Source organism: Furipterus horrens, unplaced genomic scaffold (genome assembly GCF_987537825.1).
Source record: "Furipterus horrens unplaced genomic scaffold, mFurHor1.1.pri manual_scaffold_6, whole genome shotgun sequence".
NCBI lineage: Eukaryota > Metazoa > Chordata > Mammalia > Chiroptera > Furipteridae > Furipterus > Furipterus horrens.
This window is the reverse complement of record NW_028327176.1, coordinates 73,207,088-73,277,147: the sequence shown is the minus strand read 5'-3', so window position 1 is coordinate 73,277,147 and position 70,060 is coordinate 73,207,088. Positions and strand designations below refer to the sequence as shown.

At 52.5% G+C, this 70,060-nt stretch overlaps 1 protein-coding gene, 2 long non-coding RNA genes and 1 pseudogene across 3 annotated transcripts; 2 read left to right on the top strand and 2 right to left on the bottom strand.

Moving 5' to 3' along the window:
* The first annotated feature begins 12,974 nt into the window (after nucleotides 1–12,974).
* Nucleotides 12,975–14,500, top strand: LOC150006497 (uncharacterized). Its single transcript, XR_016511759.1, has 3 exons — nucleotides 12,975–13,417; nucleotides 13,507–13,737; nucleotides 14,010–14,500. It is a non-coding gene; the product is annotated as an uncharacterized LOC150006497 (long non-coding RNA).
* Nucleotides 14,501–23,642: 9,142 nt separating this feature from the next.
* Nucleotides 23,643–25,439, bottom strand: LOC150006496 (uncharacterized). Its single transcript, XR_016511758.1, has 3 exons — nucleotides 25,166–25,439; nucleotides 23,969–24,053; nucleotides 23,643–23,771 (listed from the first exon to the last, which is right to left on the bottom strand). It is a non-coding gene; the product is annotated as an uncharacterized LOC150006496 (long non-coding RNA).
* Nucleotides 25,440–43,650: 18,211 nt separating this feature from the next.
* LOC150006495 (protein PIMREG-like) lies at nucleotides 43,651–47,831 on the bottom strand. Its single transcript, XM_090280346.1, has 5 exons — nucleotides 47,766–47,831; nucleotides 46,902–47,230; nucleotides 45,354–45,649; nucleotides 44,796–44,891; nucleotides 43,651–44,274 (listed from the first exon to the last, which is right to left on the bottom strand). Exons 2-5 carry the CDS (start codon nucleotides 47,193–47,195, stop codon nucleotides 44,241–44,243), a joined length of 720 nt encoding a protein of 239 aa, XP_090136472.1. The 5' UTR covers nucleotides 47,196–47,230; nucleotides 47,766–47,831; the 3' UTR covers nucleotides 43,651–44,240.
* A 5,387-nt stretch (nucleotides 47,832–53,218) lies between these two features.
* On the top strand, nucleotides 53,219–59,703 carry LOC150006494 (aryl-hydrocarbon-interacting protein-like 1; annotated as a pseudogene).
* Nucleotides 59,704–70,060: the final 10,357 nt, after the last annotated feature.

Sequence of the window (70,060 nt, the reverse complement as noted above, 5' to 3'; positions counted from 1 at the left end):
GTTTGCACAGTCAGAAGCAATGAGGCTTTAATTTCCCTGGCACTGGATCTGTAGCTACACAGTCTGGTCTGGTGCTGGGAGTGCTTCCCAGGTGTGCCTCCCTCCTTTTTAAAATGTGTGGCTGTGCTTTCCACCAGCTTGCCACTGCTGCCACCACACCATGTCCTCTCCGCCCCTCCTACCTGTCTGGAAGAGTATTCCTTATATCTTCTTTGGTTGGACTTCCATGCAGCTCAATTTTCTGGAACTTCTGGTTGTCTCTAGTTTTGAGGTAATTGTTTTCCTTCTTAGTTGTGGAGAGAGACGCAGAATGTCCGTCTAAGCCTCCATCTTGGCCAGAAGTCCTACCTTTACTTTTAAGATTACAACTTTTTTATCGTTTCTTGATTTCCTAATACATTATTTAATTTTTTTTTAATTCTGCATAACCCAGAACAAAGACACCAGATCAACGCTTTCAAGTCACATTGTCTGACAATAATGATGAGATGAAATGGAAGGATATCTGAAAATAGGTATTCCTTCTGCTTCAGTGGTGAACAAGTCTTTATTTTAACATGTGAGCAACACCAAACTTTATTCTTCTGGAAATTCCTCAAACTCAGAATGCTTCAGTTTAGTAAGTCAAGATATTATTCTTAAAAATTAAAGTTTGGTCACTAGGAACGACTAAAAAATATTCCCATTCCCTCAAAATAACAACCTACCAGCTCTAAACACTCATACCTCTCCCTAAAAAAAACAGGGAAGTATTTGAGGCTGAAGTCTTTAAAACTGAAATTTCAGCTTCTATAATATTATTACTATGGTAGGCAGTTAGAAAGACATGAGCAGAGCAAGAATGATGGGCCAGGTACAGAAGGTCAAAGAGGCAGAAAGCCCCAGGTACCTAGCAATGGCCTGACCTGAGAAAACAAGGACCTCACCCCCCAGTAACCTTTCCTCCCCTAGAATATCACTGATCATGCAGTTTAGACTCCCTGACCTTTCATATTGCTGGTCATGCAGTTTGGACCCTCCCTGGGCCCTTGCATGACCACTCCCTTAAGCATTAACCTCTAGGAACAACATCTATACCCCAGTTGTATTTCAACTTCAGGCCCAGAAAAGCAGCAAAATTAGACAATTGATGCTATGGCTGACCAATTGATGCCATGGACCTCAGAACTAGCTGCATTGACTAATGACCCCATGCCCAGTCACTGACCAATCAGTGGAGACTATGACCCTGGAAGGACACATTTGGAAAGCTGATAAATATTCCATTGAAATCCTCCCTTGGGACCTCCTCTAAAACCCCTGCCCTTAAAAGCCCTCAGGTGGGAGGATCCAGTGTAGCTTTCCCTCTCGGGAGCATGCCCATGCCCTTCCTATCTCCCTTCTTTTCCTCCCAGAGGAGCCACCAGAGGAGACACGATGAGCTGCATGCTCATCTTGGTGGTGGTTGTTGGCAGACACCACTTTGTTTCTTCATTTTAGAGTATGCAGCTCCTTCCTGGTGACCAACCACATAAACTAAAGTGAAGGAAACCTGTAGCTCCCACCCACCCACCCACCCATTTTGGGAGCAATGTGTGGAACATTTCCAGGTTTCTATAACAGTTGTGGTACAGTGGATCCTGGGGGAAAAGAAGGAATAAAACAGCAAGGAGTTCGTGGGAGAGCTAAAAATAGACCTGGAGTATGCAGCCCAAAAATGGGTGGAGAAGGGAATTCACCTCAGGACCAAAGGAAGTGGGAGGGTGTGTCCTGCTACATTGTGGATCTGAATCTCGGCCAGAACATTTATTTGTTACCTAGTCAGAGTTTGAAACTAATGAACTGGGAACCTACTACAAAACTATCCTTGGTTCCTTTAGAAATGGAATATACTGTGAATCTGCGAAATATAAATTATAACTTCTCAAGCCAGTCCTGACTATACCTGTTAGGACTACAGGAGAAAAAAAAAGGGCCCAGTTATATTTAAATTTCACATCAACAAGAAATAATTATATGTATAGGTATGTGACCAAATTACTCATGTGACTTAACTTGTAAGATATTATCCTTTTCTGCTAAATCCGGTCACCCTACCAGAGATGGAAAAGAGAATGGGTAAAGGAAGGCAGAAGTAGCTGGAGGGCAAAGACAGAATAACCATGTCGGTACTACAGGATCTGAGGTGGGTGAGGCAGGAAGATCACTGATTCAGGCCATGGCCACCCAAAGCCGAGGCAAGGACAGAGAGAGCAGGTGAAGTGTGCGTGTCATCATCACCCTCCACCTTCAGGGCAGCCTGATGTTTTCAGACCCTCCAGCCACCCCACTCCACTTCATGTCTACCCTGAAGTCCCCTCTCCAGGTTAGGGAGCTCCTCCTCCAAGCCCCCCTGTAGGCAACCACCCTCGTGAGGGAGAAGCCTTGTGTCCTCTTCAAACAGCTCAGCCACTTGGTAACAGTTTTTCAAAGCGCTCCTCCATGCTGCAGATATATAGGGGCATTCATGGCCCTTTATAAGGAAACAGACCCTGGTAGTCCTCAATAACAGAGCCCTGAAATACGTGAAGCAAAAATTGAAAGAACTGAAGGGAGAAATAGACAATTCAAAAACAGCAGTTGAGACCTCAATTCCCCACTTTCCATAATCAATAGAACCACCAGACAAAAGATCACCAAGGAAACAGAATAATTGAACAAAACTATAACTTAACTCAACCTGACAGGTGTAGGACACTTCACCCAGCCCCGGCTGAATACACCCCCATTGAGTGCACACAGACTACAGTCCAGGCCAGAACTTATGCTTGGCTATAAATAAGCCTTGATAAACTTAAAAGGATGGAAATCACACCAGTGTATACTCCAGACACAATGGGAGAACATTAGAAATCAATAAAGAACATCTGTGAAATTCACAACCATTTATGAAAATGAAGTTAAAAGTTGTAAAAATTAAATAACAAACTCCTAAATAACCAATAGGATAAGAAGAGATCACAAGGAAAATGACAAAAAACAAAAGACTAAGCAAACAAAAAACTTGGACTGGAAAAACACAAAAAAATACCAAAACTTAGGGGATGTAGCTAAAGCAGTGGCTATAGGGAAATGAATAGTGTATATGCCCATATTAAAAAGAAATTTAAAATCAATCACCTAATATTTCATCTTAAGAAACAACCACCACCAAATGAGAAAAAAGTGAACCAAAGCAAATAGAAGAAAGATTAGGGCAGAATTGAGTAAAATAGAGAACAGAAAATTTTATAAAAGCACGAGTTGGTTCTTCAAAAGAGATTGATAAAACTAACACATCTTTAGCTAGATTGGCCAAGGCAAAAAAAAGGAAGACTCCAATTATTAAAATCAGGAATGAAAAAGGGACCGTTACCACTAACCACTCCCCAAAAGAGTATAATCAAATATTATAAACAACTGTATATGGTATCAACGAATTAGATAAATTAAAGAAAATGGATAAAATCCTTGAAACACCAAAAGTAACTCAAGAAGAAATAGAGAATCTGAACAGATTGATACCAATTAACATGATTGAGAAAGTATTCAAAACACTTCCCACAAAGAAAAATTTAGGTTTAGATGGCTTCTCTGGTGATTTATACTAAATATTTTTTTAAATTTTTTGAGAGGTGAAGAGAGGAAGTAAAACATTGAAGTAAGAAGTAGCAATAGTTTACCTCTCATACACACCCTGACTGGAAACTGAACCCGCAACCCAGGCATGTGCCCTGGCCAGGAATCGAACTGGTAACCTTTCTCTTTGCAGGACAACACCCAATCAACTGAGCCATACCAGTCAGAGCTCTATTAAATATTTAAAGAAAAATGAACAGCAGTCTTTCACAAACTCTCCCAAGAAATAAAGAGGAAGAATACCTCCCAGCTCATTCTATAAGGCCAGTATCACCCTGATACCGAAACCAGAAAAAGCCAACACAAGAAAACTATGGCCCAGTATTTCCCATGAATACAGACACAATTAGACAGCTGTGATAGTTGCACAACTGTCTGAGTATACTAAAAACCACTGAGTTGTACGCTTCAAATGGGCTTCCCTCACTCATCCTAGTTCATCTGTGTGCCACCTGCCTGCTGCGTGACAGGAGTGTATGGCTGAGCATTGTAATGAAAAATATGGCAGCTGAAGTTCTGTTTGGCTAGAGCTCTAAGCTCCTGGTGAGTGTGAGTCTGCCTAGGCATTAACAAGTCAAGGTATTTATTTTCTCATTGGTTGAAAATCTTTGCATGTTTTGTGCTGTGATGTACCATTTATTTGTCTTGAAGACCTTGCTGTTGAGGTTTGCCCAGATAGTTTATTGGATGCATTGCCTTCTTGACAGCATCATTGTAGGTGGAATCCTGACCTTGCATGAGCTCTGTTTAAAGGCTTCTTGGTGTATTTGGTGATTTTGGAATGATGAGCTAGTAAGTGATTTCCATAGGGTCAGGAATACAGAGATTAATAGGCAAAGTTCTCTATAGGTAAGAGAGGCCTAGCTGGGAGCCAGTGTTATCAGTGGAAAAGAAGTTCTTGTGGTGTCCTGAGGAAAGGAATTTCCTGAGACCCACATGGGAAGATGGGGTTCTGTGGTGAACTTTAGTGATGTAAAATTAAAGTATTTTCATCTTCATCCTTCTCACCATTGAAAAGTTCCTGTCTTGTCACAGTAGGGCCAACACAAAAACCAGTGTCCAGAGTTTTTGCTTCATATTAAGATACAGTCCAGTCCAGTATCCAGCTAGCTTAGTATGTCTTAAGCTGTGGTCCATAGCTGTGCTGTAATATTTGGACTCCCTCCTAGAGTCTGTGTGTGAAGCTTGTATGACCATGGGCAACGTGGCTGCTAGGGCCACATGGCCATACAGAGAACAAACAAGTGCACCGTGCAAATGTGTTACTGGGTGGGCACGAGAGAGCTTCTTTGTTCCCCTGGGATTATATTAGCTTGGGTTTGGGATAGACCAGGTGCCTTTTCAAACTAGCTAACTAACTCCCCAAGCTTTTGCTGGCTATGGATGGGTTCATACCCCTCACTTCCACTAACAGGCCTCTGTGGTTCAGCACCTCCTCCTGTGACCTCCAACAATCTGGTACTAGAGGGAGGAAGGGAGGAGCGTTAATCCCCTTGGCAGAGCAATGCTATGATTTCCTTGGGGTGTAAAGCTGGTAAAGCAAACAGGCTCATGATGCCTAGTTTATTAGGCTTAATATTTAGTTTCCTTTGCTCCCCTTCTCTAGCTAAATACCAATAATAACACCAGGACATTAGCATTTTATTCTTTTTTGTAACTCCCTCCTCCTGCTGGTCATTCTTTCCAGTCTTTTCTGGTTGATGAGAGAACTGGAAAAGATGTTATAACCTGCTCACCATAAATGTATACGTAGTTAAAAATGTTAAAATTTAAAAGTCTGTCTCTAGGGTGATAAATGGATCTCACAAAACACAACTGATTTGCATTTCTATGGATAAGAATTATTTGTATTATTAATGGTTTTCTACAAGTTAAAATCTATCTCTACAGAGTTGTAAAATGTCCTAGTCAAGGTTTAACCAGCATTGGGTGAAAGGGTTAAACAAAGAAAAAAAAAAACTCATAGACACAAACAATAGTATAGTGATTACCAGAGGGAAAGGGGGGTGGGGGGAGGCAGAAGAGGTAAAGGGGGGATAGATAATGATGGAAGGAGACCTGACTTGGGGCTGTGAACGCACAATGCAATATACAAATGCTATATTATAGAATCGTACACCCGAAAGCTATATAACTTTATTAACCAGTGTCACTCCAGTAAATTCAATTTACAAAAAGGAAGGACATTGAGACACATGATACAACATGGATGGACCTTGAAAACATTATGCTCAGTGAAATAAGCCTGTCACAAAAAGACAAATAGTATGCGATTCCACTCATATCAGGTCCCTAAAGTCTTCAGAGCCATAGAGAGAGACGTAAGAAGGAGGTTACCAGAGGTGGGGGTTGGGGGTGGGGACAGAGTTTCAGTTGGAGAAGATGGGAACAGTGATGGAGATGACAGTAGTGATGGCCACACAACAATACGAATGCACTCAATGTCACTGGACTGTGCACTGAGAAATAGTGAAAATGGTAAATTTTATTGTGTATATTTAACTGTGACAAAACTATCCAAAATAGAAAAAGAAAAAAAAAGCAAGGTCTTACCAACAGAACCATGGTGGGCCATGCCAGGCTCCCTGAACTCCAGCTCTCATGAGGCCTCTGGACACACAGTGATTAGAGGAGCCTGGGGTCTGAGATCCACTGAGCAACCTTGGACAAGCCTCTGTTCCCTGCTGTCTACCTTACAGGCCTGTTAAGAGAATCAAAGATGCTGTGTGTGGGGAGTTGCCATTGTATGTGAAGGTGCAGAGAGGTGCACATCCAGTGTCTGAACCCAGTGAAATCTACTTACTTTTGTGTCCCATGATGTGGGCCTGGGAGCCACCAGAGCTCATACTTTCCACATAGTGACTCAAAGACCCAGGGCTTCTCCAACTGGTGGCTTCACCAATGCCCTAAACTGGAGGCCTCCTGACCCTCCACATTCAGCTGGCAATGAGCACAGACCAACAGCGTGCAGGATGGATGGATGGGTAGAATCAGGAAGGCCCAGGAGGAGCCACTCATGGCTGGTCCTGCCTCTGGCTAGACCTGAACTTCACGGCCAGAGAGGTTCAGAAATGCAGAAAAGCATGAACACTGTGCACCTCAGAATCCAGGACAGCACACCCAGCCTTTTGTCCCCATATATGTGCAGCCAACTCCACCCACCTTCTTCAGGAAGAATATCCACAGACAAGAATGAAATAAAAGTATCTATACGGCTTAGTGCCTGCCACTAACACTACTGTGTCATATGCTTAAGTCTGTTCTTGTAGTAAATGTTCTTATCATACACACGAATAATAATAGGGCAGGAGAGAACTGTGGGAGAAAATTAAATGTTTACGGTCTTGATGAGGTGGTGATGGGTTCACAGGCGTATACTTTTCCCCAAATCCATCAAGTTGTATATATTTAACATGTACAGCTTTTACATGTCATAACTCAATTAGAGGCTTAACAAAACAAAGATCAATATAAATCGAGTTGCCTTCTCTCATGTTTTGGTTAGCCAAGGAATGAAATAATTGCTTGAAATTTAACACATGCACAATGAGTCCAAATCCACAATGAACTCAGGCACCAGCACAGGCATATCCTGTATAATTGGTACCAAACATAAACACTTGGGAGACAGCATAGCATTTCTTCTGCTTCCGGAGTAGCATCCCTAGTGGAACCCTGGGTTCCAACACAGGCCTGACTCTCCAGCTAGTTAGCTGTGCAACCCACCCCACCAGTGTCTCCTCCCTTGTGTGACATAGGGGCTGGCCCATGAACTCCTATGTGCCTGACAGCACTTGGCCATAACTCAGAGGCCCATGTGTCCTAATCACAGAGGGCTCCTCCCAGGAGAAATAGGATAGGGAGAGGGCAGTGCAGATGGGTTTGGCACAGAGAAAATGCAGGGAGAACACACCAGTGAAACCAGGAGGGATCCAGGCCACTGGCCAGCACACTGGCAGGTGATCCAGAGCTGTGGACTCCCACCCAACACAGGGACCTGCGGACGCATGGCTCAGAGCCCCACAGCCCATCCACGTGCACACACGTCACCGGGCACCCTTCTACCAAGCATCACTCTCAGCACCAAAGAGTTCTTTCTTATTCAATTAAAATCCACCTGCACTTTCCACATTAGTATCCTCTGGTGTCTTGAGCTTAAAAAATGAAGTGACATCCACATCCACAAGCTACCCCAACACAAGATTGTTCCAACCTCCCAGGTCTTGCCCCCAGCCCCAGCTGTGACATGGAGCCACAGAGAGGAACGCTCAGATGTAGGGGGACCCAGGGACCCACGTGGGTACGTGCGCGTGTTCATGTGTCCTCCACCTTCCCAACCCAGGGACTCTAGCCTCTCTATCAACCTCTCAGGGCATGGCCACTTTGTCAGCTACAAAGAGAGACATGGCCCAGGTGTGCCTGCGCTTACCCCGCGTGCGTGGGCCACTCCAACGGCCAGATGCACTGCAAATGGGCAACAAGAGGGACAGATGCAGGGACCCTGCTGGCCCTCATAGAGAGCCATTTCCTTCTGCCTTGGCCACTCTGTAAAACCCCTGTGCTTTTTTTTTTTTAAGTATTTTTTATTGATTATATTGTTACAATAGTTCCAACTTTTTCTCCTTTGCTCCCCTCCACCCAGCACCCCCCTCCCTCAGCAATTCCCCCACCCCAAGTCTATGCCCATGGGTCATACATAGAAGCTCTCCCGCTTCACCCTTTCATATATTATTATTCTTTTTTTAAATAACTAATTAATTAGTTATTTTAATAAAAAATAACAGTGCCTTCCTCTCAGACTTAAGACCCTTTATAATCTTATAAAGGACAATGGGCGAAGGTCTCGAGCTCCTCTAGCTGCTTCAAGCTGGACATGGTTGTCATCCTACCTACCCTTGGGTCCAGAAATCCCTAATAAGAATGGGGGTGTGGGGGGGAGGGTGGCCTTCCCACATGGTGAAGTATCTTGCAGACTCCAGATCAGCTGGCTGTCCCTGGACAACAGTGTGCTTGGTTTAACAGGCTGGCATCCTTGTTGTATTCTGGGGGCAACAGATTTGGCAACAGGGTTAAAGGACATCATTCAATCCATAACCACTAGATGACAAAAGGCAGGTATTAATTTTTCAATGTCCCACATTAGGGAAAAAAAGGGCTTCTTTGGAGGAAGGTGTGCCAGGCACATCTCACCTGTCCAAAACCCTTTTGCCCATTATACTTAGTTTGGGCTGAGGGGAATATTTTAGCCCCACCCCCCCCCCCCGCCCCCGACCTCTGGGCCCTTTCTGTCCAAGCCATTAGGATAGAAAAGAGAAACCAGTTTTAAAGTGAAGCCCACAGACCATACCATTCTTCACAAATCCAGTCACTTAGTTCAGCCAAACAAACCCCTGTGCTTTTTACGTCCCCTTTAACTGCAGGTGGCAGAGAAGCTTAGAGGTCAATATCACACTTGCATACACAGGAGGTTCTGAGGACAGAGACTTCAAAGTCATCATTCTCTGCACAGATCAGAAAGACAGATGGTCCTTCTGTGACAGGCCATGGGTAATTTGAGCCAAGATTCAGGCCTTGAGGAGAGGCTGTCACCAAATGATAAATCTGAGTGAGCGGCAGAGTCACTTTGGATGAATTAGATGAAGGCCATTTTATAGGGCCGGAAGGAAAAAAGGCTGTTTCCCAAAGCCCACAGAAATAACACCAGTTCTTTCTCACAACAATAGAGGCTTTGCAGAGGGAGGAAAAGAGACTTGTGTGGGTCAGGCTGCCCCTGCCATGCCTGTGACCTTCCCACTGCCCCCCACCAGTCCTCAATCCTTTCACATGTGCTCCTGCCTCCTCACCCTGTGCAGGCCAGGCCTGTAACAGAAGAAAACACCTTTCCAGGCTGAGCCCTCCATGCAGACCCACCTTACCCAAGGCCGTCAGGCCAGGGGACAGGAGGGAAAGCAGCCAGAATTGTCCCCGCAGCATGAGTTCATGGTTCCCTGGGACACACAACCCCCATTCTGAGGTGTTTTGGGTTTTTTTAATCTTCACCCAAGGACTTTTTTCCCCATTGTTTTTAGAGAAAGAGAAAGAGGAAGAGAGAGAAGGAAACATCAATGTGAGAGAGAAGCATCAATTGGTTGCCTCCAGTAGGTGCCCTGACTGGGGATTGGTGCCTGGACCAGGTATCATATGTGTCTGGACTGCGCCTGGACAGGGGTTCACTCATGCCTGCACCCAAACCACAGATCAAACCTACACATGTGTCCAGATTGGGAATCAAACCCGCAACCTTTCAGTTACAGGACAATGCTCCAACCAACTGAGCCACAGCCAGGGCCTGAAGTTTTTTATCTTCTTCTAGAAGTATCCATGCCCTTATTGCCAAGGAAGAAGTTGTTTCAGCTCCATGCACTGCCTGCACCCACAGGGACTGAGCGAGGCTCACCGACGGCAGACAGTGTGCCCTTTACCCAGGAATCCCACGGTAAGCTCAGGTCAGCCCAGGATGCCCTCTGCTAACCCTTCCCACCCAACCTCTGCATCCTCTCGGCACACTTGAAGCTTCTCCAGCAGACCCCTCAGACTAGAAGCTGCCCCTGTCTCCAAAGTCATTATATTGGAGCCCAGAGTTTGGCTGTTCAGGGAGGACCAGGCCTTTCCAGGAGAAGCTGCTGGGCACTAAGGCTTCGTGTGGCACTTCCTGGTGCTCAGCACCAAGGAAACACAACTCTGTCACAGCAGACAGTTTGGGGATGATAGAAATGTATTTTTGCAGGACTGAAATCCTTTTGTGGAGCCATGTCTCTGGAATGCTTTCACATTAGTTACACGTCCCCACTTCCTTAGACAGCATATTGAATACAGTTTCGTCATTGTAGCTTCTCAGGGTGATCACTGTAGCAAGTGAGTTGAACCTGACAGGCGTGCTTGTCTTTATGCACCTCATTTTTCTCATTATCTAATGCAGACAGTCATACCGACCCGACAGATGGGTGGTTCAGTGAAAACTAAATGAGATGATGCATGTGCTCAATATTCTGGGTGCCCTGTCTCTAGTTCTCTGGGCCTGCCCCCTGCGTCCCCAAGGATCCGCTCCCACATGCAGGGACAGAGGGGCTGAGAATGAGGCAGGAGTTCTCTCCAAAGCTAAATTATTCCAAACCAACATGTTTTGGCATTCCTCCCAATTTCTCCCACTTGTCAGGCTGTCAGAATCCCTTTCTTTCTTACACTTGACCCAGTTCTCAAACCAACCCTTGTTTTCACTGAATCAGACTGGGATGCGCAGTATTATGGAGCGTTTCCCTGTGGTTTCTAATTGCCTTTCCTTTTTGAGAGAGGAGAAATCCCTACCCTTGGCAGCATGATGCTGTGCACTGCAGACCCTGCTCAGGCCCTCTGTTTCCTTTGCAGTGGGTGTGTTATCCCTCTGCCTCTTGTCGGACCAACAGCTCCATACTTGCACTGTAACTTCTGGTGGTTTTTCCTTCATTCTCTGCCCTTCTGGGCCCCATTTCCCACCCTCTGGAGCTCACTACCAAGTCTGTGGACACCTTCCCCCCAGGAACGTCTCTTCTAAGACTCCATGCAGCATGTTCCCATGTAACTGGTGTGGTCCAGCCACCCAAATGTCCTCCAGCTCTGTAGCATCAGACCCTTGACACCTTGGAGCCTGTTGTTTTGTCCTTTGTACACAGCAACATGATGCTGGTATGATCGCATGTGCCTCACACATGTCCCAGAGGGTGGCAACCGGAAACTAAATCCTAGAATGTCTACAACATGACCCTTTACTGTGACAACACTTCTGGCAATCGTTCCATGCTTCAGAGCTACTCAACAAGAGAAGCACTTCGAGCTATAGGTGGACACCTAAAGATGATCTGAAAATCCTTACAGTGTCATGTTAGGGACAGACACACCTGTACCTGTTTCATATTCCTCACGAGACACATTTAGGAGAGAACAACTACATTCTACCTAGCTTACTGCATCTCACTTTGGCTCTCTGGGACTGATTAGATGTCTGCAGTATCTCACCTGTTTTGACAAGTGCTTCCTTATCACCTCTCTGAGTTGGCACCAAAGTCCTACAGGCTTCTGCTGTGGGGAGTTGCACTGTCCTGGGTGCCGAGAATCAGAAAAGCTGTTCTCCATTGTGACTGATTGGTGAACACGTGATAAAAGTGCACAGAACTAAATACTCTCATGGACAAATGGGCACATAGAGAACCAGGAAACCTGCCCCCACATTGTCATTTGTCAGTGTTGAAACCCTGGTGGCGAGATTTTTATAAGATGTCGTTATTAGGGGAAACTGAATCAGAGTACATGGGCCTTCTCTGCATTATTTCTTAAAAACAATGTGAATCCACAATTATATCCAAAAATGGTTAAAAAACAGCAGGGGAACCCAGGTTTTCTTGCCTTGCTCCAGAGATTCTGGCCCGGTAGGTCCAGCTGGAGTCCGGCCTGGGCATAAGGAACTGCCCAGGGGACCTGGTGGTGGGCGGGGCCAAGGGCCACCTCCCAGGGCATCGGCCTCCACAGCTTCCGTCTCCTCCTCCCATCACAGAGGTTCCCACACCCTTAATGAAGCTTCTGTGTCTCCACCACTCCTAATATAATCCCTCAGGTGAAAGGCTCCTTCATTTTCCCACCTGGTTTCTTAAAAGGGCTCCTAAGCATTTTAACTGTCTCATAAATCACAGCACGAGCAGCGCAGTACCCCCACAGGGACCCTCCCGCTTCGTTAAACCACATCTCATAAGTGACAAGATGGGCCAAGGGTGCCATTACCAGAATGGTGGGCCAGAGTCCTGTCCACAAAGCAGATTCACTTCTTGGTGCCTCGGCTGATCCTGGTGGCTGTCACAGACACAATGACTGTGAGTGATGCTACTCCAGGTTGCGTAATGATCAGAGGGAAGGCAGTGTTGTCAGCGAAACGTATGCCTTTTAATTATCTGCAGATTGCAACTGCAGAAAAGATACGGTCCCTCAAAGTTAAGGGATGATTAATAATTTTTCTGTGTGTACTCTGCAGAGAGGTACTCAAAATCATGATAATAATACCTTGTTTTCATATGCTCTCTCCTTCCAGAGAAGGCTCCAATTTATCTTCCAACTTGACTGCAAGAAGAAAAGTAATGCTGGTGGGTGAAGTCAATAACACACCCCATTTGGCAGAAGGTTAAATGAAGATGATAGACAGAAAGTGACTCATCGAAAGTACAACATTTACTCAGTGGTCAAGCCAGGGAGATTTAATTGCCCATCAAAGATTCTGTAAGGGTAATAATGTCGAACTGTCATAATGGACTTTTTAGTATCTGAACCCAGTGAAATCTACTTACTCCTATGTCCCATGATGTTGGCCAGGAAGCCACGGCAGCTCATCCTCTCCACACAGTGACTCAGAAACCCAAGACTTCTCTGCCATATATGTGGCTCCACCAAGCACCCTGGAGGTCAGCTGACCCTTTGCATTCAGCTGGCAATGAGCACAGACCAATGGTATGCAGGACAGATAGGCAGTGTCAGAAAGACCCAAGAGGAGCCACTCACACCTGGTCCTGCCTCTGGCCAGGCCTGAACTGCACAGTGAGAGGGGTTCAGAAATGCAGAACAGCATAGGCTCCATGCATCTTGGAACCCCGGGACAGCACACCCACCCACTTGTCCCCGTATCTGTGCAGCTAACTACGTCCACCTTCTTCAGGAAGAATATCCAGAGAGAAGAATACAGTAAAAGTACCTCATGCCCACAAGCATAGCACTTCAAAGGACTGTGAGTAAGGAAAATAACTGTCTACTTGTTTCTAAAGAAAGTCTACTTGCTGTCCAGACTCACTTTCTTCCCCGTATTTCTTCTTAAAGAAAGAGAACACGTCATTCTGGAGCCACCAAGATGGAGCAGGTTCATGGTCAGCTGTCCTCCCACTGATGTCAACCATGAGCTCAGGACAGATCAGAGAAACCAGTGTCCGTGGATTCTGGAAGGAAGCAGCAGCAGGTAGACTGGAGATGGAAGTCAAACTTGGACAAATGACCAGTATGGCAGTGACCTGATGGGTTTCCTGCCTGCATCTCAGCTCTGTCCTGAAGGTGGTGAGTCTCAGCACGGCTCCAGGGACAGGGCGGGAGGGATGCAGAGAGGACTGGATGGGGGCGCCTGTCAGAGCCAGAGTGGCAACTGCTGGGGACCCTTCCCTCTCCTCTCCTGGTCCTGCTCCTACCCTGAAGCTGCAGCCATGGCCAGGACGTAAGCTCCAGAAATGCTGAGGAAAATATGTTTGTGGCAGTAACCTGGGAAAATGGACCCCTGTACTCCACAAGTCAGAGGAATCCTGCTTATTTTTATCCTTTTTTTCTTTTGCCAGTTTGCCCTGAAAACCACCCAGTTATGTGAGGCTTCCACACAGCGTATGGGGAGTGAGGAATCTAAGCTTCTGAGAGAAACCAGAGCTTCCAGCTGAAGGATGGGGAAGGTGGCAGAGACTCCAGGAGAAGTTGCGCCGATGGTGAGCTGGGCCCGCACGGAGTGCATGCCGGAGGCCAACACGGGCTCTGTGCCACCCTGGTGCTGAGGTCACCCCCACAGACACTGAGACAGAACTGAGGTCTGAATTTAATGTTCTCACAGATTAAAACAGTGGACTCTCATCCTCTGCCGTTCAGTGATGGGAACTATATAGAATCCCATTCAATGAGGGCAGCACATCCATCACTAGCTTATCTGGAGTTTGGAGGGAGAAAATCATTGAATTTAAATAGGCACAGAGGTCAAGGGGAAGAAGGCCAGAACTCCGGAGCCCCAGCCTGCAGACTGCCCCACCTTGGATTTTAGTTTCAAAAACAAGTCCATTTTCGCAAATAAATCTATTTTTATTTTTTATTTTCAGTTTTTCCTATATTTTATGTGTTAAAGACTCAATTGTTTGTCTAAAAGGTAAACATAAACAAGTGAAGAGCAGCTCTCAGCCCTCTGCATTGCTGGGGGAGGGAGGTGCTAATTCAGCATGAATTCCGTGCTTGGTTTTGTGCCCCTAACTGGGTACGTCAGGTGGGTCAGGCTGTACCTGCTGATGGCCCACCATTCCTCCTGCTTCAGGTGGTAAATGTAGAGATACAGTGACCAAATCCACGTTCCCGTGGTACATTCAAGGCATGGTACACTGCTCTTAAGTCACGTGGGCTTCCTTAACTTGTCCAACATGCTGACAACTAAAGGGAGATTCTGTTCCAGTCATCTTTGGGAGGAGGGGACGGGTGTGCGTAACAGGCCTGCACAGGAAATTGCCCAAGAATTTCCCCAAAACGCCTCAGTTACTTTCTTGTTCAGGTAAAATCTGCCTCCCTTTAACTTTCTACATTAGTGTCCTCTGGTGCTTTGATTTTCAGGAAATGAATTTACATCCTAATTCATGTCCACATGCATGTCCATAAGCAGCCAGGACATAAGATTGCTCCTACCTCCCAGGCCTTGCTGCCAGCCCCCTCCACCCCAGCTGTGACCGAAGCCACGGGGAAGAGTGCTCAGGTCTGGGGATACCGCAGGACCCATGTGGGAACATACTCATGTTCATGTATCCAGTTCCCAACCCAGGGACTTTGGTCTTCTATCAACCTCTTAGGACCTGGCCACATCACCACCTAGAAAGAGAGACACGGTCTCCCCAGGAAAAAGACAGCGTGTGCAGCCTAGCCAGGCCACGTCCCTCCTGGACAAGACCAGTGTCCACTAGCAGCAGCCCCAATGGTGTCCAGTTACAGTCACCTTTCCATACACAAGGGGGCCTTCAGAGACGAAGCCCATGGATAGATATTTCATGTCCTCAAAAACATTGAACAACTCCCCCCTCCCACATGGAACACGGCACCATAGGCCTCAGTGGAGCTCCACAGGCAGGTGCTGGGGAGGTGTTTTCCTTGTGTCCCACAGGTTGTCCACCTGTCTGATGTGCTGCCAGGGGCAGCAGCTTAGGGGTCCAGGGACTATTGTGCCTGGAGTTCTGCCCTGTGGCACACCTCTCCCCAGGACTGAGGGCCTTCCCAGCCTCGCCCAAGGCCACCTGCTCTGGAGGCAGCACAGAGACTGCATGTACTCCGCACTGCAGCATCATTGCAGCTCAGAGGATGCTTCTGGGTTAATGTCTTACATTAAAGACAGTACAAGTAAACCCACCCATGTCACATTTCTAATATATTATAGATTCATCTGCTCTTTCCACACTCCTATTCATGGTGATGGACTTGGTTCCCTGGGTCCAGACGCATTTTGTTTGTGGCCGAATCTAAGGTGGGTTCAGTGCCCTCTGTCCTCAAGGAGGTCATGGCCACAAGCCCAAAGCCACAGGAGAGGAAGGAAGGGACCGATTCCTGAAGAGAGGGACATGTGTGGGGAGAGGTATGTCCAGCTTGGGGAAGCAGGGCCCTAGGAGCCCTGGCCTAGTCAAGCTGGCCGCCAAGAGCCAGGCACTAGACATGGAGCAGGGCCAGGCCAGGAAAACAGACAAGGCTGTACTCACCTACAATGTCCACTCTGACCACGTCTGACAAATACCACCAGAACTGGGATCCGGAGTGAGCCAGAGGCTGTCCCCCAATACAGAATCCCTTCCTTTCCTAGAGAAGTTTAGGCTGACAGAACACTTTTTTCCTGGCCTCCAGTACTGTGGGCTGTGGCTGGCTCCATCAGTCCGGCCCAGGCCTGCTGCTCCCTGCAGCCACCACACAAGTACAAACAGACCCCAATAACAACACAGAGATGGTTCCAACAGAGCCGTCTGCCACATGCTTACTCAGCAGTGAGACACACAGGGCGTGGATTGTTATGCAGTAACTCATGCCTAGGAGCAATTTCACACACAAAATCATTATCATAGATTCAGTCCTAATTTTTTGTGTGCGCTATAAAAAATCATGTCTAAATCCCCTAAAACCATCATAGTTACATCAAATAGTGAATTGGGTTATCAACTTGGACAGTTAAAAAACAAACTGTACTGGCAGCTCCCTTCTCTTTTGTTTTAAAGCAGCAATAGAAACAGGATATTTATCATTGTCCCCCAGGAATGGAACCCAAACTTAACCCACTTTTTCCTGCTCAGCCACTAAGGCCTGTGAGGGGCCAGGCCTGTCAGAGCTGTGGGTGCCCAGGCAGGAGGGAGCCTCGCATTCGATGCACCACTGCAGCTGACCACTGCCCCAGGAAGGCATCGCCAGTCACCCAGCTCTGCGCTGCCCCCCCCACCCCCCGCAGGGATCTGAGGCTCAGCCAGCCTCATTACACAAGAAAGACTAATGGAGCTCCTACTGGTTGCCAGAAACTCGGCCAAACCCTGAGGACCCAGCCATCAATAAGAGTGTCCCGTGGTGGGGCAGCCTAGCTAGCAGCAGTGTGGATCATCACCCTGGGAGGGCAGGTACATGTGACAGAAATTCCCTCACGGCACCAACACCATGGGCTCCTTGCCCCTCCTGCTACCCCCTTGGGTGTGGGCAGTCACTAATTCCCTAGATCCTGGGTGCCCCGTTGCAGGACCAGGACTGGCCCCTCCTTCCCATCCCCCGCCCCCAAACACACACACTGTGCTATGTGTCTGCACCAGGCGGCTGCTGCACAGACCTCAGGGATTTTGCCTCATTTAGATTGAGCAACACCTGAGCCCGCGATAATAGAAGGCAAAGTGAGACAGCACTCCACACACCCCCTCCGAATACAAGTGCCCCCGCCCGCCACTTGACAAGGCCACAGCCAGATCCTATGTGGCCTTTGTGGAGTCCCCCAAAAGCAAGGCCACAAAAAAAGACATTTCTCCTACTGACAGGACAGCTGGGTGAGCCGCTGCAAGTGGGACTTTAGCAGTAGTGTTGCTGGGGCTCAGGTTCAGTTCTGCATCTGTTTCTCCAATGTGGACACGCACGTGGCACCTTCCCTCCCCCTAACAGAGAAGGCCATTGACAAAGGAGCATCAGTGACAGCTGCGGTGTCCTCATGGGTTTGTCCACTGTCCCTGACAAGTGGCCTAACAGGTAGAGCAGGCTCCTGTGGCCCCTGGAAGCTCTATTTCCCACAGCCCCATTCCTGGGAAGCTAAGAATGGCCTCAGGCCAGCTGGAGGGAAGTGCTCATTCCTGTGGACATAAAGCTGGGCCCTGCTGGGGGACCCATTAGTGAGCAGAGAGCAGAGGTGCTGGACAACGGGTTCAAAGTCAAACCCACCTTACAGAGAGGCTCCCTTCCCATTCGGCCCAGGGACCAGGCCCCTTCAATGCAGCTTGAGGACCCCAGGGTGCAAACACAGCATCATGAGCCCCTTCTTCTGGGAAGGAGGGCCTTGTCCTTACTGACAAAGTCACAGACACCCCAGCATCCATCCCAATATCTGTCCAGATAAGGGGCTTGGAAACCTGAAAGATTGCTCTGAGCAGGAGAGAGATAGAGGATGAGGAGGAAGAGAGCAGAGGTGGCCAAGGACAGGAAGAAACTGGCTTCCTGCGTGTGGGGTGAAGAGTCACAGCAATCTCAGGTTTCTCCTGTGATGCCCACTGAGGTCCATGACAAGGGGCTCTGGTCAGGAGTGAAGGTTCTGCTCTGCACGTGCTCTGAGAAGGTGCCCGAGAACCTGGGATAAGCAACATCCAGCAGCAAATGGACATCAGGTTTGGGGTTCAGCCATGGAGGGCCAAGCACACTTTCAACAACCGGAGTCCAATCCACATGATGTGAATGCACTCATGCGTCTAGTCACCATTGGATCTGCAGGGCACCTGGACAGTTGGATCAAAAGAAAGCAGGTGGCCCTGGCTGGTGTGACTCAGTTGATGGAGCTCTGGTTTCCGATTTGATTCCCAGACAGGGCACATGCCTGGGTTGTGGGCTAGATCCCTAGCTGGGGGCATGTGAGAGGCAACTACACATTGATGTTTCTCTCCCTCTCTTCTGTCATCCCTCCCCCTCTCTCCAAAAGTAAATAAATAAAAACTTTTTAAAGTCTTCACCCAAAGAAAGTGAAAACTCATGTCCACACAAACACCTGCATAAGGATGGTCACAGCAGCTTTATTCATAATTGTTAAAACTTGGAAGGAACTGAGATGACTTTCAGTAGGTGGTGGATAAACTGTGGCCCGTCTGGACAATGGACTGTTAGCACCAAAAAGAAATGAGCTATCAAGCCATGAAAAGACATGGAGGAACCTGAAATGCATATGACTAAGTGATAGAAGCCAATCTGAAAAGGTTAGATATTGTATCATTCCAACTACAGGACGTTCTGGAAAAAACAAATTAAGGAGACAGTAAAGGATCCGTGTTTGCCAGGGGTTTTTTGGGGGGGGGGGGCAACGGGGGCGCAGGGTGTGTGGATTAATGGGCAGGGCACAGACGATGTTTAGGGAGGTGAAATTATTCTTCATGATATTATAATGGTGAATACATTTGCCCAAACCCACAGAGTGTACAAGGTGAAGAATGAGCCTTAATATTTAGTGTGAACTTTAGTTAATATATCAATATTAGCTCATCAAGTGTAATGAACTGTAACCACACTAACAGATGATGTTAATGATGGGGAAATTGGAGGGGGGTACAGAAACTGTCTTTTCTTTCTACTTATTTTTATGTAAATCCAAAACTTCTTTAAATTTTTAAAAATTTAATAGACTTTAAAAAGTCAATGAATTTTTTTAAAGAAAGCCAGACATGCACACTAAAACTTGAAGAAGGAGGAGAGGGAGGAGGAGGAGGAGGAAGGGAAGGAGGAGAAAGAGAAGGAGGAGGAGGCAGAGAAGGAGAAGAAGAAAAGGAAGGAAGGGAGAGAAGAAGGAAGGAAGGAAGGAAGAAAAAAAAAGAAAGGAAGGAAGGAAGGAAGGAAGGAAGGAAGGAAGGAAGGAAGGAAGGAGGGGGAAATAAAGGAAATCTTTCCTATTGTGACAGCATGGATGGACCTGGAAAGCATTATGCTAAGTGAAATAAGCCAGTCATTAAAGACAAATACTATATGATGCCACTGATATGTGGACTCTAATGAACAAAGTAAACGAAATAGAAACAGACTCATAGATACAGAGAACGGACTGAGAACTCTCAGGAAGGAGGCAGGTTGGGAGGCTGGGTTAAAAAGGAGAAGGATTAAGTAAGAACAAACAAACAGAAGGGCACAGGCAACAGAATGGTGATGCCGGAGGGAAAGGGGGGTGGGGCGGAAAAGGGCAAGAGGGGACCCACAGGGGTGAAAGGAGTCCTGACTTCCGGTGGTGAGCACAGAACAAGCAGTGCAGATGACGTATTATGGAGCTGTGCACTTGAAACCTGTATGGTTTCATTAACCAACGTCATCCCAATAAATTCAATTTTTCTGAAAAAAGGAACAAAAGAGAAAAAAGGAACGTGCGGCATACAAACTTCACATTTGAGATGATGGGATCTTGGTATCTGTCACATTCCAATACATATCTTTTAGACATTGGAAATGTCAGCTAGGTCACTCTCTAGGTCCAAAGAACATTCATTTGCCTTTCTGTCGTGAGACAATTAAAAAAAACGACCAGACAGTTCAGACTATCTGAGATGCAGCACACCGGGCTGGTTCTGAGTAGCAGGCTTCCCAGCTCACACAGCACACTAAGTTGCAGGTCTGACCCAGACGGAGCCGCGTAAGGGCTGCCTGTGCCTGCCCCGCTTCACTGCTGTTGCCCTGGGAACCAGCACCGTGCCTGGCACACAGAACACGCACACATTTGAATAACGTGAATGAGTCTTAGCATATGTTTGTTTTAGAAATATTTATTCAAAAACAGGTCACAGAATAGTAAAGAAATACATTCAATAGTACTTAAAGACATCACTACAAAACATATCACTTCATTAAGGTGCAATTAAAATATTCCAAACGGCACATATCTCTATTATTTCAAGCCAGTATAACAGGTTTTACATTTTTTAAACCTAGCTTACTTAAGTCTTTAACAAGTCCAAAGGTTTTACTCTTTGCACTTATTTGCTTTAGCCCATATCTACATTTTTAGCTTTTCAAGTTAGGGATACTCCATGGACTTGTATGATCGACTTACTATATTGTGGCCTTAATATTCTTACTTTATCTGTCCAAGTTTTACTTTGCCCAGGTGTAAACTGAAATAACGCTGCTAATCTTGCAAAAGATGCTGCAAATAATGCACATCAGGTACTCAGCATACAACAAATATTCTATAAGTAATGTTTTACAAACCTAACCACTACTCATCTGTTCTCAAATAATTCCTGTCCTATTTATTTCCAGACAGTGTTCCAGCTTGTCAAAATCTTTTAGAATTCTAATTTTCTTACCTGTAATTCCCCTATGTCTGTTATCTGTATATTGGGTAAACTTTTCAAAGCCATTAGTAAGAATATTTGAATGAGACAGAAGCCTCATAGTACACTATTAAAGGCTGAAGAGTCAGTTCACAATGTTATTCAAAGCTCTTTGGATACATCTATTAGCAAGCATTAGTTACAAATTCATTTACCTATACTATCATTCATGAAGATTTCAAGGCTTTCTTAACTAAAGACGTTCTAAGTTGAATACATTACTTTGATTTACTAATCTTTGGTATATAATGGTAGTTTTATGACCAGTGAAGTCAGCCTAGAAGAAGAAGATACACCAAGATGAGTTTGCAAGTGGAAAGGAAGAATAATATTAAGAACAGCTCTCCAGAAACCAAACCAAGAAATTTATAGTCTACAAAGTGCTAGAGACTGTTTGAAGAGGGGGAGGAAGATGGGGAGCTAAGAGCTGAGTGAGTGCTTGCTATTGGCAAGAGACAGAAACGCTAACCCTTCAAAAGAGAAACAACTATTTACATAAACTGGTTACCTAAACAATACGAGGAAAGTTCAACCACCCGTTTCTTAATCTCTGCAGCAGAAATGAACACCTTCCTAAGGGTGGAAGAGAAATTCTATTCACCAATAGGTAAGTCAGTAGTTTTACTTGTTATCTGATGACAGTATGGAGACAGGAAAGTGTCCCATTTCTAGCTGTGGAGCAAACTTGATAGCTCAACTCTTCCTCTGCAACAAAACACAGAAATGCTGAAGAAGATGTAAGAAACAATCTATTACATGAAGAGGAGAACTTACAAGAAAGTAAGGGGACATCCTGAGGGCCAAAAGGGAAGGAAACTGAAAAGTAGACACATAAGCTGTGAGCTGACATTCTAGCTCTCCTAGCTGGCCTGGCACAATTTGCCCATCTCATCATCAACCTGTGGGTTTCAGCTTGAACAAGCTATAAGGGAACTCATGGAACCTTGGCCTTGCAAAAGGCAGCAGGTAGGAATTAAATGCCCCTCCCCCGAAGCCCTCCATAAACAGGAGGCAAGTCGCGGATGACCCCTCAGTGAAAGGGAAGTCAAGAGAACACTCTGCCACAAGGACAGGCAGGTGAAGAGGAAAAGTGTCTATCCTGGCTTGGGGGGGGGGGTCTCCACATTCCTCTTGAGGTCTGGAAACTCTGAAGCTGAGAAATTAAAATAATAGCAGTCCTTTGTCGGTAACAGCCCTGGGAACAGGACATAAGGAGACACAAAACTTATCCAGAAGGCACTATTCTTAACACGTCACTCAAGAGTAGTACAGAGAAAGCCCTGCTGAAAATGAGCTCCTCTTTCAAAACTACAAAATACCTGCGTAAACAGTCTACCAGATATGAGAATCAACACATACAGACAAGAGGAAATTGTTTTAATAGAACCATTAGAGACACTATAAAATGAGCATGTATAAAGTGACCACTGACGTAAAAGGAACTGAAAAGTTAAAAAACCAACTAGGCACCCTGAAACAACAGGCAGATCTGAAGAATGATATGCAGCTAGAAATTAACAGCAACCCAATCAATAATTTTAGGAGGTTATATGAACAGCTGACAAGCTAATTCATGAACTAGAAAACAGAAAAAGGCATCACCCAAAGAGAAGTAATAGGAAACACAGAGAGCTTCAAAGATAAAGAGAAAAGAACGAGTAGGTCCAAGATACATTTTTTAAAACTAGTAACCATACTATATCTGTGTCTCTGAAATGTGTTCTCCACAATATAACAACTCTTTATCCAGTAACCTTGCATGATTTTGCTATTGAAAATCCAAACATACTTCCTTAAACACTAACTTGTTTTCAACATTGCTTATTTTTAAGGTAGTTTGACCATGCTATATAGAGATTGTTACTATTTTGAAGGGGCTTTCTTCCTTTTACATACGAATATTGAATATCTTTCATTCATACGTAAAATCGGGGAAGCAGGTTGTAAGGAAAGGCCACCTCAAAACCAGCAGGACATTTGTTGTACTCATCCTAGAGGAAAAGCTGCCAGTGACGCTCTTGCTTTCCTGCTGCCTGTTTCAGCTGAAGCGTCAAGTTAGAGATTCTACTGAAAATGATACAGCGTGTACTTGAGAAGAAAAACAAATAGCTGTTTAGCCAAGAAACGGAGCATGAATGACAATTATGTCTGAAGGGCGCAAGAAGAGATGTTCCTTGAGACCCTCAAAGCATGTCTAAGTGACCCAAGTGAGAAGTTCACATTTTTTTAAAAAAACACAGTAGCTAGTTTGCTTAGTTAAGGAGTAATACTATATATTCAACGTTATGTGCGTGGGTTCGAGATAAGGCCAGCGTATAATTTCCAAAGCTTGAATTCAAGAGTGATTCATATGCTGAATATCACACGCAAGTTTTCCACCCTGGGAAAGGTCGGCGGAGGTCTTGGGGGGGTCCATGGCCTGTTGTAGGAGTAAATTGGCTCGTCCACCCACACTGAGCACAGCTCCTTCCTCCGCTCCTTTGAGCTTCTCTTGTATTCTCATCAAGAGATCCTCAGGAACTTTGTTGAAACTCTGGCCTATTTCACTAATGACAAGAACACGAAGGCATTAATGAGGCGGATCATTTCAAAGAGCCTCGGGAATAGGAAAATCTGAACAATTGACGGCTCTTCCTAAAATACTGCTCGCCGGAGACTGTTTGCGTTCCTGGTCATCCGCATTCAGAGTGAAGTGGAGCTCAGTTTCATCCCCAGCCCCTGCTGTGAATACAAAGCTTTCGAAGGGTTCATGGTCCAGTCAAACAGAGGAGCATACGGGAGGACCTAGAAAGGAGAACATACGTGTTAGAAGAACAAAATGCAACTTGATGACGTATTTAGTAACAGTAGGAACAGTATAAAACTAATAGAGGCCAGTCATATGGTAGTTGATTGGGGGGAGGGACAAACTCACTGCACGCACAGGCTTCTTGTTTCTTTGTGGAGGAACCTACAGTAGTACGAGGCTCTGGGCTTCTTACCCCATTCTGAATGAATTCATTCCCGGGCCACTGTTCGGGGCAGTGACATCCCTCGACTCGTGTTTCCTTATGTGGTGAAACTGATCTATTAAAAGGAGATAAGCACTAGTCACTTTCTTTCTCCTCTCTCCCTGTGCTGGGTAAGGGCATTTACATTGCAGGCCCAATTCTCACGCACGACGCTAGGCTAGGCTAGGCTAGGCTATGAGTGTGACAGCACTGGCAACCCTGTTGACCTCACTCCTGAGTCTTGTTCTCCAAGAGTTTTAATAGTAGCAACCTGACATTTTGATCTCTATCCTATTCCCATTCCCAAGGCTCTTCTGTGGGTTTTTTTTTTTTCCCCTCTCTTTTTTTCCCCCTCAATTAGTTCCAACTTTGAGTGAAGAGAAAAAGGTCTAACTTATTGAAAGCTCCTCAAAACACAAGGTCTAGTGCTGTGGTTGGCATCTTAAGTTATACATGGAGAAACATTTTAATACCAAAATAACTGGTATGGCCAGAGCAAGTGGCTTGACATCACAAATTTTAGTAAGGGAGGTCGTGAGGGATTGATGACCTTGACAATTCAGAACAGCTAACTGCCTCTGCTGTTTATAAGCACCAACATTTTTTAAAACGTATCTTAGCAAGTGCTTACCACACAGGTCTTAATAAAAACTGAAGACTCAATTCTAGGTATGAGGGACGTTGCAGGATACTCCAGCATTATAAAGTTAAGAACGCTTTTTTTACTGATGGCTTTACTGCGTTTCCCAGCAGGTCTTCGGGCTGAGACTGTACAATGTATTTAGCATTACATGTTTAATGTACTGAATCAGCAGTACCAAAATCTGGTGTCTGTTTATGCGGTTCTGAGCGTCCTCCAGGCCCATTAAAAAGTGTGGCGGGACCGACTGTGAATATAAGTGGTTTGTCCACAAGTTCAGGGCCCCTATGTGATTTCAAGTTGAGCAGTGACATGGCTTTAGATTTCAGAGATCCAAACCAGTTTCACCGCCAAAGGAAGGAATCTTTTACTAATCAACTAATGAAAAGGAATGAAGGCCTCAATTATAAAGAGATTCTATGGTCTTCTTGGGTTGGAGTAGAGAAACAACGCAAAGTATTTCCAACCCAAGGACGTGTGTTAGGAATCACATATGCAAACTCTAAAATCAAGAAGGAAGTGAATTAAAAAACATACTGCAGTCTTACCTGTTAGAACAGAAGTGGCTGAGAGAAGACAATACGGGAAGAGAGGCCGATTAAGCTGGAGCAGGGTGTCTCAGTCCCGGCGCTGTGCACCTTTTGGGGCTGGACTGTAGGGCACGGTGAAAGCTGAAGTTCCAAAAGGAAGGCCAGCTCGCTTGGCCGGGATCAGGTATTTGCAAGGTCTTGCCTGGTCGAATACGAGGGCTGGAGCCGCGCCGGCTGGAAACAGCAGGAGCAGGGGACATCCTGACTACTAGGTTAGAGCAGGAGCTACTTGCGAGATATCTGAGAACTTACTTTTTTTGATGTTATTTGTTGTGTTTATTGTTTTACTTTCTGTCTTGAAATGAGTTTGCGCAGCCCTGACGAACTGGTGCCGCGAGTCGGCTGGGCATCGTCCGGCAAAGTGAAAGGTCATCCATTGGATTCGCGGTCAGGTTCAGTCCCCAGGCGGGCTGCATTCCAGATGTCCCCCATGATCCCCAGCCTGGCCCACCTGCACCCAGCCCTCGCTCCCCCTCCCCTGGCCTTCCCCACACTATTTCCTGGGATGAACTGGGCCCATCGCTGCTTTCTCCATCATCACTTACAGCCAGTGCCACCGCCTTCGGGAAAACACAGTCATTTATGTCATATTTACAGATTCTAGAGGCATCTAATCACTCAGGTCAAAGGATGTCTCACTCATTATCGGGACTATACAAAAGACTCCTAGGGCAATGAAGCAGGTTTCACTCGGTGGCATAAAAGTTTGCTAAGATCATAGAAGCATCACAAAGTACCTCAATCCTTCTGACCGGCTGAGGTCTTCTGCTCCCGTCGGTGTGTATTACTTTGCTTGCAGCTTCTCCATCTCCGGCTGGGGCACGGGTAGGCGCATGCGAACGTGGCTTCTGTCAAAGACTCCGCCGCTGATCCGACAGGCGGGGCCACTGACCCTACACCGGCCACCGCTGGCTCTCCGACGGCTCTCCTACCTCTGCTGCCGCTGGGACCGGGCCGGCGGCGGCTGGAGCGGGGGCGGCAGGAGCGGTGCGTGGAAGCGGCTGGAGTGGTAGCGGTGTTGGCGGTCCCAGTGGCAGAGGAGGTAGGAGAGGTCGTCGGAGAGCCGGGGCCAGCCGGTGCAGGGTCGGTGGCCCCGCCTGTCGGATCAGCGGCAGAGTCTTTGACAGAAGTGGGGACGGCGGCGGAGGTGCTATCGGCGGGAGGGGCGGTGGCCGATAGCACTTCCACCGACGCCCCAGCTCCCGCCGCCGCCGCCCCCGCTCCCGCCGCCGCCGCCCCCCCCCCCGCCGCCGCCGCCCCCCCCCCGTCCCACCGCGACGCCCCCCCACCCCCCCCCACCCCACCCCCCCTCCCGCCCACCCTCCGACGGCCTCTCCTACCTCAGCTGCCACTGGGACCTCCGCCGCCGCCGCCGCCGCCGCCGGGTCACACCGCCGCCGCCCGCCCCCACGGTCCCGCCGCCCCCCCCCCCCCGGGTCCCGCCGCCGCCGCCGCCGCCGGGTCCCACCGCCGCCGCCCCCGGTCGCACCGCCGACCCCCCTCACCCTACCACCCTACGACGGCCTCTCCTACCTCAGCCGCCACTGGGACCGCCGCCGCCGCCGCCGCCACTGCTCCGGCCACTGCCACCGACCGATATCACCTCCGCCGCCGCCACTGCTCCGGCTACCCCCGCCCCTGGGTCCCACCGCCGCCCCCCAGGTCCCGCCGCCGCCGCCACCGCCGCCGCCGCCGCCGCCGCCGGGTCCACCGCCGCCCCCCGGGTCCAACCGCCGCCCCCCAGGTCACACCGCCGCCGCCGCCTCCGGGTCCACCGCCGCCCCCCGGGCCCCACCGCCGCCGCCCCCGGTCGCACCGCCGCCCCTCCGACGGCCTCTCCTACCTCCGCCGCCACTGGGACCGCCGCCGCCGCCGCCTCGTCCGTCTCCTCCGCCGCCTCGTCCGTCTCCACCGCCGCCGCCTCCGCCGCCGCCTCGTCCGTCTCCTCCGCCGCCTCGTCCGTCTCCACCGCCGCCGCCTCCGCCGCCGCCTCCGCCGCCGCCTCGTCCGTCTCCACCGCCGCCTCGTCCGTCTCCACCGCCGCCGACTCCTCCACCGCTCCGGCAGCTGCCACCGCTCCCGCCAGCGCCACCCCCGGGTCCCACCGCCGCCCCGGGTCCCACCGCCGCCGCAGCCGGGTCCCACCGCCGCCGCCCCGGGTCCCACCGCCGCTGCCCGGGGCCGACCGCCCCCGCTCCCGGGTCCCACCGCCGCCGCCCCGGGTCCCACCGCCGCCCCCGCCGGGTCCCACCGCCGCCGCCCCGGGTCCTACCGCCGACCCCCCGCTCCCGCCGACCCTCCGACGGCCTCTCCTACCTTCGCCGCCACTGGGACCGCCGCCGCCGCCGCCGCCACTGCCACCGACCAATATCACCTCCGCCGCCGCCACTGCTCCGGCCACCACCGCCCCCGGGTCCCACCGCCGCCCCCCGGGTCCTACCGCCGACCCCTCTCACCCTCCCACCCTCCGACGGCCTCTCCTACCTCCGCCGCCACTGGGACCGCCGCCGCCGCCGCCTCGTCCGTCTCCTCCGCCGCCGCCTCCACCGCCGCCGCCGCCTCCTCCACCGCTCCGGCCGCTGCCACCGCTCCCGCCAGCGCCACCCCCGGGTCCCACGGCCGCTGCCCGGGGCCGACCGCCCCCGCTCCCGGGTCCCGCCGCCGCAGCCGGGTCCAACCGCCGCCGCCCCGGGTCCTACCGCCGACCCCCCGCTCCCGCCGACCCTCCAACGGCCTCTCCTACCTCCGTCGCCACTGGGACCACCGCCGTCGCCGCCGGGTCCCACCGGGTCCCACCGCCGCCTCTCCCGCTCCCGCCGACCCTCCGACGGCCTCTCCTACCTCCGCCGCCACTGGGACCACCGCCGTCGCCGCCGCTCCCGCTCCGGCCGCTGTCACACACCGCCGCCGCCACCGCCACCGCCGCCGCAGCCGTAAGTACTCTGCTGGCTGCAACACCAGCCCACCCAACCCGAAGGTCCCATCCCCACACCCCACCTTCCTTGCTCACACAAGTGACCTGCCCTTTGCCCCCACCCCTGGCTTCCATTGGCCGAGGGCTTTGCTACCTGAAGCTCTGGGCTGCCATTGGCCGACAGGGCCGCCCATCCCGGCCCCGCGCTGCCCCGCTGGCTTTCTCCATCCCTGCGCCCGCCCACCCGGCTGCCCACCCCGGGAGTGCGTGAGGCTCCGGTACCATTTGCTGCGGCCGCGCGGCGTCGGGGGCACTGGTGGCGGGCCGAGTGCAGGAAGGCAGCGGGCCCAGGAGGCCGCGTCCATGGGCCCGCGATGGCCCCGCGGCAGGGACCACGGGCTCTGTGAGGGCGCGGGGCTTGGGGCGGAGGTGCCCGGGGGCGCGCGCGCGCGCGCGCGCGGTGCATCCGGGCACCGTGGTGCGAGGAAAGGCCTGGCTCGCAACCCCGGGGACTGCATTCCAGAGGCAACGGTAGATGTTTCTCTCCCTTTCTCCTTCCCTTCGTCTCTCTGTAAAAATAAATGAAAGTCTTTACAAACCAAGTTTGTGCATTTCAAAAGCTTTCCTAGGCAACCCAAGACAAAGTAGACTACCTGAGGCATTTAGTTCACTTTATTCCCTACTTACACTAAAATAAACAGACCAAAGGCAGGCCTGAATAAAAGACTTCATCCTATCAATTATGTTGCTTAACAGAGTTATATTAATTATGACTCTTTCATATTGAATTCCAACACCTATCCCTTTTCATCTACCATACCAACAAATCAGAAAAGCAAAACACAACAAAGAGATAACACCCATAGAGTCTACAATGAGCTTAGGACTTTTAATACTTTAAAAGTCTTTAAAGACTTTTAAAGAACTTTAAAGACTTTTAATAAAGAACGCAGCAGTTCTGCAGCCTGTCAGGAACAATCTCCAAGAAGAGTATAAAATGGAAATCATTTCTACTAAACAGTAATTGTTTTTAAACAACTCTATTTTGTTAGAACTTTATAAATGGTCAAAGGTTCACAGCAATCAAGCAAACAATGAATTTTTAAAAAGGCTACTGGAAAACGGTAGGAAAGCTTCGTGGCGGTTTTCCTTGCCCTGGTGCCACTCCTTCCCCAGCTTGGCTGTGGGCATGGAAACTGCATCCCCCAGTTCCCAGGGCGGGATCCTGGTCCTTAGGTCTGGAGAAAGCAGAGCAAGACCTCTTTGCTAATGATCGTGTAGGTCTGTTCTAAAGCTGCCTGCCCAGCTTGGCTGTGGGCATGAAAACTGCATCCCCCAGTTCCCAGGGTGGGACCCTGGTCCTTAGGTCTGGAGAAAGCAGAGCAAGACCTCTTTGCTAATGATCGTGTAGGCAGGTCTGTTCTAACGCTGTCTGAGAGCTCCCTGAAGGCTGGAAAAGCTACGGGCATTGCTGGAAGCCATTAAGCTGGCCAACAACCCGTAGCTGCCGGGACCAAAAGATCCTGGTGGAGGCATAATACCACAGGTGGCAAAATGCCTATGGGTGGAAATTGGGGAGAGAGCTTTTATTGGGAAATTAGAGCACTCAAAATCACCCATATATTTGGGGAATTCAGAAAGCCACATGCATGCGTCGGGGAAGAGGCTTGCTCAAAAATTACCTTTGAAGAAATAAGCTTTCACTTTGGGCTGGTCCCTGGGCTCAGTGCAAACCCAGCTGAGTGCTGAGGGACAGCCCTAACAGCCAATCTTCAAAGACTGAAAAAAAGTTTACTCTCTCATTTTCTGGCTTCTGGTATTCAAGGAGATCTCTGTCCAAACACTACCCGAACATACGCTGAGGAGCAGTCTTCAGTGACCACGCATAGCAACAAATACATCCTCTGTAAAAAGAGTTCAGTAAACCCCTGAAAAATGGACTACTATAACCTTCGACCATCACAAAAAAATAAGTCAAACCCTCGACAAGGGGAAGATCTGACTTCCAAAGTTACAGCATAAGAATAAGACACGCCATTTTCAAGAAGAAAATCACAAGGCATTAGCAAATTTAAAAAGTATGGCCCATTCAGGAATAAATATACTGACTGAAACAATTCCTGAGAAAGTTCAGGAAACAGACTAGTCAAAGACTTTAAACAACTCTTTGAAATACACTGGAAGAGCTTAGAGACCACAAAAAATTAAGACACAGCATACCTAAACTAATGGGATGAAGAAAAAGCACTTGTGAGAAATAATGTGCGCCAGTAAACACCTACACTAAGAAACAAAAAAAACAAAACAAAACAAAAAAACTTGAACTCTGGCTGCGGTGGCTCAGTTGGCTGGAGCATCATCCCATAACTGAAAGGTCATGAGTTTGATTCCTGGTCAAGGCACACACCTAGGTTGTGGGTCCATTTCTTGGTCAATGCACGTACAAAATGTCAACCAATGGATGCTTCTCCCTCTCTCTCCCTTCCTGTCTTTCTCTAAAAAGCAATAAAACAATCATCAAGGGAGGATAGAAAAAAACAGAAAGAAAGAATAAAAGACTTGAAGAACACTATTAAACACTGAAGAAGAAGTAACCTTGACATCTTTCAAATTCTTCCAAAACAGAAAAGAAGGGAACTCTTCCTAACTCATTCGATGAGATCACCAGTTCTTTTTCCTACCAAGGCCAGATAAAGACATGCCCCCCCCCCCCAAATTATAACGGCCAGGATACATTTTAATGAGCATAGATGAAAAACTTCTCAACAAGATACTAACAAACTGAGTCTGAAGCATGTACAAAGGTTTATATACCGTGAGCAAGTAGGACTTATCCTAGGAATGCAAGAAGGTCAGTATAAGAAAATCAATCCATACAATAGACACTAATGGAATGAAATTAATTACTGACCACCTCAATAGACACAGAAAAGGCATTTAACAAAATCTAATGCTCTTTCATGATTGAAAAAATAAAAGTGAGAAAACCATAAGTAGATTAAAAAACACAAACAAAACAAAACACTGAGGAAACCATGAACAGACAGGAACTTCCTCAACATAATAAAGGTGACCTATGAAAACCCCACAGAAAACAACAAAATCAATATTGAAGGGCTGAAAGCTTTCCCACCAGGATCAGGAACAAAACAAGGGTTCCTGTTTTCACCACTGCTATTCATTACTACACTGAACTTCTAGCCAGAGCAAGTAGACAGGGAAGAGAAACAAAAGGCATCCAAATCGGAAAGGAAGAAGTAAAATTATATCACTGATGGTATGATTCCATATATCTATATCTATATATCGATATATATAAAATCTTTCAAAGAATCTACCACAGATCTACCTGTGGCAACAGCAAATGAAATGAGCAAATTTGCAGGTCATAAGATCAACATACAAAAATCTGTGTGTTTCTATACACCAGCAGTGACAATCCATGAAGAAAATTAAAGAGCAATTCCATTTCAATGGCATCTCAAAGAACTAAATACTGGAAATAAGCTTAACCAAGGAGATGAAAGTCTTGTGCATTGAAAACTATAAAGAATGCAGGAAATCAATTTAAAATGTCCAAATAAATAGAACGGTATTCCGTGTTCATGGGTCAGAAGACAAATGATCGAGATAGCAATACTATGAGGACACATTCGATGCGATTTCAATCACAATGTCATCCCCCTTTTTACATAAATAGAAAAGCTGGTCATCCAATTCACATGGAATTGCAAGGAGCCCAAAATAGCCAAAGCAAAGTCAAAAAACAACAAAATTAAAGGGCTCCCACTTGTGATAAATATGTGCCCAGAATATGTGAAAAACCTTTCAATTAAAACAACAACAACAAGACAAAAACCGCCCATTTAAGTGGGAAAGACGCCTGAAGATTCTGCCCCAAAGCAAACCTGTGCATGCTAATAAGCATAGGAAAAGAAAATCCTCATTCATCATTAGGAAGCTACAAGTCCATACCCCAAGGAGATACCAGTGGTTACCTATTAGAAGAGTTGGCATAAAAAACAAATGTTGACACTTGTCAGACCTTTCACGGCACGTGAATAAACAAACTGTGGTACAGCCATGCGACGAAATACAGGTCAACAAGAAAAAGTAACACACTGCTGATTTAAACAGGAATGAATCTTGAATGAATCATTCTGAGTTCTTCTAAAATATCAATTCTAAACGAGTAATTGGGGCCCTGCAGCCCTACCAGAAGCAGAGGCGGATTGAAGGGTGGGCGCAGCGGGCGCGCACCCTGGGCCCCGACTTCTGAAGGGCCCCGCAAAACCCCAACTTGACACTTTCCTCTAATGACACCAAGTTTGCTTTCATTACTACGCTGCATAAAATATGGGAAATGCGGGTTTTTCTTTTCCCTGGCTCTCTCCTTGTTTTTAAGGGGCCCAACCAATATCTACTTCCCCGTCGGGGGCCTCCACCCGCCTTAATCCGCCTCTGACCAGAAGTCAGGAACTGCAGTGCTGAAGAGGGGAGGAGGCCGTCAGGCTGAAGGCCACTCCGGGGAGCAGGGGTCCTGGCCCGGCTGCCAAACCCAAGGGGCACCTTTGGCATCAGCACCTGGGAGACTGTGCTCTACTTTTTTGTCCCTTCAAGTCATACAACGTGACATAATGTAAGAGGAGAAAGTCGGCCATCACGGGGACGCAGATCCTTACCATTTGTGCTCCTCTTCCTTGGTTTCTCCCGCTGCCAGCTTCCTCCTTTCCCAGAAAGCCCACAAGGATTCCTCCTTCTTAACAGCCTGCACCGCGCCTTCATTTCCAACCTCCTGTTCTCTATGCAGCCTCTCTGACCCCAGCGAAGATCTGAGAATTATAACTCCCTCTCCTTCATCGTCTGGCCACTGAACGAAGCCTGTGCTGTGACGCTCTCTTGGGTTTCCTGGTTGTCTTTGTTGCGACAGCTCGCAGACAAAAGAGCCTGCGTTGGAGCTCAGAGTTGGGTTGACGGCCCCGTGGTTTTCTGGCAACGCGATGGTGGGGCCCTGACAGCAAGGCTTTTCCCACTAGAGCCAGAGAGGGGTCCCAGAGAGGAGAGCTAGGGAGCTGGGGTGGTGTCCATGGGGATCACCCCGCTGTCAGAGGCTGGCCTGGCAGCCAAGCCTGCAGATGTGCCCGCACCGACAGCCCCAGGGATTGGTAGGCTGGTGGTCTTCTGAGTTGTTGCCGTGTGCCCAGCAGAGGCAGGGCCCCTGGGGGTGGAGGCTGAGAGGGACACCACGGTAGAGGCCACCGTGCTGGTGGTGGTGGTGCCCAGCCCTTGGCTGGAAGCATGGGAGCTCTGCTTGGGTGCAGGTCCGTGGGTGGGCACGACGGCGGGCGCAGCAGCGCCTCCGAGCGTAGGCTTTTTCGCAGCGCTGGCGCCAGGGGTCGTGACCAGGGTGCCCTGGCGAGTTCGCTTCCGCGTGTTGTGTCCGGAGCTTCCCCCAGGGCGCTGGGTGGCCGTGCCAGACGGGCCTGGAGCCGATGACGAGGCGGCCAAGGCAGGCCTGGGGCCGGCGTGCGTTCCCGGGGGGGCCCGGGCGATGCTGCCCAGGGCTGGCTGGCCTACAGTGGAGACTGGGGCCTGGGCTGGGCCTGAGGCTGCCCGTTTTCTGCCTCGAGAGCTGGGTGGAGCCCCCGAGGGAAGTGCATAGGGAGCGGGGCTGGTGTCCATGGGGGTCACCCCGCTGTCAGAGGCTGGCCTGGGAGGTGGGCTGGTGTCCATGGGGGTCACCCCGCTGTCAGAGGCTGGCCTGGGAGGTGGGCTGGTGTCCATGGGGGTCACCCCGCTGTCAGAGGCTGGCCTGGGAGGTGGGCTGGTGTCCATGGGGGTCACCCCGCTGTCAGAGGCTGGCCTGGCAGCCAAGCCTGCAGATGTGCAGGCCGAGGGGCTGGCGCTCAGCACAGAGGTGACTGGAGCACCGGCGGACACAGGGGCACTGAGGGCAGGCACAGGCTGCGGGCAGGAAGGCACAGGCTCTGGAGCCCCGCAGCCCGAGAGGGCCCACGCCTCACCAAGCAGAGCCCTGAGGATCCGCCACCGCGCTTCTCGGTCTCTGTCCAAATCTTCTGGGGTCACCCTGTACCCGGGGTCGGGACCTGGTGGCAGGCTTAGAGGGGGCCCTCGCCTGCGCGGGAGCAGGCAGACCTTCCTTTTGCGGCGCCTGGAGGGTGCTGTGTCCCCTCTGGTGGCACCCCGGCCCTGCTCAGGCTGGCTCAGCCTCCGTGGCAGGGCGGCAGCTGAGGAGGGAGCCCCAGGGCGCTGCTGCCTCAGCGTCTTCCCGGCCCTCTGGGGCAGCCCGGCGTGGCAAGGGGCGGCACGCCTCCCCCTCTCCACCGGAGGGCAGCCTCGGGTGGAGCTATAGGAGCTGGTGATGGGGTTCCTCTTCCTGCAAAGGCAGGGGGAGCCCCTCACGGAGGCCTGGGCCTTACCGCGCCTTCCGTCTTCCCGGCCCTGCACCTGGAGGGTGCCCTGCAGGGGCCCAGGCCTGAGCACCGAGGCACGGAGGCCTCCCTGGGCCCCCGGGAGCCTGCAGGTAGGCGGGGCTCCCTCACAGCCCTCAGCCTCACTCTCTGGCACAGTGGGCTGCCCCCCCTCCTCACCTACCTCCTCCCCGTGCCCCCCACAGGCCCACTGGTAAAGGGACCTGAGGATCCCGAGCAAACGCCACAGGCTCTGGGGGATCCTCACACAGACACTCACGAAGGCTGCAACACCGCATGTGAGCAGGTGCTGGCGGGCTGGCCCTGCAGGAGGTGGAGGAGCAGGGACAACTGGGTGCCGCTGGCGGACCAAGGGAAACTGGCCACCTGGGGGAGCTCTGAGCTGGCCCCCTGGTCCCCAGGGCGGGGGGTGGGGGCAGAGTGCACTCAGGCAGTTGCCCATTGGGCGCGTCTGGGAGCTCTGTCCGGGAGCACAGAAACCGTCCTCAGCAGCCAGAGAGAGCTCGCCAAGAAGTATCCGTTGGGCTGTTGCCTGGATACACTTGGAACTCCCCGGAGGGGGGGCGCGGGGGAGGGGGGCCACGTGGAGGGCCGGCAGGAGGAAGGCGCGCGCTCCAGCTTGCCCAGATTCTGTGGGAAGGGCGCGCCCACACGCCTCTCGAGGTCGCTTGGGGGCTTCCCCATCTCGGGCTGGGGGAGGGGCAGGCGCACGCGAACGGCTTCTGCCAATTACGCAGCCACTGCTCCTGCACCGGCCGCCCAGGCCCTCCTGTTACAGAAACAGGAGAGTCCAAAAACAAACCGCAGAGTTTGCAGCTGGGAGATAGGGAGCAGGAAGCAGCTTTCAGGATGCCCTTGCATGCCTGGAGCTAGTGGCTGGATACATTGTTGCAAAGATCCGCTTTACTTCCAAGACTCAGGAAGATGGGAGGGATCTTGGACTGTGGGCTGGTATGGAAGAAGCAGACCGAGCCTACTAGGGTTCTGTGAATGGTCAGGACGGTTTGCAACACCCACCGTGAGAGGACGCGGGGAGAGAGAGGAGGCAGGGAGGAAGAGAGAAGCAGCTGTGGACATATTTTGGGCTGGCTTTGGCTCTAGGAGGCTCACTCTAAGGCTCTCTCTGGCCCTCACGCCCTCACTCTCTGGCTCTTGTGGGCTCCCTCCATCTGGCTTGGAGAAGGGATCTCCAGGCTGCTTTAAGAAGAGGCTCTTGCCAGACTGCTTTGAGAAGGAGAGGAGATCCGTGCGATTTGCAGGAAGAAGGCAGTTTCCAAGGAGGCTGAGAATCCAGGCGGTCCTGCATTGAGAGCTGGAGGACACCACAGCACAGAAAGGACCTCCCCAATCAGAACTGAGTGATTGGCAGCTGCTGGTAAAGCTGAACTGTGCCTGGGAAGTAGGGAAACGGTGTTTCTGACTTTCCTAAGACTGGGCAGGTCTGGGAGGGGGAGGCAGGGCTTTGTGTAAATAAACAATTCTTTTCCTTTTCACCAAACTCTGGTATTCAGAGTTATGATTCTGGCGGCGGGCAGTCGGACCCCTAACTAAACAGCCCGTGGGTTCTGTTTCAGTCGGAGCAGCCCACGGGTTCTGTTACACTCCGCTGGCCTCTCCTACCTCCGCCGCTGGGACCACCGCCGCCGCCGCTCCCGCTCCTGCCGCTGCCACCCACCGCCTCCGCCACCGCCGCTGCTGGGAGTACTCTGCTGGCCGCGACACCAGTCCACCCAACTTGAAGGTGCCATCCCCGCGCACCACCATACGAACTGACCTTACGCCCTGCCCTTTGCCCCCGCCCCTGGCTTCCATTGGCCGGGAGCTTTCTTTGGTAACCTGACCTGACCATAGTCTCCAGGGAGGCAGAGCTCCTGTGTTTTGTCACCAGTATGTCGCCAGCATCAGGGGCCATGACGACACAGGATAGGCACCCAAAATATAATGGATGAAATGAAAGGGAACCAGGCTGGAGGCGGACACATGGAGGCTTGTCTGGCTGTTGGACGTGAGCTACCTCGGTCCCAGCTGAGGCAGGTCCATGAAGCCATGGGAGGGAGAGAGAGAAGGGGCTGAGCACCACCAAAAGCTGGAAGGAGAGCCAGCCCAGGAACCACAGAGCCAGCTGGGGAGGAGGCCAGGGGGGGAAGCTTCCCGGTATCAGGGAGGAGGAGCAGGGTTCAAGAAGGAGAGAGTGTCCTTGTGCAGAGCTGTGGTTTGGTGAGAACTGTCCTCACGATGATGACCTTGGTGAAGAAGGGTCACCTGAGAGGGCCGAGGGGGCAGAAGCAGCGGGGTGGGGAGCAGAGGAGAGGGATCTCGGCTCAGAGGGCTGTGTGGGTAGGAAGGGACTCGCTGGACTGAAGTCACAGGAGCGAGCTGCAGTGGACCAGGAGGCAGGACAGGATGGGACAAAGAAGCCGCTCCTTCCTCTGGCTGAAGGCAGGCTGGGGATGGGCCAGCTAATGCGGAGGGGCCAGTGGGCTGAGGAAGCCCTCTCTTGGCGTTGACATCCAGGGCTGGGTAGGGAAGTAAAAGTCGGGAGGAGTTTCTTTGGAGGGTGGGGAGCAGAGAGAACATGTGGGGCCAGAGCTGCGTGGTTCTGTTTCTCCAGAAGCTCTCAGCAGCCAGCATATAGAAATGGAGAAGGTGCTCGTAGAGGATTCCCGGCGGAGGTGTAGCCAGGGGTGTGGGAGGAGGGAGAGGGGCTGGAGAATGCAAGGTGGAGGGGAGGGAACACAGGGAGGTGCCCAGGCAGGGGAGGAGGGGGCAAGGCAGGAGAGGCATGCAGAGAACTCAGGGGTGGGTAAGGCTGCAGCGGCTGTAAGAGACAGAGGAGGGAAGGAGTGGGGTCAGCGTGGGAGAGCGAACATTCAGGGTTCAGAGGGGCCGTTCTGGGTTCAGTCTTGGAGGTGACAGTCACTGCAGACCTTGAGGAAGATATCCCAGTGATGGTGGGACTTAGGAGGAAGAAAAGCTGTGACCTGGGACGAGGAGTCTCCAGCGAACTTGAGGGGAGGGAGAGGGGGAGAAAAGAAGATGACATTGATGGGGGGCTCAGAGTGAGACTCAGCGAGGTGGTGAGCACCTCAGAGGAGGTGAGGCGGTGTCCCGGTGGGGTGGGCGAGGGTCTGAGGTGACCCTGGAATGAGGAGGAGCCGACAGTTCTCTGAACTGGGATGAGGCTTCTGGGGAGGATGTCTGACCAGCCAGCAGCAGGCTGCTGCCGTGAGGACGGCACAGGGTTGGGGGCCAGACAGAACTGGCTCCAGCCCTGTCCCGTGATGTGTCTGCCTGGCTCTCAGCTCCTTGGTCCACAAGGGAACACTTTGCCCCATGTTGCCCAGCCTACCGTTTGTGCTGCTCAGCTCAGAGTGTGGGGTGCAGGGTAGGGGCGGAGAGGGGAGGCCACTGCAGGGTGGACCCATGGCTTGGATGCTTTAGTGTGCAGATGGAGGGTCCCCCAGGAGGAGTTTCCAGGGGGATGATCTAGGAATCCTTTGGGGGTGGTTTGCCTGGGCCTCCCTCTCCCTCCATGAGCGGCTCTGTGTTTCAGTGCTTCATCAAAATCAGCGCTGCCTACGGTTCCACGAAGGACATCTCCGTCTACAGCGTGCTGGGCCTGCCCCCCTCCCAGATCTTCATTGTGGGCCGGCCCACCAAGAAGTACCAAACCCAGTGCCAGGTGGGTGGGGCTGGGGGGTGGGGCCCAGGGAGAGGGTAAGGGGGAGTAGAGTAGGTGGTTATTCCTTTATTTGTTCATTCCTTAATCTGCTTCATTCATTCATTCATTCATTCAACAAATACTACTGGGCACCTGCCTGGAAATGGGTCCTGTATTGGGAGCCAGGGAGAGTCCCTGGTGGAATCGCATGTTATGTCATCCAGTCTAGTAGGGAGATGGAAAAATCTGCAGACAGTGACAGCACAGTGTGGCAAGAGCCAAAATGGGGGAGCGCAAAGGATGGTGGGGCCCCAGACAAGAGCAGCTCTGCTGGACGGGCAAGGCTGGTTTCCAGGAGTGTGAAGAAATTGTCCTAAGAGGGCCTGAGGCTGGAGGAGCGTTTGTGACAGAGGCAGCAGCCAAAGCAAAGGTCAGGAGGTGACAGAGAACATGTACACTCTAGGAACTGCAAGTGACAGCTTGTCTGAGTGTGATGGGGGGGGGGCGAGCAGGGGCGGGGCTGAGGAGCGGCGGGAGCTCTGGGCTGACGCTGCATCCCGCTGGAACTCTTAAGTTGCTGTGATTCAGAGAGGCCCCTCTGGCTGCAGGTGGGAGGGGCATGGGAGGGTGCGGCAGGGCAGTGGCCTGGAGGAGAGAAGTGGGAGGTCCAAGGGGCATTTCTAGGCAGAATGGACTGGCTTTGTTCACGAACGGATCAGATGTGCAGGGTGGCGCCCATTTCTGGTGTGGTGACCTGGTGCCATTATTGGCATTGAGAAGCAGATTGAAGGGAAGTTGATGAACTTTGGGGCATGTTGAGAGTGAACTTGGAGAGTGGCCAGCAGGTGAGGGTCAGAGGATGGGGATTCCACAGTGAGGATCCCCAGAGCAGCACTGATCTCACATTTGAAACGAGCTCGTGGGTCATGTGGGGGGTCTTGTTTAAGGGCAGATTCTGATTCTGCAGGTCTGGGGTGGCGCCTGAGAGCCTGCCTGCAATGGCCCAGGTCCACACTGTGAGCAGCGTTGGAGCACACAGTGGGAGGATTGGCAGGAAGGGCAGTTGTGGGGGCCATAAAATGGCTAAGTTCCATGGGGTGCAAGGTGGATGATGGATGGGAGAGACTTAGGCTTTGGGGTTTTAGTGAAAGTGACAAGGATGGGAGTTCCACCCTCGTCAAGAATCAGAATTCTGGAATGCCCCACAGGTACAGACATAAGTGCTCAGTTGTGCAGAGCAGGAGGGCGAGCCTAGAATGGTAGCGAGCTCCCAGTTTCCTGGGGGTTCCACGGAGAGGCTGCAGACCCCAGGGTCGGGTGCTGGAGAGGCTGGGGTGTGGCGGGACGGACCAGAGGCCTGTCCCCGCCCGGCTGGCCCGACTCCTGTCCCCTCCGCAGTTCCTGAGCGAGGGCTACGCCGCCCACCTGGCCGTCCTGGAGGCCAGCCACCGCTCGTGCCCCAAGAAGAACAGCTCGCGGATGATCCTGCGCAAGGGCAGCCTCGGCTTGCACGCGCAGCCCGACTTCCTGCGGAAGCGCAACCACCTGCGCAGGACCATGTCGGTGCAGCAGCCGGACCCGCCAGCGAACCCCAAGCCCGAGCGAGCTCAGAGCCAGCCCGAGTCCGACAAGGACCACGAGCGCCCCCTGCTGGCGCTCAGCTGGGCGCGCGGGCCCCCCAAGTTCGAGTCGGTGCCCTGAGGGCCGGGCGGTGCGCAGAGCAGAGGATCTTACCAGGCTGCTTGCGGGGAGGGGCTGCCTTCTCTCCGACACAGGCCTTTTCCTGCCTTTTTCCTCCCGTGTCTGTCCAGCAGTGTCCGACCACAGGGGGGTGGGACCCTACCCGGCCTTGCGGCGGGGAGCTCCCTAGGCTGCAAGAGGGTGAGATGCCCTGGTCTCAGTGCAGCCGCTGCTGCCTCCCCGGTGCCTGTGACTTCAAGCCCAAGTCAGGGCTAATGTCCGTGTAATGCGGGGCGCAAGCGTGCCCGGAGTGTTTGACAAAGTCGACCACCTTTCTGAGTTCTCCAGGCTTCCGCTGTAATGCTAGGCAGGCCCTAAGGGCAGAGGCCCCCAGACCCAGGATCCACAGCGCTTGGCTTCTTGGCTGTCTGGTGCAGAGGCGAGTGGCATTGGCGCCTGCCCTCCCTGTGTTGTCCCTGTTACCTCCTGAGTCACCATCTTGGGCCTGGCTCTCCTATGACCAAGTGGCCATTTTCTGGGAGGGAGAGGATGCTCCCTGGGCCCATCCTATGTTCAGGTGCGTGTCCACGGCCCAGGGCGGGACGGGTCTGGTGCTGACGGTTTGTCCTCCCGCAGCTGTTCATGTCTCGCCTTCCTGTTCTTAGAATCTTCACTGTCCTCCCGTGGCCCTTGAGGACCTTGGTTCCTCTTTCTGGAGTCCTCTGTGGTTCCCTCCCCTGTGAGGCTGCAGCCGTGGCCTCTGGCCTAGTTGGGCTAGCTGTGAGCCCTTGAGCCAGTTGCTTGCCCTTTCTGGGCCCTGCCTTCCTGGTGTGATTGAGGGACCTCCCCAGCCGACATTAGATTGGTGCAAGTTTTTGACTCCTAGGCTGTCTGGCACTTCTGCCCCCTGAGGCTTTCAGGCCTAAGAGCTCCTCAGAGTGCCCAGTGATCCCTACTGGCCCCACAGTCTGAAAGCAGGGCTCTGGGTGGGCTGGGGGGAGCAGTGATTACCCCACTACTTCAAAGGAAGCCCCTGGGGTAGGGGGAAGGGGTCCCTACTCCATGGAGATATTTGTTTACCTTGATGCCCAAATCCAGTGTCCCCAGGACAGAGACCTCCTCCCAGAGAGCACTGATCTGGCTCCTCCTCCCCACTCTGCCCAGACTGATTTCTCCCCTTTGGCTGCTGGAAGGCATAGAGCTGAGGTCCTGGAGTTCTGGGGGTTCATGTCGTTTTGGCTCAAACTGTTGTATTCTCTTTCCTTCCCTCTGCCACTCAGCTTGGTTTGGTGCCCAAAACTTCCTCCTGGGCCCGCCCCTGAGGTTGGTTGGGCTTAGCTCTCCCGGGGCCCCTCAAAGCCGATCCAGGCCCCGTGCTGCTGGGCTTCTGGCCTGGGCACTGGTCTCCTGCAGCCTGGGCCGGCCTCTGGGCCCCCCTTGTGCTGTCACTGAGGCGGCTCAGTTCTTTCAGCCTGGGCTCTGTGTCAAGGGCCAGGCCACCCTGGGCCCAGACGTCTGTATACACAGCAGGCACCCGTGTCAGCTCAGTGTCGCTTCTGCTCAATGTCTACCTCTTGCAGTTCCCATGTGACCAATGTGCTCCCCCACAGCAGCTGCTGGTGGGGGTGGCTGGCACCACTGGCAAACGAGGTCCCCTGCTGGGGCTGGAGGGGCGGGGGGTGTTCAGGCTCCCAGCCCTTAACCCTGCTCTCTCTACTAGAAATGTGTCTTCTCTAGCCTGCCCGCTCCTGCCACATCTGCCCCACCTGTCCGCCAGCTCTCTGCTTCACTTTCAGTCCCGCATCTGCATACAGCAGCACCAAGTGCTGGCAAATCTGGTGGGGAGGAGCGACCACTGGCCCCCTCTCTGGTCCGGCCTCCTTTCCGGACCTGGTGGTTCAGTCTTTCCTGGCTCTCCATATAAGGCACCAGCTCATGTGGCATAGCCACCTCACCCCCAACCCTCCCCTTCCTTTCCAGAATATCCCCTGAATGAAACCTGGGCAGACTTAGTCTGGTTCTCTGAAACTCCACCATCTCCTTTTGGCAGAAGACACTGATGTATTACTCTCAAATCATAAAATAATTAGCGTGAGATACTTCTCCCCTGGTTCGATTCCCTCTCCCTTTTCTGAGAACCCCAGGCTTGGAGCAGGAGCGAGAAAGCATGCTAGGGCGCTGGGGAGTTTTGAGTCCACGTGAGCAGGGTTCCGTGATTTTGGGGGTCGGTGCTGGGATGCGGGGCCTAGCAGGAGGCCACACCCCCTTCCTTTCAGGAGCTCTGGATCAGGTCTCCGAAGACTCACCCCTGCGCTGCTGAAGGTGTACAGTAGTGAGCTGTTGTGAACGTTCGCTCTAGGAGCTTTAGTGGGCATGTCACTGCGTGTGACTGAGTGTGTGTGCAGTTCTGTGTAGCGACAGACGCAGACCACGCTGGGCTCAGCGCTGCTTTCACCGCAACGGTAACCAGTATGCACTTCCTCTCCTTACTGATGGTTTGTTCAGTTCTGTTCGTGCAGTGATGTTGGAGAAAAACGAAGTGGCGTCGTTGTCTGGAGGGGCTGCTGCCCGTCTCCGAGTAGTTCTGTGACCCCCCACTGGCTGTTTTCCAGGGAATCCTCCCTCAGGAGTTGGAAAGCAGGCCTCCCTGCCTGACCAAAGCGCCCTGTTTCTCGCGTGGCATGTTTGTATTCCCAGCTCGGTGGCTGTCCTCACAGATGGCCTGCCTGCCACCTTTCTCTTCGTTCACCCTGGTGGGGTTCAGGGTGCACCCGCGGCCGGGGCCTGCTCTTCCGGCATCATGGGCTTTTTCTAAAGAGTGTGATTCCTCCCTCAAGCTCCACAACCTTTTAAAAATAAAACAGGAGACTTTCATACATTCGGATGAATGGCCCTCCTGCCTGGATACCGGGCCAGAGGAAATAAACATGTTTGAATCCCAGTATTCAGATTCTGGGGAAGGGTTGTGGGCTCTCTGAAAGAGGGGAGGTGGGGTCTCATGGCTTTTTAAGTCATTTTACCACTTGGAGCCCGAACCCATGCCCAGAAGTGTCCCGCAGACAAAAGATGGAACCAACGTTGAAGTGAAAGCTGGGCCCGTGGCAGAGTCCAGTGTGGTGTGGTTTTGCAGGGATGCTCTTCCACCCCGCCCCGGGAGGGGCCCCCAACTGTGAAAGAGCCTAGCAGCTGACCCCGCCTTAAACAACCAACTTTCCCACTGAGTCCCCGGGGGTTTGGGTGCCAAGTGCACTGGAAACCTATTCTCTTTAGCTTAGCCACAAGAAGTCACCTCCCTCCTTACAAAGGGCAGGAGCTGTCCTGAGCAGTGCTGCTCCTCCCTGGCACCCACAATACTGAGAATATAAATAGGTACCCATGGGCCCCGTGTTGCAGAGCCTGAAAATCTCTCCCATTCCTTTTTTTTTTTTTTTTTAAGGTATTTTTTTAAAAAAGATTTTATTTATTTATTTTTAGAGAGAGGGAAAGAGAGGGAGAAAGGGAAAGAAACATCAATGTGTGGTTGTCTCTATGCGCCCCCAACTGGGGACCTGGCCCACAACTCAGGCATGTGCCCTGACTGGGAATCGAACCGGCAACCCTTTGGTTCTCAGGCTGGCGCTCAACCCACAGAGCCACAACAGCCAGGGCTCCCATGCCTTCCTTTGGAGCAGGGATGGGAGCTGGTTCCCAATACCCTGGCACTGGTAACATGGGGTAACTCCTCGTAGATCCCATTCCTGGGTACACAACTCAGTGCTTAGTGCTCAGATACCTTCTGGAGCCTGCACTTCATGTTGCAAAAGACACAATCACAAGGCTCAAGTGTGGGGGCATCTCAAAGCCCAAAAGGGGAGTAGGATGAACACCCCCCCTACCCCTCCCAGGTCTCTTGAGCCACCCTTGGGCTGGGGCAGGTAGTCTCTGCTGGGCTCAGATGTGGCCCAGGGGGCACTGCTATGTCCTAGAGACTTCCTCCAGGAACTCGAGGGGAGGCACGGACCCTAGGTGTGGGGACATGGGGGTCAGGTGTTGCTTTCTTCCTGCAAGACAGAGCTCAGGACAGGGGAAGTAAGGATACCATACCATTCCCCCAAAATGAGGGGCTGGAAGGGGACAGGGTCAGGAAGGTGAGCAGCTCCAGCTCCAGGCTGGCAGGAAGACTGTACTTCCCATCCTGCTGGCCATCAGCTCTGTGGGTTTTTCCAGAAGACTCGGTTCTCCAAATATGCATATGTGCTCACGTGGGAGGAGGAGGGGAGGAAGCAGGGGCCCCTGAGAGCGGTGCTTGGTGCTCGGGAGGATGCCGTTACCTGAAGGGCACTGTCCTCAGTCACGAAGGAGAGAGACAGTCATGTCACCGCTAGAGACAGGAAAGCAGGAGAGACAGATACCATTGGGTGCTTCATGCTCCGGGGGGCCCTCCCAACTCGGAGGCCCCACCGAAAAGCCCGTCATGGCCATGTACAAATGGCTCCAAGCTCGGGCAGCTCCAGACCCAGGATCTGCCCTCACGACGGGGTCCTGAGCAGACAGACCAGGAGCTCCAAGCAGCCATGCAGCTTTTCCCAACTCCATGGGCAGGCCGGGCATCAGGGAGCCATGGCGAGTGTCGGAGGTAGGGCAGGCCTTTCAGGAACCAGGTACAAGTCTGGTGCAGTTCCGCGTGATGGACAAGGGCCATATATATCCGGGGTGCATCCTTAACCACCGCCCCAGCCCCAATTAGGTCTTTTGTGCCCTCTCGTGTTGCAGATAAAGAGACCAAGGCTCAGAGGAGGGGAGGGACTGGCCAGGGTCACACAGTGGGCCAGAGCCAGAGGCCTGCCTAAAAAGGAGGACCCTCCCAGCCATTTCCCTCTGAAGCATGGGAAGCCAGCTTACCTCTCTTCAGCCACAATGGCCACATCCAGCTCCTGGGACAGCTTCTGGAGATGTTGGATTCCTGCCCCCACAGGCTCTAGGTCGCTGTCAGACTCACTGAATAGAAGGAAAAAGCCACAGGCACCAGTGACTAGTTGGAAACCTGTGGCAGGAGCCCCTTTCAACCCAGCACTGCAGCCTGGGGTCTATGGGGGCTGGTCATCCCCCTAGAACCTCACTCCAGGAAATGACATCAGAGCAACTTAGAGCAGCTGGCAGAAAACGGATGGATTGAGGCTCATGAGGTCAAGGTCAAGGGCAGGTGATCCTGCAAAAAGGTGAGCCCTGCTCTTCCTCACTTGGGGCTCAGTCCCAAGATGGCTGCCAAACTGGTGTCCAGGCTCACTAGGAGGCTTGGGAGAGTGTGATACAGACAGAGCTAAGCTCACCTCTTCCTTTTGCAGATGGGGAAACTAAGGCCCTAAGGACTTCCCCGGCTCCCTGACCGGGGGGCCCCAGGAGGTGCCCAGAAGCCATTGGACCATTAACGCTTTGGGGGCAGGGTGCTCTTCTGCTTACCTGGGTGAGCAGAGGGGCTCTGTAGAGGAGTAGGGGCTCCGGAAGGCGGCCTCCCTCCTGGACCTCCGCAGTGGGTATGCGCGTGGGCCCACGTGGGTGGAGAGGCAGTGATGCTCTCTCTCCCAGGGGCTCAGACTTGAGCGGACAGTGGTGGGTCCAGACAGCCGGGTGCTCCTCTGGCTCATGCTGCGACCTGTGGGGCTATTGCCCTTCTGTGTCTCCCTCTTCCTCCTCCTGGCTTTCACCTGGGTTCCCACCAGCCACTTGGAACCGCTGTGGCAGGACTCCTGGATTCTCTGAGACAGGTACGTGGAAATGTGAGCACAGATAAGCCAAGGACAAGCACCCTAGTCTCGAAGCCATACCTCCGGCCCCTCCACCTATCAGCTGTCCTGCACACACAAGCAGCTTTTAGTCTCAGCGGCGAGGGATATGGGTGATGCCATGTGGCATGGGTCCTCTGCCGGGGCCCAGTTTAGAGCCCCCAGGGTATGAGTGCAGGGGTCAGCGGCAGAGCCACTCTGGCTCATAGAGCCTCCGTTCACCTAAATCCGAACCCTCTTTTGGGACACAGACTAATCCAGAGACTCGAGGGCAAAGCCTGCTCTCCAGGATACCATGGGATAATTTGTCCCTCTGCTTCTGGTCTTACTCTATTCCATCCTCCACACTGATGCACAGAGATCATCTCAGGGGCAGTTCTTATCATGACACTCAACTGCTCCACACCATTCTAGGGCTGCTCATCGCCCACAGAGTCAAGCCCTAAGCCCGAGCCTTTCACACCAGCTGGACGACGGCTGTTCCTCCACTTGGAAGTCCGCGGTCATCTCACACCCAACGTGAGTGACAGCTTCCTGCCCAAACATGTCATCTGACACCAAACCCTTCCAAATCTACCTTCTGAGCAGCTCTCAAAGTTGCTTACTCCTCTGCAAGTCCAGGCCCCCAGGTCCCCTCATAGAAAAGTCCCTTTTCCATCAAGTAGCTGAAGAACAAGTTCTAATATGCTAATTAGACCCGGTTCCCACGCTGTTATAAGTTCTTCCCACTGGCTCCAAGACTACCGGTATCTCTCGGGAGTGTCGACACCTTGGGCACTCTGGGCGCCTCTCACTGCCCTGCCTTGCTCTCTGGCCACACCCAAACCAAGCTCCTGCCAGCTCTCTTCACTTTCTCCATCTCCCTCGGCTCTGAGTCTGGACTCACACTAGTCCCCCGGTCTTACATGCTCCTCATTCTTCCCCTTTCTTGAGTGAATTCCATGGAATGACCTGCTCAGGGAAGTCTTCACCCACTAAGCTTGTTTCGGGTGTCCTCCCACCATGAGCTACTTGCTTACAATTTCATCTTGTGTTGTGGGGATGTTTCCTCGAGGGCACTGTTCTCGTTCACTCACTCAACTGTTTGTTGAGCACCTACTAAGTGCCAGGAACTATTCGGGGTGCTGGGGACACACCACTGAACGAATAAAGTCCTTGTCTTTATGGCACCTATGCTCTTGGGGGCTCCTTAAGGCAGCACTGGACCTGGACATGGTCAGCATACCTGGGACACGGCACCCCAGGCGTTCTTAGCTGAGCGAGCTGCAGCCTGGAGGCCCTGCTGCTCCGGCTCTGGGGTTTCCAGGCGTGTCCAGGAGGGGCCCGGCCCCGCGTTGAGGCTGACTGCTCTGAGGGGCGGCCTCCCTTGGAATTGTCCGCAGAGGCAGCCCAGGGCTCCCCTGGAGGTCTCCAGATGGTCAGCCGCGGGCTGCAGCACCTCATTCTCCTGCAGCTGCTCGTGGTCCTGTAGAGATCTCCTGCAAATGGAGACACTCACGCCTGGCCACCGAGAGGCCATCTGCCTGGCCAAGAGTCTGTTCTGTCCGCCAGACCCTGGGGAGGAGGTCAAAAGGCAGGTCAGCAAGGCATCCTCCACCCCATTCTCAAGCTCCACAGAGACAGACCCTGGGTGAAGGAGAAGCAGGCTGGGGAGGGGTGCACTTGGCAACTGTGGGTGCGAGGAGGAGGTGCTTCCTGAAACGTGGAGATGGTCAACAAGGCCCAGAAGAGGGCAGAGGCTGAACAAGGCTGGTCAGCGTTTCCTGCGGCCCCTTGTCTAAAACAGCTGTCTCTCCATCCCAGCCTCCTTTCTGCCAGGGTCGCCTCAGGCCGGGAGGGAGGCGGTCATGATCAGCCCTCCTCGAGCCTCAGCAAATGGGCCCAGCGCGCGATCAGCGCCTCTTTTACAACTTGCCCTGACCCAGTGCGCTCCTGCCGACACCCTGGCCGGCGGGCCAGAGCCCCGGATTTCCAACTTGCAATACCCAGACGCCCCACACGCGTGCCTGTCCTGACTAGACACCTCCTCGCCCCCGCGGTCCAGGTCTCTTCTGAACAGAAGCCCCACGATGCCCCGGCCTGCACTCACCCAGGAGCTTCCACGGTCACCGGACGCCGAGCACAGATGCACCTCGCCCACCCCAGCTGATTTTTGAAACTCCGCGCGGACCCGCCCCCTGGCTCTGTTCTGATAGCCGATTGGCTCCGTCCCCGCCCCGCTGTCGCACCAGGGATCCCATTGGCTCTCTGCTCTTGAGGCCGTGAATCTCGCTCTCAGATTTGCCGGGTTGTCCCCATTCATCCCTAAGGACACCCGCGGGGCTGGGTGTGGCGTGACGCTGCCTGATGCTCTGTGTCCGCGGGTCCCGCCCCCGTCGCCGCCTGATTCCTCCGCCGCCCGCAGGCTCGGCCCCGGCGCCACCTCCCGGACGCCCGGCCGCAGGCCGCCGGGGCCCCTCCTAGAACTGCAGGGAGTTCTGGCGGGTCTTACTGGGCGGGGCGGAGGCGGGGCCCCGGGCGCTTCGGGACCCCCTCCCACCCAGCTTGGAGGTCTCAGAGGTTTTGTCACGAAGAACTGGGGGCCTGAGTTCCCGTGGAGGTTTTGTTTCAAACTTCCCTCTTGACCCTCTGCCTTCCTGAGACAAAGCTTTGCGCTCGTGTTCCCCATGCTCGCCACCCCCCCCGTTCTACCCCCTAAAAATGCATCCTGGAAGAGCGGACAGTTGGGAGCACACCTCCGCTCCCTCAGCTCATTGACCTCTTCCCTCTCTCCAGTCGAATGCCTCCCTCCCCTTAGCATCCAAACGAGCGAAAAATTATGACATTTAGAAAGCACCCCGCTCCCTGTCCCTCCTTTATTGGATCTCAGAGCCGCACTGGCCACTCCATCCCTCGGTTTCCTTGGTGCCATCTTCATCTGGTTCGGCCCGCCCCACCCCCACCCCAAGCCACCGTTGCTGAGGGGCTCCTCGAAGCTCTGTCCTTAGTCTCCTCTTCATCTCTGGGTGATCACACCCACCCCTCTGGCCTCGGTTACAGCCCCCACCTCCCTCCGCGCCCCCAACACACGCGGGATGGTGAGAATCCTGAACACACATGGGACAAGTTACATGCACCAAGAACCTGCGTCAAGCACCTTATTATTATGAACTCATTTGACTCTCCTTGCAGCCTAAGACTAGATGAGGAGACTCGGGTATGCAGAGGTTGTGTTTGTTCCCAGTTTGCCACAGTCATTATGTAGCAGTTAGTATGTGTACACAAACCTGCCACTCTGGGCCCAGGGTCCATGCCTCTCACCACTGCACCTCACTGCCTCCGCTCAGCCTGCACCTCTCCCAGACAGGTGTGTTTAACCACTTCCTGGCCGCCCAGCTCCTCCTGCGCTCTGCACCACCTAAATCAACACCCCAACAAACATCACCCTGGTCTCTCCTGGCCCGCCTCCTTCTCCATGTTCCCTCTCGGATCTTTCCAAATACCTACTGGTGTCTGATAGATGAAACACTGTGCTAAAAATGAGTCATGGAAGTCAATAGAGCAGATGCGTCCTTAACCTCATGGAGCTCAAATCTAGTGTGTGGGGAGAGATGGATATTAACGAATCAAGTTACCAATAATGAATTAATCCAAGAAAATTATGAAACAAAAATAGTCATTTAAAGCTGATACCTAGAGAATGAATTAACCAAGTAAAGCATGTGTGTGTTTGAGTGTGTGCCTGTGTGTGTGGGGGGGGACTTCTTGCACAGTGAATATCATGTTCAGGGGAATCAGTACCCAAGTAAGACCCCAGCACACACACATACTCGTATACGTAATGGAAACAAACGTTTCCTGAAACAATACTTGACTATGTGTAATGTCCTTTGATATTTTATCTATTTTTTTAAAAATGCGGGTGACAATTTACTACATGGATTTTACAATGGCTCACCGCTCTAGTTTGCCTGTTCACCTTGGTCCCCTAGTTGGGTTGTTTGTTTCCCAAGTGTCAGAAGTGTTTGTTCCCAAGCCTGTTTATGCCGGTAGTGTTTGTTACTGTAGTTAGGGAACTGAAGTCATGTCCTTTACCAGTGAAATATGAGGGGGGGAGGAGCAAGAGTTGTTATTTTTAGGAAAACTAAATTGAAGGTATGGGAAAGACTAGGGAAAGAGAAACACTTAGAAACAAGTCTTCCAAATTAGATCGTCTTGCCACAATTGTCTGTCAGTACCTGTCACAATGCCTGACACTTCATGTTCATGGATACAACAGCTTATATCTGCCCACGATGTGTGTGCTAAGTGCATTTCTTTATTCTTCTTTCACCCTCAAGGCAATTCTATGAAGTAGACACTATTGTTACTCCCATTTCAGATGACAAAACTGAGGCTCAGAATCTTGCTCACGATGGAGGAGTCAGAGCAGAAACTTAAGCCCTGGATCTCTGACTCTAACACCTGAATTCTTTTATTTGTTTATTTTTGTCAACTTAACTTTTTTTTATCCTCACTCAAGTACAAGGGAGGAAGAGAGAGAGATAGAGAGAAACATCAATCAGTTGCCTCCCTCACACACACAAGCCTGAGACTGAACCTGCAACCTAGGCATGTGCCCTGACTGGGACTCGAACCTGCTCCAGCCAACTGAGCCACACCAGCCAGAGCTAACACCTGAATTCTCAACCTTTGGTTATGTGGTCTCGTCAAGCAACAGGAAGGAATGAGTGAACACCCTCTCTGCATGGGGCTTTTCGCCCCCTTCAATCACAACCATAACTGGCAGGCTAGGTGAAGGAAGGTCAGTTTCCATGGCAATGAGAACAAGGAGGACGAAAAATTGTCTCTCCTTTTAAAAAAAGATTTTATTTATTTATTTTTAGGGAGAGAGGAAGGGAGGGAGAAAGAAAGGAAGACAGACATGGATAGGTTGCCTCTCGTACTCCCCCAACCGGGGACTTGGCCTACACCCCAGGCATGTGTCCTGACTGGGAGTCGAACCAGTGACCTTTCAGTTCACAGGCCAGCACTCAATCCACTGAGACATACCAGCCAGGGGAAACATTTCCTTCTGAATGAAAAGGCTCCCCTTCTGCCTTGCATGGAGCGGTGAAGCTTGGGGGCGCGGTGGAGGTTGTGCTGAGGTGAGCAGGCTCCTGGTTGAGTGGTGGAGGGTACAGGGGCTTCTGCCCCTTTCTGTAAGGAGGAAAACCAATCCCTGGTTCCGAGCTGAGGCTTTCTGGGACCCAGCTCCAGCCCTGCCCTGCCCTGGGAGCTCCATGTCCAACAGTAAATCTTCTACCGGTTTCCTTGTCCTCACGGAACTGTCCGTCGGAGGGAAGCAGCAGACATGACCCTGTGCAAAATGCCACGAATGCGAAGTGCCAGGGCGGCGAGGGGATAGAATGGGGATGGGAACCACACCTGAGCAGGCTCCCCATGGCATATGGCACTTTAGCTAAGGAATTAGGGGGACAAAGCAAGGGGATGAGGCCAATGCAGGGAGGCCAGGGTGCTGCCAGGTTCCAGGACCAGAGGAGGCTGAGCCGGACAGAGTGGGCAGGGGCCTGGCAGGCTGGGGCCCGGCAGGCAAGAGCCAGGAGCCGCAGGGCTCTGTGGCAGGAAAGGAGCTTAGAATTTATCCCGAGAGCAGTGGGAAGCCTTGGCTGAATTTGAATTTGCTTTTTAATGAAGTCCATTAGGAGGTTAGTTTGGGGGCCAAATGGTGGTGGGGGGTCTGTCTGGAGGCTGTGGCCTGAGCACTTCATTCTTCTCAGCAGTGAAACCGAAACCAGACATCAGCTTCTACACCCTCTTCTCCTCATGCTCCCCCACCTCCCACCCCTGCCACTGAGGGGCCCAATCTCTCAGTTCCATCTTCTTTTGACGATTCTGCAATCCCTGTGTGCACCCTCTGACCCTTCTATAAAGGGAAGCAATTGAAACAGTGGGAGAATTTTAAGTGTGAGACATGATTAGATCTTCTTCTTCCACTGTGAATTATATCATGGACAGAAAAATGCTTAAATCATGAGCCTTGGTAAAATGAATACTTATAAAGCAAACACCATGGATCCATCACCCAAGGGAAAAAACAACATAGCCGGGACCCTAGAGGCAGCCCCACCCCCTTCCGTGTGTCCTGCCCTGCTTCCTCCCTGGACTTTATGGTAATCACTTTTATTTTTCTTTGTAGTTTTTAATCTAAGTATTCACTTTAACTGCTATACATGCAGACAGCTCTAGGTTGCTGTGTGGCTGGAGAAAGGATGGAACAGAAGAGGAGGATTCCCTGCCTCCATACAGGAGTGGAGCTGTGCCCTCAGGACTGGAAGTGGGGTCCTGAGCACTCAGGAAAGGACCCTAGAGGGGCCTGATGTGCTGCCCCAGTCTGGGTTCCCCGGGCCCAGACCACTTGGCCCAGGCTGGGCCTCCTCTATGCCAAGGGCTCCTGTGGGAGACTTTCAGAAGACTGGGTTTCGGGGTCCAACTTGCTGCTCAGGAGAGGCCTCTCAACTTCCAGGAGAGGGAGGCAAGAAACACTGATTCTCCCATTTCAGTTGGGAAATGGAGTTAGGGAAGTTAGGGATAGGAGACAGCTAAGGTCACAAGGTCAGGAAATAAGAGGTGGGGTCAGCCTTGGAATGCAGCTCTACCTGGCTCCTGCAGTATTCTCATCTCTCCCCGTGGCCGGGTCCTGTGTTCCCTCCATCAGCGGTCAAGAAGAGAAAGGTTTGTGGTGCTCAGAATCCTCTTCACCCTCAGGACCTTGGAAAGCCCAGGTACAAAATATTTGAACTTGCCACAAGGTGGCGCCAAACACCAAGTCTTCACCTGATTTTTCACTTCAGACAAGACGGGGAATTCTTGATGCCCAATAAACTCTGCGGGGTCCCAGGGAATAGGGCAGGGATGGGAGACCCCCACTGCTCTCAGCCAGACCTTGTAGGGGAGGCAGGATTGGGGCTGGGGGAGGGCTCCTCAACTTTCTCCAAGCCTGGCCCCCTTCTCATATCTCATTTTAGTATTCTCCCAAGCTAGAAACTGACGATCTTCCTTCCCTCCACAATGTCACATGCTCTTGTGGGTGGATAGGGTTTGGGGCGAAGAGGAAGAAGAAATAGAAAAGAGGGAAGGCAGGGATCACAAAGGCCACAGGGCCCTGGCCTGGGCTTCAAAGGACTAACAGTCTGAGACCAGGGCCAGCACCAGGGACCAGGCAGGGCAGAAGGGACATGGATCTCTTCTCCTGTGGCCCGAGGCTTCCGTACAGCCTGCCCCCTCTCCCGTCTTTTTTAAGAAAGCTCCAGCTGACTTTCTTCCTTCTTGAGGTGGGACAAAACCAAAGCTGGTTCCCTAATGTGTGACAGGGGCCTTGCTTCCCCGTGAGAAGCAATGGACGAAGGGGCAAGAGGTTGCTGAGAGTGGCCTGGGGCCAGCCTGGGGCACTACCCTTCCTTACTCCTCTAATTCACACCCCACCCCCTGGGCAAATTCCCCAGTCTGGGCTTGAGCACCTCCCCTGCCCTGTGAGATTATCTCAGCCTGGGCTGGACATCTCTCTCCACTGGAGCCATGGATGCTGCTCTGCTCCTGAATGTGGAAGGGGTCAAGAAAACCATTCTGCACGGGGGCGTGAGGGAGCTCCCCAACTTCATCACCGGATCTCGAGTGAGTGGGGCTTCCCCCCCAGACCAGAGAGGGGGCCCCCCATGGAGACCTCTGCATTTGCACTGGGCCACACAGCACTACAGGCAGGGTTCAGCTTTGCCAAAAAGTGGCCTGGCAGGCCTTCCTGGGATTGTCAGTGCCGAGGCATCTGGGAAGCTCTAAATTGGTGTCTTTTCACTGGGCAGCTTTGATACTTTGCAAATTACACTGCAGCATGGGTTGGGGGAAGGGCCTTGGGAATTTTCTGGAACCCCAGGCGTTACGTGAGAAGGAAGGGTCTTCAGGGGTCACAGTGTTTGGCCACATGTCTCTGGTGGGCTTCCCTGGGTGGTGGAGCAGCTCTGTCTCTGTCCTCAGATCCAGGGCTTATTTACGGAAGGACGTCCTGACTCTTGGAGCCGTCAGGAGTGGGATGGGGTCCTTTAGGAGGGAGTGGGTTCCTCATCCCTGGGGGAGCGCAGGCAGGGTGAGGGTGTTCTGAGTGTCTGGGGCACCTGATTGGGGTTGGGTGAGATGACCCTTGAGGACAGCCCTGAGAGTCAGCGACAGTGGGGTGGCGTCCGCTGGGCCTTGACAGGTGTGTCTAGACCAAGGTGCACTCTCCTGGTGACCAGGTGACCTTTCATTTCCGTACCATGAAATGCGACGAGGAGCGGACCGTGTTAGATGACAGCAAGCAGGTGGGCCAGCCCATGCACATTATCATCGGGAACATGTTCAAGCTGGAGGTCTGGGAAATCCTGCTGACGTCCATGCGGGTCAGTGAGGTGGCCGAGTTCTGGTGCGACACCATTGTAAGTAGGCCGTTGCTGGCCCGCCCATTCCTGGCTTTGCTTCCTACAGGGCCGGCCCACCCACCCACACTGCAGGGCTGCTGTGTTTTGGAAAAGTAGGGATGAAACAAAACTCTGCAAGGCAAATCCTACATCCTCACTCCCTGCCACTGTAAAGATGGAGATGGATTCATCCAAAAGAACAAGCCCCTGGAGAGACAATCAGTGTCCTGCAAGCTGGCGGGCCGTGGGGCAGGGCCAGGCCCTGCAGGCGTGAGCCTGCCGGTAGCCCTCACTGTTGTGCAGGACTATTAGATCGTGGAGGCTTTTGGCCATTGGTCCTCCCCCAATTTCTACCAGCATTGCAAAGTTTTCCCATTGATGGCACTCTTACAATCACCCACAGTAAAGTCCTTGGCCTTCAAGGAACTTGAATTCTGGAGGAGGAGCAGACACCTAAGCGAATACAGCAAAAGACAGCCGGTGCCAGGGCATAATTAAGGAAGGGCAGAGTGCCTTAGGGCCGCAGGAGAGGGGCACTGACTGCTTTGGGGTCTTAGGGCTACTTCTTCAAGGAGATGACATTGAGCTGGGTCTTGAAGGATGAATAGGAGTTCACCAGATCTAGAAATGGGTGGGAGGCGGCATCCTGGCCAAGAAGTGTGAAACGGCTTGGTGGGTCTTCCTTAGTTGGCCCCTCTCTTTATGGGGCATCTCTTTGCTTCAGTATCGGAGATTTGGAGAGACTAAGCAATCAGTGGGGCAGGCATGTATGTCTGTTTGACAAAGGACTTGAGAGGCCTGGTTTCCCCCAGCAGCTGCTGCTCATCACTCCCTGCAGAGTCCGCTGCTTGAACAGTCCTCACTGGATGACCTGGAAGTTCAGGTCTCTGCAGGGACAGGGGCCCCCTCCCTCTTTCCCTGCCCCCCAAACCAGAGGGGCAGACTGAGTCAGGGGCTCTGGGAGTTTCTGCCCTGAATTGTATCCCTCCCTGTTCCCCCCTAGCCCCCACCCCTGAAGGAGGACGCTGGTCTCTGTGGGAGAAATTTTGTTGGTGCCATCTTAGGAGGGGCCAAGAGCCCAGGTTGGCTGGAGGCCATCTGACCCTCAGCTCCCACCGGACCGTTGCCATACGAAGGGGGCAGACCCAGGGAAGCTGGATATTTTGAGTGTTTGTGACAAGCCAGAAATCTTCAGTAGCATGTAAAAAAATCTCTCCATGTTTAAATGTTGGCAATTAATTAACAAAAGCCTTCACAATATGAGGGATGAAACATACCAGTTTGGGAGCTGAATAAGGCCTGTACCATGCCAGTTACAAGGCACCAGTGGAGATATAGCCCCTTAGACAGAACCAGGCTGTCCTTGAAGTCCCAGAGGCGGACCATGGTCCTGAGCACTCCCTGTCCTACTCACAGCCACGTGGGCTGAGGGAGCCCTGTGGGCTGGAGTCTAGCTCCAGAGACTCTCCTGGGACTGGCTCCCTGCTAGCCTGCAGCCGGGCAAGTGGGGCCCCAAGAGTGGGCACAGAACTGAGATCTCTACCCTCCTTCCTGCCTCTGAGGTGCTGCTGGAGGGTGGGGGTGGGGTTGTCGAGTTCTGCCCCTTCCTGAGATCTTACCCCCTCCTGGGGGCATCCCACAGCCCACCATGCTGACCAGGCCCTGGCAGTGCTCGGGCAGCAGGTGTCCAGCGGGATGAGGCCTTTGAGGTTATGACCAAATGCTTCCTGACCTTGGTGTCTAGAGCCCACGGGTGACTTGTCTCCTCCCTGTAGCCTGCTGACCCTGGGGCCTCTTCATCCCCTAGTCCAGCCTCAATCCCAGCAGGTTTAACCGCCATCTGGCCACCTCTCTCCCAAAGAAGCTGAGGGCATTCAGGGCTGATTCTAGCTGCTGGGGGCAGGGAGGGGGTGACCTTCATCCTCATGCTGGTGACTCAGAGCCAAGCTGCACCATTTCTGCCCCTTTATTTCCCAGTAATGTGCCTTAAAAAATAATTCTCACCCGAGGATATGTTTATTCATTTTAGAGATAGAGGAAGTTGGGGGGGGCGGGGGCGCAGGGAGAAAACCTCAATGTGAGAGAGAAGCATGAATTGGTTGCCTTCCACACACACCCTGACTGGGGATCAAACCCACAACCCAGGTATGTGCCCTGACTGGGAATCGAACCCACAGCCTTTTGGCGTACAGGACAATGTTCCAACCAACTGGGCCGCACCAGCCAGGGCCCAATAGTGTGTCTTTACTGGAGTTGCCGTGTGGGAGCCTGAGATGGGCCACATCAGGACCCAGCCCAGGACTGGGGTTCTCAGAGAGCATCTTGTTGAGCTTTCCAACTCACAGACAGGGCAGCTGAGGCCCAGCCCAGCATGGGCCTGGCCTGAGGCTGGTCCCCAGGCTTCCTCTACCTTGAGGGTGGCGACCCCAGATCCCTGAGCTGGCTGAGGCTGTTCTGAGCTAGACCTATATCTGTACCATCTTCTTTAACCCTGGCAAGAGCCCTACTACTAGACAGGTGCAATGAGGGGGTGGGGACTGGAGCTCAGAGTGGGGTGACCTGGGCTCACTGCTGATCAGCAGCACTGTCGGGAAGCCACCCAGCCCTCTCGGACCCCAGAGACCTCTCCCCCCACTGCTCTCCACACCTCCTTCCCTGGGAGTTGCAGGCTTGATGGACTCAGGGTCTCCTTAGGAGAGAAACTCATTAGAGTTGACTATAGGGGCCAGCAAGAGGCAGCCTGGAGTGGTGTCGTGGCCAGAGTGTGGCCTCTGGAGCTGGCTTTGAATCCTGGCTCTGTCATTTCTTAGTGGTATGACCTTAAGTAAATTACCTAATCTTTCTGGGCTCCAGTTTTCTCATCTAAAAGGGTCTTAATAGCAGTGTCTCCCTTGTTGGGTCAACTTCAGGACTGAAGGAGCTAACAGACGTGGAGAGCTTTGCCCAGCACAGTTACGTGCAGCTATTAGTAGGAGTATGTTGGGAGCAATAGGTGGTCACAGCCTTGGGACAAGCGTAGAGGTTCAGTAGGATACTGCTGGGAGTTTAGAGTATGTGTGGGGTCTCTGAAACCCAGCTAGCTCTGAGCAGACTGCCCTGATGCCATCTGCTGTCTTTCCTGCAGCACACAGGGGTCTACCCCATCCTCTCTCAGAGCTTGCGGCAGCTGGCAGAGGGCAAGGACCCCACCGAGTGGCATGTGCACACATGTGGGCTGGCCAACATGTTTGCCTACCACACACTGGGCTACAAGGACCTGGACGAACTGCAGAAGGAGCCGCAGCCTTTGATCTTTGTGATTGAGCTGCTGCAGGTGGGGCGCGGTGGGGTGTGGGGAGGGGGCAGGTGGTGGGGGAGAGGCCTGACCCAGTGTCAGAGAGTGAGGGGTCAGTGGGCATCACGAAGCCCGATCCCACTGGTGACTGGCCGTCACCCAGAAAGTGTTCAGAAACCACAGGAGGTGTGGAATTTGAACACCCTCCTGCCTCCCCACAGAAGGCACTTGGCCTTTTCCAAGGGAAAAGCCCATTTGGGACCAATTTTTAAAATGTCATTTTTTTTTTTTTTTTGGAGACATTTTACTTCTACTGGCTCTCTACTTCTATTTTGGCCTTTAAAAGTTTAGAATTATATCCTCATGCCGAGTCCCTGTGGTTGGTGGTTCAGACCTGATTCTCCAATATCGGGAGAGGCAGCATGGAGCAATTGATCACCCTTCCCCCACAGTGGCTGATAACCCAGGTTTACGGCGTGGTGGGAGAGGGTCAAGCGCGCGTCAGGTCGCAGCTTATGGCCAAGCTGAGGGTCAGCCTGAGGGATGCACCGGTGAATATGAATGAGAAGTGTGCACAGGGCATTACTTCTAAGGTGTTCATTGTAGACATTGTGTATTTGTACTTGTATGATGACAATTTTCCAGCAGATGGCAACACAATGCCTTGTTCTAATGACCTGAGTATCGTGGCAACTTTCTCAATATTGGAAGTAAGGTGTGTTGACAAATAGGTGCCTTTTTGCGACTTGCACAAAAGCGCTGATTTAGTGTTGGGCTCCCCGGGGCCTTGTTGCTTCCTTTCTATGCCTTTGATCAGCACGCATGGTTTTGCCTGTGGAACCTCATTGTGGAAAACGCAGAGCTGACTTAAGTGACGTGTGCTGGGTCCCTACCTGCCAGGGTGCAGGTTCCCCGGGGCCCCACATCGCTGACCTGCCGCTCTTGGGCCAGGTGGACGCCCCCAGTGAGTACCAGAGGGAGACCTGGAACCTGAGCAACGCGGAGAAGATGCAGGTGGTGCCCATCTTAAACGGAGAAGGAAACCAGCTCTTCAAGCTGGGCCGCTTTGAGGAGGCTTCCACGAAGTACCAGGAAGCCATCGTCTGCCTGAGGAACCTGCAGACCAAGGTGGGAGGCTGCCTGCCATGGTGGGGGGAGGGGATCAGCCTTGCCGGCGCCAGGCCCGTGGGGGAGGGGGCAGGCGGCAGGCTGAGCTCAGGGCAGCCCTTTCTTCGTGGCAGGAGAAGCCCTGGGAGGCACAGTGGCTGAAGCTGGAGATGATCAACACCCTTGTCCTCAACTACTGCCAGTGCCTGCTGAAGAGGGAGGAGTACTATGAGGTGCTGGAGCACACCAGTGACATCCTCCGGCACCACCCAGGTGGGTGCGGGCGGGTGCGCGTCCGCGCCAGGGCTGCAGTCACGGCACAGCTCGCGGGCACTCTCCAGATACCGCCCAGGCACCTAAACTTGCCCCGGCCCAGCAGTTTCCGCAGCCTGTGCCCGTGTCACAGGTGATGGACGAGCAGTGCTTATTGGAGAGGTGTTTTATTTTAATGTGCGTTAGGGCAAATCTGTAAATAGCTCAGCAAACCTGTGATTGCGTGGAGCAGGAAACATTTTTCGGAAAAGGGGCCATCGGTACAGAGAACACTGTTAAGTAAATACGTACGAGCACCTGCGACGCCCAGGTAGGTAGGCCGGTAGCACAATGCTGTATGTGGAGGTGGTATTCGGTTTAGTAAGGACCACAGCAAACACTTATGTGTGCCAGGCACCACATTCTCTGCATTCGTCACGTCATTTACCCGTGAAATAGCCGTACAGGACAAGTCGCAAATTGAGAGCCTCTTATAAGAAAAAGAATAGAAAGTGATGAATATAAAATCAGTTATGAGGCCTTGGAAAGGTCCACTCAAGGGTGGGGAGTTGCAATTGCTTATTGTTATCATCACCGTTTTACAGTCGACGACATGGGATCAGGAGTTACTGCGAAGTTAAGGTTCATGGTCAAGATTAAGGGTTTGAAAGCTGGAAAGGACCAGTAGGTGGGGTTTCCTGTGGGCCTGGGTGGCGGGTCCAGTCCGATCTCTTCCCGCAGGCATTGCGAAGGCCTACTAGGTGCGGGCCGGGCGCACGCGGAGGTGTGGAACGAGGCTGAGGCCAAGGCGGACCTGGAGAAGGTGCTGGAGCTGGAGCCGACCATGCAGAAGGCGGTGCATCGGGAGCTGAGGCTGCTAGAGGGCCGCCTGGAGGAGAAGCGGGAGGAGGAGCGGCTGCGCTGCCGTCACATGCTGGGCTAGGGAGGCGCCTCTCCGGCCTCCATGACCTCCCCTTCCCTGCCCCCGACCAGGGCACCCTCCACTGCGCCGACCCCTCTGCGCCGCCCGCCGCACAGCGGGCACTGGGCGGCCAGCAGATGGCCTGGCCATTTCTGGTTCAACTGGCCAGGGTTTTGGTGTCTCTTTTTTACAATTAAAAATTAATTTTTAAAATCAAAATAACACATATTGGGTAAAAATAAAAGCCTGAAAGGTCTTAGGAATAAAGTAAAGCTTCCTGCCTTGTGTTTCCCACTTCTAAGTCCAGAGCCAGTGATTTGACCCTGTTTTTCACTCTTTTGGTGGTTTTTTCTTTTTCCAGATAATATGTTTAAATCACAATTTCTCCACGCATCATTTTACCCCATGTCAAGGAAAAATGAGAATTTAATGCTTTGATGCTTTCTCATTCCTTCCTTCCCCTTCTCGCGATTTTGGTCCTTGCTTGGTTATTTTTGTAACGTTATCCACTTCCTGCAGAGCTCTCTATGGAGTCCCATTGGCCCTCTTCAGTGTAGAGGTCGTGGCGCAGCCATCGGGACCCTTCCCTGTTTCCCACCTTCTCCCCTGCCCGACAGCCTGATGCCCCCTTACTTTCCCATCCTCCCAGCTGTTAACGTCTATGCTGGCCTGTATCCAAAGCTCAGTCTTCAGTGCTTTGTCCAAAGGTTGTCTCTTAAGATTTGAAAATCAATAAACGGTATTTACATGAGCCGGCCCTGAGAATTTCTTCCCTGCAGGGCCCCAGCGGTGCTGTGATTGCATTTCTTTTTCTGTGGTTCCAAAATTATGACCCCCGGGCCACAGGCTGAGGATATTCCTGGCATCAGAAGTAGCAGCAGATATTTTAATGGGGGTGTGTTTTAATTTTTGTCTTCTTCCCTGCTTTGGCAGTGCTAGGAGATTTGAAGTGTAAGCCCTTCTCTCCTACCATGGAGGTAAGAGGGTTCACGTTTGGTTGATTCAGGATCTGTGTCAAATGGCCTCTCCAGGTAAATTGAGAGAGAACCCAGAGGAGGTTTTAGGGGAAGTCAAAGGAAGGGGATGCTACCTGTGACCTGCAGAAGCAGGAAAAGTGTGTCGGAGGGCCTTTGCTTTTGAGTGGCCAGCAGGGGGCAGCAGGGGGCCTCCCCCTACTCCTCACATCCAGGGAGAGAGACATGGATGCCATCTGAGCCACCCTAGGCGAGGCCCTGGCTAGAAGGAGGTAAAGAACCTGGTGAAGGGCATTATCTGAGGACTAGGAACTATGGCCTGCAGACCTCAAAGCCTTCACCATCCTGTCCATGTCTTGGCTGCAGTGTCCCCACTGGCCACCCCTTTTCTGCAGACACCAAGGATCTCACTTCCTCCAGACCCCCCCCCCCCCCCCCAAGCGGGACTGCTGCCTGAATGTGTCCTGGGATCCTGCTTGGTCCTGCCCTGCTCATCCCGTGGGCGACTCTCTGTTCCTAATGTCACAGGACATTCCTGAGCCCAAGACAAGAGAAGGATAGGGGCTGGGACACTGGTGGAGTGTGGTGGCATTAGGACTTGGAGACCCACTTCCCTGTCCCAAGCTGGAGCAGTTGTTAGGGACAGTTTTGTTAAAAAATAAACAAAAGGCCCCAGGAATTCCTCCTCATGCGCTATCCAGTAAATTGAAATCAAGCCACATGACTTTCGGGGCCAGCTTTCCCCCAGCCTCTCCTGGCCCTGTGTTTCAATGGCCCGGCCTTCCTTATGGGGGCGCACAGGGAACCTTGGACCGCCCCCAGGTTCGTGCGCCTCTTCATTGTGGTCGTGTGCAGTCTCTCTTCTCCTTCCAAAGGCAGCATCTTGGAGCCTTGCCAGTAGACTTCTCACTGGGAATTTCTGCCTTGTCAAGCACACTTCTTACTTATTAGTGGCGTATCTTATGTAAATTTGTGTGTGCGCACGTGTGTGTGTGTGTGTGTGTGTGAGAGAGAGAGAGAACAGGGACAGCTCATCAGATCATTACTATCACCCAAAGGCAGAGAATGGGACCAGAGCACCATTTTTCAGAAGCCAGAGCGTTTCGTACTCCATCTGAGCCCGTTTTACTTGTGCAGAGGAGGTGGATGCAGGAGTGGGGAGAGTGACCCAGAGCCCTGCAGCAGGCAGCCCTCCATCCAGGCCTCTGGCTCTGACACTGGCTTCCTTGGGGGCTCTGACAACAGTCTTCAGGAGGTCCTGGCTGGCCACATCTGGGCAGGTGGATGCAAAAGGTTGCAGCGGGCGTCTCCTGAGGATCCCTTTCAATCACTTCCAAGGGATCTAGGTGGAAGCCTGTTTTTTGAAGGCCCAGCAGGGGGCAGCAGAGAATACACAAACTGTGGTCCCTGGGCCAGGAGCTGGGTGGGGGTTGGCTAGACCTCCCAGAAAAAGCTTTGGGCTCTGCAGGTGGTGGCTCTCCATGAGCTCTGGCCACCCCTCTTCCTATAGGGTTAGTTAGCCTGGCTGGAGGCAGGAGAGGAGGCGGTTAGAACCACAGAGTCAGAATGCAAGGTAGACCGGAGCCTCAGTCCCTTCCCCTTGTACAGATGACAGAACTGAGGCTCAGGCAGGTCAGTAAGTTCCTAGCTCCCACTTGAAAGCTGGGGCAGAACCAGGTTAGTGTCTGCCTTTCCAGACTTCTGGAATGGGGCTCTTTGTCCTCCACTGTGATGCCTCCCTCCCCAGCCTGTGCATAAATGGGCATAATGTAGTACCCCCCCCCCAAAAAAAAAGTAAGGAGAAAAATATGAAACTTCTAGTAGGAAGCATCTCAGAGCATGTCTGTAGCCTTTGTCTGAGTGTCACTGGTAAACCAAGGCATTTGCTTCAGGTAGGAGTGACTCTTCTGACCTCTGTCTAGCTGGAGTTTACATGGACCTCAAGACCAGAGAGGGGACAGGGTGGCCAGAGGGACCCCCCTGGGAATTGTGCAGGTGTCTTAGTTTCCTAGGGCTGCTGTAGCGAATTACCATAAACTTAACGGCTTTAAACAGCACAGATTTATTCTCTTACAATTCTAGAGGCTGTAGGGGAGAATCCATTTCCTTACCTCTTTCAGAGGCCACTTGCCTTCCTTGGCTTGTGGGGATGTGTCCATCTTCAAAGCCATTCGTGTAGCATCTTCTGGCTTCTCCCTGTGTCCCTCTGCTTCTCTTGTCACATCTGCTCTGAGTGTCTGTGACCCTTCTGCCTCCCTCCTGTGAGCACCCTGTGATTACATTGGGCCAACTGGAGAATCCAGGATCACCTCCCCATCTCAAGACCTTTCACTGAATCACATGTGCAAAGTCTCTTGCCATGAAGGTAACCTATTCGCAGGTTCTGGAGATTAGGATGTGGCACCTCTGGGGGCCATTTTATTGCCTAACACAGCCAGTGAGTGTCCCTTTGTCCCCAGATCTGTTCTCTGGTCAGCTCTGTCCCCTGAGAGGCGCCACATGTGATATATTCCGGGTCCCTGGCCCTCCAGCCTCCAGCAGGAGATCTGTGTGGAGAGAAGGCTGGCTGAGGTTTTGTGGTGGCTGTGCTCTTTGACCTCTGGTCACATGGTGTCAGGCAGCCCTTCCAGGCCATGGCTCTCACTGCTCCTGAAGCTGCAGTTCCTCCTCAGGGGCCTTGGGCCTGGGCGTGGCAATGGTTCCCGACCATCGAGTCCCTGTGTTTGTCCCATTCCTCACCGGTCCCCCCTGCACCTCCATTCGGCTGTCTCCACAGCTGTGCCTTTGAGGGGTCCCGTTTCTTGCCAAGACCCTGCTGATCAGGTGTCAGGTCTCCTCCAGGCTGGAGGGAGGGGAAAAGAATGGAGAGAAGTTGACAAACATGGGCAAGGTCTCCCAGTTCATCAGGGGCAGGAGCAGGGGCAGGTGCCACAAACGGGGACCCACTGGGGCATGGCCCCTTCTCAGAAGCGAGGACACTCTCGGTTCCAGGCTGTGTCAACGGCTCAGCCAGAAGTGATGTCTAAGGGCCTGGTGTGCATCCCCAGGTTGACACCATGGCAAACACCTGCTCGTCCACGTGAAATGGCCAGGCAACCTGGTCATTAGCCTACAGTTAACCTCTTGCAGTGTGCCATCTGCAGGGGGCCTGGTGTGAGCCCTGAGCTCTTACAGGCACCCCTTTTTTGAATTACCCCCCTTCACCAGTGGTCAGTGTTAGCACCATGTGGCAGAGGAACATCAGCTGGAGGTGGGGGTGGAAATGCAGCTTGCCTGGGTCACACACCTGTGCATGGCCGGCACACATGGCTTGGACCCAAAGCTCAGGATCCTTTCACTGAGTGTCTAGAGCTCAGTAGATGGCAGTGGCGAGGATGAGCCAAACTATATAGAGCAGAGCTGGCATTTCTTTTCTGCGGAGTCCTGGCAGCAGTGAGGGTGGAGAGAGCTGGTGGGTGAGAGGCCTCCTGGGCTGGCCCTGGCTCCCGATTTCCCCCAGGCCACACACCCTCCATGGCAACTGCTGCGTGACTGACGCAAGGCCGCGCTCCAGGTGTGGGTCCTCCCTCAGCCGACATCTGCACGCTTGGTTTTGCCTCTGCTTCCCAGGGCCTGCCAAGTTTCATACCTGAGACTCAGCCTTACATTTCACCTTGATTGAGTGGTCCATGAGGGAGGGGCGACCTTGACCACCTCCCAGTGCCTGCTATTTGGGAGGGGCTGCTACCGGCTCAGCCTCGGTCCCTGTCCCTCCCACTCTCAGGGCTTTCATGGAAAGGTTAGGTTAAGCCCACTTCTTATTTATGGTCATTTCGAGCGTGCAGTTCCTGGCCTAATTATGATCGCTCCATTACTTCAGGTAGTCTCATTAGTGTGAGAATCTGATGAACAAAGAATCTCGCCTTTCCTCTTGCCACCAATAAAAATATCATTTGAAGACATAAAGGAGCATTTGTCTCTCCTCAGCTCTCTGGGGGCTGGCAGCTTTTACTGAGGGTGACAATCTGGGGCAGGGAATTTCCTCTGCTCTGTTCACCGTGGTATCCCCAGAGGCTAGCAAAACGCCTGATCTGGACCAGGGGCCCAGAAATACTGGTCGTATGAGTCGTTTCTTTACAACAAACATCTCAATTCTTACCTGTGCAAGGACCCTCAGAAATCATCTAGTCCAACACCCTTTTTTGCAGATGGAGAAACTGAGGCTCAGGGACAAGAAGGGATATGTCCAAGGTCACGACAGTGAGTCCCTGATGGACCCAGGACTGGGATGGCATTTGGTGACTCCCAGCCAGGGTTTCACTCAAAATTTACAGCTGTTTTCCTCGCAATTCTTTCTTTCTGCCGTCCCCCTTTTTCCTCTGCCCATTGCAGCACGATAGCATGCCCCCCTCTTTAAACTTTCACCCACGCTCTGGTCTTCTCCCACATTTCTTGTGAGGCTCCCGGTTTGGATGCCTTCTCGCCCACAGGCTGGCCACCCCTACCCCGCTCTGACACCGGGCCGCTATACATCCGTTTTACTTGTTCTTGAACTTCTTGTGAATGCAACGTGACTGTGCATCTCTTCTGTGCGCTCTCGGTGGGATAAGTCGCGAGCCCAGTGTGTTCATCTAGGGGTGTATTCCTCGTGGTCTTTGCTGGGAGGCACTGACGACAGTTTCTATGGTGGCTGGAGACATAGACAACAAACCCCAAAAGCCCACCTGTCGTCCCCATCATTCCAGTTGTGTTGAGGGCTCTATGAAAGGCTGTCCTGGCTGCTCAATTCCAGGGGACCCCTGTGTGCCTCCTTGACCTCTTAGATATGTGTAGTTATTTCAAGTTGCCAGTAGATGGCAGGAGAGCTTCTTGAGGACAGGAACCTTTTCCTAATTCACACAAGTGCCCGGCCGCATGTTTCTGCTAAGTTGCCCCTGATAGTTGGTTTCCAAGGGCAGGGCCTGTCTTCACGTCTGACACTGGACGGCTTCAGTTGGCCAGAGCCTAGCCATGAGTTCCAGCCAGCCAGCCTGGCAGATGCCTGGGACCTGGGCGTTTCTCTCATCCAGCAGAAACTTGTCCTTGAATGGTGTGGCATGAGAGAGGGGAGGCCAGGCTGGGACTGGTGGACAGGACAGGGTGAGGGTGTGGCCTCTGGATGGGTCACCCTGGCAGACTGGCCACAAGAGTGGCGACTATGCTGTGGGCAGACCCACGTCCCAGGGAGCTCTGGAAGGATTTCCATTTTCTGTGCCCCAGGTGTGAATCTATCTTCCTGGGGTTCTGTTCTGTGGGGAGGTGAGTCTTCTTTCCCAGCAGGAAGGCAGGCACCCTGCTCCTTCTCATGACTCACACGGGGCCCCACATGTGAGCCAACATGGCATTGCTCCAGGCCATCCTACTGTCTGTCTGCAGCTCTGGTCTCCACCTCCTGTTTCTGCTGTGCCCCAGTGCTGGCCTGCAAGGACCCGGCATGGCTCCCTCTGGCTTCTAGTTGGGGTTCTCCCGATGGAAGCCCCAACAGGACATTGGGGGCTGGCAGCAAGAGAGGCAGGGGTTTTGTTCCCTCAGCTTCCTCTCAGGGGAGATCCCCTGCCTGACTGACCGAAGGCCACAGCCCCCCTGCACCGGGGTCTCACTGTGTTAGTTTCCTGTGGTCACTGTTAAGAAATCACCACAAATTTGGTGGCTTGTAACACCACCAATGTGTTACCTTCCAGTTCTGGAGGTCAGAAGTCTGAAATGAGTCTTATGGGACAAAAATCAAGGTGTTGGCAGGGCTGTGTTCCTGCTGGGGGCTCTAGGGGAGAATCTGTTCCTCAAGTCTTCCGGCTTCTGAGGCCCAGGCTGCGTGTCATGCCAGCATCTGCTGCTGATGTCACGTCTCCTCTAGTTCCCCCGCTTCTCCCTTGTACGGACCCTCGTGTTTACGCCAGGCCCACCCGACAATCCAAGGTCTCTTCTGCCATGGGAGGTAGCACATTTAGAGGTTCGGGGACAAGGATGTGGACCTCTCTGGGGGGCCATTAATCTGCTGACCACGCTTCACTTCAGGGTTCTGCTAACCTCATCCTTCCCTTTTTCCCAGGAGTGGAAATGGCCCCTGACCTTCACTAGTCAGGGATGTGTCACTACGAGGGTTTTTCTATATCCTGCCTTAAACTTTGTGTAGTCCCCTATAAAAACCTTCTTCAAATTACCCAAAATGAGGGTGCTATTGCATTTCCGTTCACCTTTGGCTTGATTTTTCCAGCAGTCTTTGGAGAGGATTTTTCATTCTCCCTGTCCCCGACCCCATTTTTTCTTTGAGGGCTGGAGAGGTTCAGTGACTCATCCAAGGTTACTTGGTGCAATCCTGGCAGAATGGGGACTGGAGCCAGAATTCACTCTCTGGCCCCGGGCAGAGCTCTTGTCCTGCTGCCACTGCCTTGTGTAGCCTGGCCTGGAGTGGTCCCATCTGCTAGGCACTCTCTGGCTGATGTGATGCTATAGTGGTTTTCAGATGGCTGTTCCTCAGGGGTCCTCTTGGCTGCCTTCTTGCATGTCACATTGGGGCCACTGATGCCATCAGTTTGGCTGTCACATTAAATTTAACCATAGCTGTTATCCATTTGTCACAGTGGTTCCCTGGAGTCCCTCAGGGATAATCTCAGTGACATTTGCTACCTCAAGGGCCACACCAGAGGCCAGCATAGAATAAGGTTTAAGAGCAAGGGCTCTGAAACTGGACAGGCTTGGATTCCTACTCCAGTCTGGCCACTGACCAGCTGTGTGACCTTGTGCATGTTACTTAACCTCTCTGAGCTGTGCTTCCTCATATGTACCATGGAGGTTGTGAGGGCTGTTACCTAATTGGGTGGTTGGGACGATTGAATCAGCTGATGCACACACGACATTAAGAAGCCTGACCATGAGTGCTCAGCACATGCCGGCTGCCTTTTTGGTTACGATCCCTGTGCAGGCTCTCACCCCAGAGTCCCCTCCACACACACCTGGTTGCACCCTCAGTCCCAGCCTCACGTTCACCTCCTGCAGCCCTGGGCTCTGGTGTCCTCTGTTTTTTGGAGGAAACCCTGCTCCCTGGCTCTGGATGAGAGTGGGTTTTCACAGCCTCCTTGCAGCTCCTGCCACTGTGGGAGGGAGGAATGTGGAACCTCTGGGAGCCGCTGCCTACTTTGCGCCAAGGAACATCGTGACCTTCTGTGGGTGTCCCTTTTCTGTAATGAATATCACACGTGGCCAACACCAGGCTTCAGTTCTTTCACAATTCCTTTTCAGGACCCCCTTGGAGACTCCTGAGCAAGAAAAGCGACACCAATCTCAGAACTTTGTATTCATCCTGCTGACAGTTTTGCATTTGTCGGTGTAGAGATGCCTTTTCTCTTTCCAGGACTTGCCTGTCTGGCCAGCCCACAGGGCTGCCCTGTCAGTGCACAGGGCCGGCCTTGGAAGCCGCGGCCAGAGTTTAGATCTGAGGAGGGAACATGAAAGGCGTCCCCCACCCCCCGGAGGGGAGGCCTGGCAGCAGGTCTGCAGCAGCAGAGAGGCGTCCCCTGAGTCAGCGAAGCCATCAGCTGTCTCGCCAAACGCTCACTCCTCTCCATGCCTTGTTTCGGTTCATTTAAGCACAGCTGCCCTCGAAGGGAACAATTTCCGGCAGCATGCAGAAGCCAGCTTCCCAGGAGAGCTGCTGGGACAGAGCAGTGGTTAGCGGGTGAGCAGGGGATTCCGGGCAGGGGGGGACATGTGATGCTTGCTTCCCCTGCAAGGAGCCTCCATGGTGCGAGATGAGTAACTGAACTTGGTTATTTCTGGGGAGAGTTAAAAGCAGCTTGAGAAACAATAACTGTGGTAGAAGGAATCTTGCAAGAGAGAAAATGGATCATCACCCAGACCATTTGCTTTTATTCCTGGGCACTCAGCTGTGCGCTTCCCACTCCTCGCAGTTAGAGGGTGGGCCTGCCTGAGCTGGGGCCGGTGGGATGGGGGGCAGGGATGGGTGACACTTCCGGGCTAGGCCCCTTGCGTGGTCGCCCTCCTGCCTGCCCTGCTGACTGATGGTGCCCAGGTGTCACTGATGCCAGAACTGTGACGACGCGAGACTCTCGCACAGAGGGAGTCTGGACCCATGGAGGGCGGTTCATTAAACTGTAACATGAGTCAGGAACGAACCTGTACTCCTTCCAACAAATACAATCTTCTGGGGTCTTTGGAGAAGCTGTATAATGGCTCGTCCCAATAAACATAGGCGTTCATGGTCAGCAAGTCCGAGTCTTTTATTTGAAGATGTGGGGGGAACAGACTGAGAGGTGACCCTGATGTCAGGGACTGGAGTCCAGTGGCAGGAAGAGTTTACTTGGGTTGGTGATACACCGGCATGGACGAGCGGTACCCACGGAGTGCAAGGGGCTGCCCCGCGGTCAGACGCGTCAGGGCACTCAAAGGCCAGTGTCACGACATGTAGGGTCACCGTCATGTTCAAGGAGGAAGATGCTTCCCTTCCATGAGATTAGACCGCGGTGACCCTGAATCCCTTCTGGAGCCAGACAGACTTGCTGTTGGGTCATTGGGGAAAACCAGTGTGGCCTCTGCATATGGAGGGAATGATTCGGAGTCCAGAACCTTGCTGTCTTGCTGCTGTTTACAAGAATCCGCTTCTGCACTTGTTGGAACTAAGTAGGAAATATTTGACTTCCTTTCTGACCTGAGGCCACGAGGCGTTTCTTCTCGCTTGTTTGGGTCTGAACTCCAGCGCTGCCTTGGGGTGGTGCCTTAGGGTTCTTCCCTCCATCCTTCCACCCCAAGCTGCGTTTGTGGCTGTGATCTGGCAGAGAAGGCCGGAGGTCCTCCCCTGGTGAACTCAAGCCCTCTGCCCTCCTAGTAAGCAGAGCTCCCATGGAACTGAGCGAGCAGACTGCTACCCTGGGGTCCTCAGGGAAAGGGAGGGTGAAGTCCCATGGCCAAGGTCCATGGCAGAGTGGAGCAGGTTCCATTGTCCCTGACCACTTCTTACCTGGTCACCTCCCAACACTGAAAGGATTTCGAGTCAACAGGTCTCGGTGGGGATCTCACAGAGCTGCCCACCTGGCAGTCCCCTGGTGGCTCTCTTCACCCGAATGTGGGGGACCCTCATCAGCCTCTCACTCACCTGAGGGGCTGGAGTGGAACTTCAGCAGGCAAGCCATGGGCAGTGGGGAATTGATGAATGGGGTCAGTTCATATTAAGCATTATTAAGAGCCCACTCTGTCCTAGGTTCTCAGGCTCTGAGTATTATTATAAATGGAGGTGAGTGAGAGGCAGATTGTTTCTGGACCACACTGGAGTTTTTAACCCAGCAGGAGCTTGTTCAGCCGAATGCCCCAGCCTCCTGCCAAATTAGATGTGTGGAGAGGTTAGGGAGAATGAGAACGACAGGCCACTGGTGACGTTTCAGCGATCAGTAGCTC

What these genes read in the sequence shown, in the direction of transcription:
- LOC150006495 (XM_090280346.1), bottom strand. Translation starts at nt 47,195, where the DNA reads ATGGCCTCTCGGTGGCCAGGCGTGAGTGTCTCCATTTGCAGGAGATCT. An exon ending in CCTGGGGTGCCGTGTCCCAG is followed by an intron (nt 45,650 to 46,901) that starts GTATGCTGACCA and finishes TACCTGTCTCAG; the next exon opens with AGAATCCAGGAGTCCTGCCA. An exon ending in GAGCCCCTCTGCTCACCCAG is followed by an intron (nt 44,892 to 45,353) that starts GTAAGCAGAAGA and finishes CCTTCTATTCAG; the next exon opens with TGAGTCTGACAGCGACCTAG.